This window comes from Semicossyphus pulcher, unplaced genomic scaffold (assembly GCF_022749685.1).
Source record: "Semicossyphus pulcher isolate SPU_LCO1_2020_fin unplaced genomic scaffold, fSemPul1.0.p SCAF_14, whole genome shotgun sequence".
Taxonomy (NCBI): Eukaryota; Metazoa; Chordata; class Actinopteri; order Labriformes; family Labridae; genus Semicossyphus; species Semicossyphus pulcher.
In genome coordinates, this window is record NW_027211648.1 from 22,471,533 (window position 1) to 22,543,621 (window position 72,089).

The 72,089-nt window shown below is 40.8% G+C and overlaps 3 protein-coding genes across 3 annotated transcripts; all 3 read right to left on the reverse strand.

Annotated features, from left to right (window-relative positions):
* Window positions 1–4,966: 4,966 nt before the first annotated feature.
* On the reverse strand, window positions 4,967–14,996 carry LOC138590998 (alcohol dehydrogenase 1-like). Its single transcript, XM_069661473.1, has 9 exons — window positions 14,942–14,996; window positions 14,060–14,161; window positions 8,075–8,216; window positions 7,496–7,583; window positions 7,028–7,247; window positions 6,679–6,939; window positions 5,739–5,871; window positions 5,452–5,590; window positions 4,967–5,344 (listed from the first exon to the last, which is right to left on the reverse strand). Exons 1-9 carry the CDS (start codon window positions 14,957–14,959, stop codon window positions 5,311–5,313), a joined length of 1,137 nt encoding a protein of 378 aa, XP_069517574.1. The 5' UTR covers window positions 14,960–14,996; the 3' UTR covers window positions 4,967–5,310.
* Window positions 14,997–17,888: 2,892 nt separating this feature from the next.
* Window positions 17,889–23,252, reverse strand: LOC138590973 (alcohol dehydrogenase 1). The gene is made up of 9 exons (XM_069661428.1): window positions 23,172–23,252; window positions 21,796–21,897; window positions 20,351–20,492; window positions 20,067–20,154; window positions 19,725–19,944; window positions 19,296–19,556; window positions 18,989–19,121; window positions 18,226–18,364; window positions 17,889–18,113 (listed from the first exon to the last, which is right to left on the reverse strand). Exons 1-9 carry the CDS (start codon window positions 23,187–23,189, stop codon window positions 18,080–18,082), a joined length of 1,137 nt encoding a protein of 378 aa, XP_069517529.1. The 5' UTR covers window positions 23,190–23,252; the 3' UTR covers window positions 17,889–18,079.
* Window positions 23,253–25,503: 2,251 nt separating this feature from the next.
* On the reverse strand, window positions 25,504–48,930 carry LOC138591175 (serine palmitoyltransferase 2-like). Its single transcript, XM_069661697.1, has 12 exons — window positions 48,644–48,930; window positions 45,779–45,973; window positions 44,945–45,099; window positions 42,449–42,597; window positions 40,482–40,606; window positions 39,200–39,293; window positions 36,003–36,108; window positions 34,893–35,112; window positions 34,259–34,385; window positions 32,232–32,367; window positions 31,674–31,803; window positions 25,504–29,147 (listed from the first exon to the last, which is right to left on the reverse strand). Exons 1-12 carry the CDS (start codon window positions 48,794–48,796, stop codon window positions 29,028–29,030), a joined length of 1,710 nt encoding a protein of 569 aa, XP_069517798.1. The 5' UTR covers window positions 48,797–48,930; the 3' UTR covers window positions 25,504–29,027.
* Window positions 48,931–72,089: the final 23,159 nt, after the last annotated feature.

The following is a 72,089-nucleotide window of genomic DNA, read 5'->3' on the forward strand; positions in this document are numbered from 1 at the left end:
TGCTCAGTTGGATTTAGGTCAGGGGAACGACAGGGCCAGTCAATGGCATCAATGCCTTCGTCATCCAGGAACTGCCTACACACTCTGGCCACATGAGGCCGGGCATTGTCCTGCACCAGGAGGAACCCAGGGCTCACTGCACCACCATAAGGTCTAACAATTGCTTGGAGGATGTCACCCCGGTAGCTAACAGCAGTCAGGGTACCATTGGCTATGACATGGAGGTCTGTGCGGCCCTCCACGGAAATGCCTCCCAAGACCATCACTGACCTACCGCCAAACCGGTCATGCTGGATGATGTTACAGGCAGCATAACGTTCACCACGTCATCTCCAGACTCTTTCACGTCTGTCACATGTGCTCAGTGTGAACCTGCTCTCATCTGTGAAGAGAACGGGGCGCCAATGGCAGACCTGCCAATTCTGGTGTTCTCTGGCGAAGGCTAATCGAGCTGCATGGTGCTGGGCTGTGAGCACAGGTCCCATTAGAGGACGTCGGGCCCTCATGCCACCCTCATGGAGTCTGTTTCTGACAGTTTGGTCAGAAACATGCAAGCCAGTAGCCTGCTGGAGGTCATTTTGTAGGGCTCTGGCAGTGCTCCTCCTGCTCCTCCTTGCACAATGTAGCAAATATCACTCCTGCTGCTGGGTTGATGTCTTCTACGGCCCTGTCCAGCTCTCCTTGTGTAACAACCGGTCTCCTAGTACCTCCTCCATGCTCTTGAGACTGTGCTGGGAGACACAGCAAACCGTCTTGCGACCGCACGTATAGATGTGACGGATCACGGAATCATCAAGTCTGAATTAAGACGAATAAACCTCCACCATACATGCTCAATCATATTCTCTCAGACATAGTCCTAAAGCTAGCACACCAGCTCTGGCGGAGCCTCATTCAAAGTATTTGGAACAAAGTCACCTTGTTTATTCAGTACTGTACCAATGTGATGATAAACCTGATGGTAGGATGGTATTTCACTGGCTAGTAGTAATTGGACACTTTACAATTAATTGGGCCAATCATAGACAAGCTTCCGTTCAAACTTCATGAAAAGTGGATGTTTCTGGGTCATTGTAAAAAGAAGAGAACAACGGTCGCTTTCTAACTATCAATATCTTCGCAACTTTGTGAGCTATTAGGTTATAAAACAAAACAACCTAACTTATGCAAAATGAATGTGTCCACAACCAAGAACTTTCAATTACACAACAAAAAGAGAAAGTAATATTATTTTAAATGCAATACTTTGATCTCATAGGTTGAATGTGAACGCACAAGTGAATATGTCCTATCTCAAATCAGCTTTTGAAATTCACAGTAATAGTTTACTTTCGACCACCCTGCTTCTCTACATTCAGCTGTCAGCTCCATGTATGTACTTGGCTGCCTCCATCCCTCCCGACAATGAGCTCTGTCATGATCACTGTTTTGGCTTTGGTGGACCATGGGACAATGTCTGGACGTAAGGAGGTTGTAATGACTTCAGTTGGGAACTTCAGCAGCTGCTCATATTCCAGTCACACCCAGTTGTTAAGGCTGATCTCTCTCTCTAGGTGATGTTCTTTACAGTACCTCCATGTCCAACGTAGTAGATCAGCTGCTGTGGTGTTAGCAGTTGAACCCCCAACCTTCTGATTAAGCGACAACCAACTCTATCACTGAGCCACAGCCATTGTTTAACTGCAATATCCTGTCCTTTATTTTAGGTTCTCCATGAATCAAACAGAAGTATTGCTCTTCTCTGGGACGAAGGCTGGATCATCCTAGCAGAATGATTACAACACTGTCTGCTAAGTCAAGCAAACATTGGTACAATTAGGCTGTACAGAATAAATCTTAGCTAAAACTTGACAAAACATTTAGCTAAAACACTTCAGCATTCAGAGAGATGACAGATGTTGCTGTAGACACAAACAATGAAGCCAATGAGCCACATCTTTTCAGAACATATATTTGGTCTGACTATAACCACTTTGACATGTTTAGCTTTTGCTTAATGTCAACATTGCAGATGACTCTCACATTCACATTCTCCATATAATTCACTGAGTGTTGATTTTTCAAGATCATGGACATATAATGTACAGAATTTGATAGATATCCTTTTTATGTTCACTGATTGTTTGTGGGAATATTTATCATGAGATATTGTACAATAAAGTGGTAAACTACTAATTTACTCTGGAGTCATTGGAAGCAAAACTGGGTCTTATTCTGTAGAAACAAACAGGACCGTCCGGATGCTGTGGAACAAAAATAACAGAGAAATGAGCAGACCTGCATTCCTTAATTTGTGATGCTTTTGAGTCATGAATGGTGGAGATTCACTATTTGCCATGCTTCATCATTTCAATGGCATCATTGAACTGATCCAATGGCAAATTGTGAGTGATGAACTCATCAACCTTCAACTTCTTGTCCATGTAGGCTTTAACCATCAGAGGAACACCATCCTGGCCCTTAAAGCCTTAGCCATGAAATGCATACAAAATCAGAAAATATCAAGACTACAGCCATTGAGTTATAGGATATTTATTAGTGATGGTCATAGTTACCTCCAAACACGGGGCCCTTCCATGTGCGTCCAGCAATCATCTGAAGAGGTCTTGCAGAAACGTCATGCAGCTCTGTCCACCCAACAATCACACTGACACCCTAACCCTGCACACAAGACTCCAAGGCACTGCGCTGGATGGAGGAACAGCACAAAGTTAGTAGGCCTGTTATTAAAAAGGAGCTTGTAATATCTGCACTAGCTGAAGAAATGGGGGCTGATTTACCTTCTAATTGACACCCAGCTCCTCCATAATAACTCAGTTGAGCTCAGTTGTCTTTGTCAAAACAATATGTGCAATTCTTCCCAACATACAGAGTATTTATTGTTCTTTGAAGTAGATGTCTGTGATCAAAACTGTTTGGATTTCTTTTCATTCTTGCTCTAAATAGGTTTATTCTAGTTTATCAATTGCACTGATTATCAGTGGCAGTAACATTTGCAAAGTAAACTGACCATTTTCAGTTGTGGTCAAACAGAAAGGAGCAACAGGATGTCCATTGTCAAGCACTGAAACAACTAGGACAGGACACTTAGGAAATTAGAAGATAAAGAACACACTAGTGTAAATTTGACAAAACCTTTAACATTTTGGACCACCTTCATGGATATGAATAGGGGACTTAATTAAAATAAAATAATAATGTACACTTGAAAATGAAATTCCACAATAGCATTATTATTTTGAACATGTGTTACTTGAGTAAAAATGAAAATGGAAAAGCTACTTCACAGTGGACAATATTCAAATGTAATGTCAAATTTGAAAATGAAAACAACATATAAACAATGCAGACTTATTTTTAATTTGTGCAAGCATTATTTAAGTCACAATTAAATGTCAAATGCTGTTCTCATATTCATTTTCAAAGCCTTAAGCTGCTTCACCGTGGACAATATTCAAAAGCAGTAAGCAAAAGAGCGCTCCCAGTCTATTGCATTTTCATTTTCATGTCACCACGCTCTTTTTATGTCAGCATGAAAATAAAAATGCAATCTGTCCGCTCAACAAAGCTTGTTTTCTATTACGCCGTCGCAGATGTGTGTGGGCGTGGCTTATAAGTCCCTTGTACACAAACCAGGAAATAAATGACTTGACCACTATCCTTACTCAAATAACACATATGTTGATAATGATGCTATTGTGGAATAAAATTTTCATTTTTAACTTTACATTATTTAATAAAGTCCCTGTCAGCTTCCATAAGAACATGACATTTGGGTGCTAATGATGTTATTCATTTTTATCATTTCATTCACATTTGTTGATAATACATCTTCACTTTCAAGAACTGAAAAAAACTGTCTATAAATTCTTCCTACCATGACTCCCACATTCCCGACACATTCCAGGGAGAAGCTGTGTCTCATCAGCCCCATTACCTTGTGTATTTTACCCTTTGTCTTCCCCTGTCTCGTTGCCAGTTTGTTTGTACCTCTGTGATGCGTTCCAGCATTCTGTTTCCTAGCTCTCGTTTTTGACTACTGATCTGACCCTGTTTTGCCTACTTACCTTGCCCTTTACTGCCTCACGTTTTTGATACGTCTGCCTGATCTGACTGCTCATCTGTGTACTTAACCCCGCCTGGCATTAAACCGTTTCTGAATTTTGATCACCGATCTGTGTTTGCATTTGTGTCCTTCCTCTTGGTCCCTGGTTCATGACAACTTTGACTCTTTCTTCACTGACTACAGTTGAACTGTTTTTATTCATAGTTTCAACACACTTTACAACAACGCTACAGAATCTGATCAGACCAGCTCCTTAACACAGAAAACTATATTCTTGCCAATGAAGTGGAGAGTTGTAGGTATTAATATTAAGCAATATAATATAACTACGATATCTAAGAAAGATAGTATATCTATTTTAATTGACATTCACATTTCAGTCTGTTAGAGCAGGGATTGCCAGGTTTCCAGTGTATATCATAGTTGGAGTTTTGTATGGAATCCCAATTATTCTAATTATGAAGTCCACATGCAACGACTCACTAGTGATTGCTGAAATTACAAACTTTCGTCATAGAGGTTGTATGAACTCCTACGATGTGTTTAGTGATGCCTATTAATCTACTGTTGTAGACACAAATAGCAACACTGTTTTGCTGCCAGCTGTAATTTCCTAACCATAAAATCACACCGTGGTCAACATCAGCTGTTATTGTAAGTAGTAATAAGGTTTTGTATCCTTATTTGAATGTGCGTCTTGTTTAACTGCAATATCCTGTTCTTTATCACAGATTCTCCATGAATCAAACAGAAGTGCTCTGAGACGAAAGCTGGATCATCCTAGCAGAATGATAACAAAACTGTCTGCAAAGTTAAGCTAATGTTGGTACAATTAGGCTGTACAGAATGAAACTTAAATGAAACTTGACAAAAAGTTTAATGAAGCATTCTGAGAAATGATGGACGTTGATGAAAACATGTAAATGCTCTATCCACAACACACCACAAAAGAAAAACCTGACCACAAACAAGGAGGCCACTTAATGCCAATGTTTTTTTGCTTTATAAACACTTGAACATGTTGTTTTGCTTAATGTCAACACTGCAGATGACTCTCACATTCACATTCTCCACATAATTCAGTTAATAGTGTTGATTTTTCGAGGTCATGGACATGTAATGTGCAAAAGTTGATAGATATCCTTTTTATGTTCATCGTAGTATTTGTGAAAATATTTTTCATCAGATCTCTAAAGTTGTAAATTACTAAATTCCCCTGGAGTCATTGGAAGGAAAACTGGGTCTTATTCTGTAGAAACATTCAGGACCGTCCGAATGCTGTGGAACAAAAATAACAGAAATGAGTAGACCTGCATTAATTTATTAATTAACTGTGATGCTGCTGAGTCATGAATATTGGTCCAAGTATTGGAGTGTAAACTCACCATTTGCCGTGCTTCATCATTTCGAAGGCATCATTGATCTGATCCAAGGGCAAATTGTGAGTGATGAACTCATCGACCTTCAACTTCTTGTCCATGTAGGCTTTAACCATCGGAGGAACGCCATACTTGCCCTTAAAGCCTGACACAAAAAATATATAAATAATTACAAAATAATAGCATAGACTATTATCCAGACTACAACTAGCTGGGAAATGCAGAACATTAGCACACAGCCATCTAGCTCTAAGATATTTATTAGTTGCTGGTGATGGTCACAGTTGTCCTACCTCCAAACACGGAGCCCTTCCATGTGCGTCCAGCAATCATCTGAATAGGTCTGGCAGAAACATCTTGGAGGTCTGTCCAGCCAACAATCACGCTTACACCCCAACCCTGCACACAAGACTCCAAGGCACTGCGCTGGATGGAGAAACAGCACAAAGTTAGTTGGCCTGTAATTAAAGAGGAGCTGGGAATAGCTTGCTTGGAAACAATTTGCTGATGATGAAAGACATAGGAAATTGAGTTAGCAGAACTGTTAAGTTAAATAATTGTTTGTAGATATATGTGATGTCAGTGGCAGTAATGTTTGCAAAATAAATTGACAATTTTCAGTCGTGGTCAAACAGACAGAAGCACCAGGATGTCCATTGTTCAGCACTGTAACTGTATTTTGTTACTGTCATATATTAATGCTTAATGTTTGTTTCGACAGTAGGTTCTTTTGGTATTACAGTAATAGGCATGTTTCTGTGAAGTGCAATTTTAGATTTTAAATTCTGTTTAGTGTACTATGTTTGTTGCCATAACAGAAATAATAAAATAGTTTTTCCTCACATTACATGCAAACCTTTTTCCCCTTTTGCTTCCAGAAGTAGATTGTCAAAAGTAGTCACTTTAATACTCAGTTAGCTTTGGAAAAGTGACAGTCTGGTATAGTAGGCGTACAGTGTCAGTGAAACATATAGGACAAGACAGCTTGGAAAATAGAAGATGAAGAAACCAGTTGTGTAATTTTGACAACACCTACAAATTTGGACCACCTTTGTTTCACACAATGGCAATGGAACGTGCCACTATAGTGCCAATGATTTTATTGATTTACACAATCATTTGTTTCCCACATAAATTAATGGTTTTGTATGGGTTTACAGCCCTTTGCAGGTAAACTAAGTGTTTTGCTTCACATATTAAGTGTTTTTTGATAATACATATTCTTCTTCCTACCATGACTCCCACATTCCCGACACATTCCAGGGAGAAGTCCACTCCTCCGTCAGTCATCTCAGAGATCACTTCGTTGATGGGTTTAGTGTGATCCTTAGGGTTCACAAAGTCGGTAGCGCCAAACACCTTGGCCTTTTCAAATTTATCAGGATTGATGTCAACAGCGATAATCCTCTTGGCTCCTGCAGCATCACAGCCCATGACTGCAGCCAAACCCACAGCTCCGAGGCCGAACACGGCACATGTGGAGCCCGGTTCCACCTAAATTAAAATAGACGTTGGTCAACAAAATACATTGCTTTAATCTAATAATGATGTAGGTTTTTCTGCAAAAGTCAAACATGCATACCTTAGCAGTATTAACCGCTGCTCCGTATCCTGTGCAGATCCCACAGCCAATCAGACAGACTTTGTCCAGAGGGGCAGCTGGGTCGATCTTAGCCACAGCCAACTCGTTGACCACAGTGTACTCAGAGAAGGTACTGGTTCCTGTAAACTGCAGCAGCGTCTTCCCCTTACAGGTAAACCTGGACTTCACCGGTGCCATTATCTTAGGTTGATTAGCAACCCTGAGAAGAATAAAGTTTGTCTTGTTCTCTTATGGTTTACTAAATACTTGCAGTATGTTCACGTGACAAATCAGAATTATCTGTCCTATCGTACCTTCAGACAGCATCTAAATGAACATGTAAATAACTTTGTCAAATGGACCTACAACCATGTTATAGCCAGGTACACATCCTAGAGGATCGATATTTAAGTTGAGAATAAAGAGTATCATTGGATGGCAGGAGATGGAGGTTCTGATTGTGCTCACCATGCTTTTACACACTGGTTGGTCTTTGGGCTCTTACAGAAGCGACATTCTTTACACTGAGCGATGAACAGAGGGATAACCTTGTCACCTGAAAGATAGAAACAAGTTTGCCATGTGAAGGTAAAATTCATTTTAGGCTTTTATACTGGTATAAAGAATAGTGGATGAATGGCACAGATGGGCATCAGTTTGCTTTCTTTATAAACTTTCACAATGCCTAATTTTGCTTGCAACTGTTTTCTTCCATTTTCTTTCTTTAGCTTAGAACACTGTTAAATAAATACTGGTCAATAAAGCATACAATAGATCAAACTGATGATACATTTTGATGGTGCCATCTGATGGACAAAGCCGCAAACTCGTCAAACAGTGAGTTGTGTTTATAAACTTGTAATTCCAACAGGTACAGATAAAATATTAAATTGTTTTCCTTGTCAAAAGAAATTTCAGCTTTTGAATAACGAAAAAAGAGCCAGACAAGCTGTTTCTAATATTTAGCCTTAGCTAAATAACGTCAAATACACAGGCTTGACACTCTTGAATAGGAAGCAAATGGGCATATATTCCAATAATGCCGACCTGGCTGAAATTCAGTGACTCCAGGCCCGACGCTCTCTACAATCCCTGCTGCCTCGTGGCCGAGGACTGTTGGAAAGCCTTCTTCATGCATATTCTCATAAAGGTGGTATAAGTCCGTATGGCACACTGCAGTCGCCACAATCTGCACCAAAGACAGAAGCCAAACAATGAAAACACAGAGACAGTTAAAAAGGATTTCTGGGAAACAATCATAGACTGTATAAATTAAGGGGATGTAGCAATTGTGGTGTCACCCATTGGTTTTTGAGCCCCCCTTTTACATCCTCGAGTTCAGCATTTTCGATGTGTGGAAACAGAATTTATAGCTTTAATTCTGTATTTGTTAACATCTTAAATAATTATGGTTTTCTTCACAATTCGTTCCACCTTTCTACTTTTAGTTAAATTGTCTCAACAAATTGTAACTTCAGAGCTGAACAACATCAGAGTGTATTCTTTTTCCTTCCTGCTATCACATCAGTGTTAATCAAGGTTTTGATGTTTCCAAAGGAACCCCTGTGATTAACTTCCTTCTATACATTTGTTTAGCCATCAGACTGTGAGTTCTTCACACCTAAGACCACTGTATGAGCCTCGAGAAGCTCGCTTGAACCCTCTTGTTAGTTTGGTCCCCCAGACACCCCCCTCTGAGAATGACACCGTAGCTTCTTTCATCTTGGTTGTGTATTGCCCTTTGTTGCTCGATTTCAATAAGCATAGCCCTTTTGGTTAGCCCTTTGTTTACTGTGACCCAAGATATATAATCTGACTAGAGCTGACTCTAGTCAGAGAGGTTTTCTACAACTTGCTGTGATGATCTCTCTCCACTGCGCAGTGAATAAAACTCATCTGAACCAGCCACTGAATCGGACCTGAAGATTATTAATTTCTTCTACAATATGGCGTTGTTGGCAACTCGCAAACCTTGGGCTATGGGACATCTTTTGACTGAGATGAGTGATGCTGAATATCAGCAAACGGCGCCAAATCCAAAGGATATTTCCTCACTTTGCTGATATTCACGCTGCTCTGTTCTGTCTGTGGATCCTCCATAGACCCAGGTAACGCGATTTAATTTGAATTTAAGAATTGCAGCAAATTACTTGGAAGTTTTTGTAAGAAAAAATTGTGCTGCTGGTGGTTCTGGTGAGTTTTAAGGCCTAATTTGTTGTCCTCCGTGATTGTATCTTTATGTTTTATGTAGGTTATGGATGTACTTGCAGGTAGTATTGTAATATGTATTGCAAATTTTTCCCGTCCTCGTCTTTGAAAATTTTGCTTTATAAGAATTGCAATGTGGTAAAGCCTGTGAGTAGGTAGTTTAATCATTTAAGGACCAGTAACCAGACTTGGCCTTATGCCATAATCAAAGTACCAGTAACCAGACTGAGGCTTTTTATGGTATCATACAGAAGAATTTTCTCCTGCTTGAGAGCTTTCTTCTGTATGAAATTATTCTATCGTAAAGCCTGCTCCATGGGTACATGGGTTGTATAATAGCTTTGGAGGAGTAACCAGTCTCTACCAACTGTGTTGCACAGAGCAATTCCCCTGTTTGGGATTTCCTGCTGTGTGAGGTTATTATAGTGTAATGCCTGACCATAGCAGGAAGATAATAGGTAATAGGAGTAACCAGACTGTCGTTACTATTATCGTATTTCCTGTGTTGAAGCTGTGGATAATAGGTAATAGGAGTAACCAGACTATCGTTACTATTATCCCCAGTGGATTTCCAGAGTGTGGTATCTCTGAAGAGGCCTGATTGTCCTGGAATTGAAATTGGTGCTGAAATATCATAATATTCCCGTTCTGAATTCGCAATTCGCACGACAATTTTTTTGTGACCGGATTTGTTCGTCTTGTTTTGTTCGTCTGTTTGTTGTCTCATCGTTGTGTGTGTACCCTAGACTCATTGATCTTTGTTCCCTCAATGTGTCAGCACTTTGCCTTGGCTTATTGTTTTGTTTTGTTTTGTTTTGAGTGAGTCAGTGAATTCTCCTTGGCATATGGGGAGTATCCCATCACTACCATTCTATGCTGTGTTTCTTTTTTGTCATTAATGTTTTGTTTGTGATAGCTGTTTTGATACATACTGTATGGGCTTGATTGATGCTGCATTATGTGATTTATGCCAATTGTGGTTGCTTATGCATCTAATTCTATGTGTTAATGACATGGGCTGGAATGTCTACTAGATATTTTCTCTTGGTGTGTGTTCTTTAAGCTCATTGTGGGGTTTTGTTTTTGTTTTTGTTTTTTGTTTTTTGTTTTTTGTTGTTGTTGTTGTTGTTGTTTGATTGGTTTTGTTTCTTTCTCTATGCATCCAAGTCCAAATTTTGTTTCATAATTTTGCATCTCTTCCTCATTCATAATGTTATTATTTTTGTTACATTAGTTTACATATCAATAACCTCATTGGTTTTCAGTCGTTTGCTGTATTTTTCTCCTTATTTTATGTTATTGTTTTGCTTTGTTTTTTTGGTTTCTAACTTTTTCCCTTCTATTCTTGTCTAGTTTAAATTTTCTCTAAAAAAGAAACCCACCTCACATTTAATTTCTTACATTTAAAATTTAAATCTGAAATTTTGTTTGTTGTTATTGTACACTGTGTTTTAATTTTCTAATTTCTTTCATTTTATTTTATTTTTTGCTTCCGATTTCAGTTCCTTTATTTCATTTGACCACATTTTATTTTATTTTATTTTTTTAAATTTTTTTTTACCTTCTTTCTTCAATACTTTCACTGTGTTTTAGTGCTGTTCTTGTTTCTGAAATGGGTAAAAGCCAGAGTAGACAATGGATTCCTGATAGGGGCACCCTAGCATGGTATATGTATGTGAATGTTGGTAATGATTGTGTGGCGGATGTACCAGAATGGTTTGAATGGACAAAAGAAACCAACGAATGTTTCACATTAGTGAGATCAGTTGACAATGTTGTATTAGAAGGACCGTAGAGAGATTTTGCAAGTGAAAGAAAGGAATAGTAAGTTGATAAAGAAGGTTAATTGGTTGAGGTATATGACCTGGTTTGAGCAAAGTGAAGGAAGGAATTCAGCCAGCATTTTAGCCAGCTTGAAAGACACTCGAGACAAACCTTAACAAAAGAATATTGTTTAACTGTTATTATTCTTGTGTTACAAACCTGCCTTCCCCGAGTGTTGTTATTATTGTTGTTTCTTTTGTTTCCCTTTGTTAAGGGTTTGTGATGCTCCTACGACGGCCGCGTAGTAGCCCCACATTCTCTTATTCCTCAGTTTGCTCATGTGGCATATCAAATGACACACGAGCAAAAGGAGGATGGTGGCTTAAATAAATGAGAAGCACATTTGTGCTTAATTTGAAAAAATAAATAAATAAATAAATAAAAATAGATTTGCAGAATTTTGCAGCTTTCCAAAATCTACTACAAATTAATGTGACCATTCAAAAAGACCACCCTCCTTCTCAAGGATTTTTGTTTAATATCTTAATTTATTTTATGCATCTAAAACCTGTGATTGTTCATGTTTGTTTGTTTTTTTCCTTTTTATTTTAACGGACATAAGTCTTTGCCCATTGTCTTGAGGACAATGAGAAACAACTGACAGAACTGAAAGAACTGGATGAACACCTATGAACATTTAATGAGCAGCAAATATCTCCTGACACACCTTCCATAGCTTTCCCACCATGATATTGATGATCAAAACTGACATTAACTTTTGCAAGTTGCAGTTTTCCTCTTCTTAAGCTCTACTTCGACAGACAATTGCGGCCCGAGGCTTCTCCTGCTGATAGTGGTAACTACAACATCCAGCCCGATGATGCAACTGAAGGGATACAGCTCTACAGCCCAGGTGGACCAACACATCCCAAGTCCTGCTGACTACAGACAATGCTGGAACAGCCCATCCCAAGTCCTGGCGACCACCGACACCGTCTTGAAGTGTGATGGATGACCTTCGTAGATCCCCTCCTCCCACTGCAAAAGAACCAGTGCCCCACCAGGATGATGATATCAACCAGCGTCAACTGATCGGATGCCCACAGAGGACACCAATGTTGCGGCTGATGACCACTCTCATGAGTATTGCTCCTGTGACTCCTTGACACCACTGGCAAGGGCCAGGAGGACAGACTTGCTCTGGGAAGTCCCCCTTCTACAGAACAACAGCCACTGCTGACCAACAAGGAGGAGTTTGTAAAGACTTAATGCAGTCCCCCGCGCTTGGAATATGGGAGACACTGGACTCATCTACCAAACCTTTCCCACAATTACTTCCCCATAGTTCCCCCTTTAATGGTTTTCCCATCTCGGACTGTGTCACATCATCTTTCCCATCACATAGTTTTATGCCCAATTGCATTCTTCCCCTGCAAGCAAGTGTAAGCTCTGCTACCCCGCCACCATACCAGAATCAGAATCAAACGTCTCCATACCTCTCTACAACCACTGAAATGGTCTATCAAAGGCACCGGAGAAGGTCATGAATGGGATTTTCAAACTGTGACTATGTTTTTTTTTTTCTTTCCAAATACCCCCCCCAAAAAAATGCTTCTACAATTTGGACTTGAGACTATCATCTTCATCCTATAGCTTGTGTACAATACACACTCATACTGCTGAAGATGAGTGCTTCCCCATTTCACATCCAACTGTTCACTTACGCTTCATGAACTTTTCAATAGATCCTTTCACGAATTGTGCCACATTTTATGTCTAATCTCTGTTATTGATGTTGATGTTGTCCTATAAAGGACAAAAGGAGGAATTGTGGAAACAGAATTTATAGCTTTAATTCTGTATTTGTTAACATCTTAAATAATTATGGTTTTCTTCACAATTCGTTCCACCTTTCTACTTTTAGTTAAATTGTCTCAACAAATTGTAACTTCAGAGCTGAACAACATCAGAGTGTATTCTTTTTCCTTCCTGCTATCACATCAGTGTTAATCAAGGTTTTGATGTTTCCAAAGGAACCCCTGTGATTAACTTCCTTCTATACATTTGTTTAGCCATCAGACTGTGAGTTCTTCACACCTAAGACCACTGTATGAGCCTCGAGAAGCTCGCTTGAACCCTCTTGTTAGTTTGGTCCCCCAGACACCCCCCTCTGAGAATGACACCGTAGCTTCTTTCATCTTGGTTGTGTATTGCCCTTTGTTGCTCGATTTCAATAAGCATAGCCCTTTTGGTTAGCCCTTTGTTTACTGTGACCCAAGATATATAATCTGACTAGAGCTGACTCTAGTCAGAGAGGTTTTCTACAACTTGCTGTGATGATCTCTCTCCACTGCGCAGTGAATAAAACTCATCTGAACCAGCCACTGAATCGGACCTGAAGATTATTAATTTCTTCTACAGATGTCACCAACTCTTTTTTTTGGAACCAGATGTGAACATATTTGGACTAAAGGGTGGATTCGCTTTGTTATGTCTCTATCCTGATCAACAGGCCACCATGGTAATTGCTCACATCGGTGCCGGAAACATATTTGCAACTTGCAAAAAAATGTTTTTCGTGTTTCATATCATCCTTGAGTTTTTTTATTATCACATGTTAATAGCTCGCTTCAAGGTGTCTGATAAAGCCTTTTGAAACTTCTAATGTGAGAGTAAGTAAGGCTTCTGCGAGTGAAGTAACACAGCGTGTGTGCATTCAGAAAGTTTACATTCTTCAAGGCTGTGGTTGTGGCTCAGTGGTAGAGTCGGACGTCTTTCAATCGGAAGGTCGGAGGTTCGATCCCCAGCTCCCTCAGGCTACATGTCAAAGTGTCCTTGGGCAAGACTCTGAACCCCAAATTGCTCCCGGTGGCATAGCCAACGGGTCTGAATAACTGATTGACAATTGGGCACTTTTGGTAGCAGCCTCTGCCATCAGTGTGTGAATGTGTGTGTGTATGGATGGGTGAATGTGACATGTAGTGTAAAAGCAGGTTTGAGTGGTCGCAAAGACTAGAAAAGCGCTATATAAGTACAGTCCATTTACCATTTAGCATTTACCTTCATGCGGACCTCATTGGCCTGGGGTGGGGCTACCTCAATCTCCTCAATCACCAAAGGCTTGTTGGGCTCCCAGGCCACTGCCGCCTTGCACTTGATGACCTAAAAGGGAAAAGGAAACCATGTGAAATAACCCATGCATGAAAATAGGTTTTTGGTCTGACACTGTTTAACCATACTAGGAAAAGTTTAACTCTGAACATTTTATATGCTCAGTTCATTGCCCTGACTGAAGAGAGAGCTTGGCAAAGCAACATATTGTCGCCACATACTGTATTATGTAAAAGGCAACATGTCACATCAACAAGAACCATCATATGTATATCGCATTCATTAGAGGCCTACTTCAATGTCAAAACTTTTTCGTGTTTCACATCATCCCTGAGTTTGTTTATTGTGACATGTTCATCTCTCATGGCTTCAATGTCTCTGATAAAACCACTCCTGTGAAAAGCAAACATCACATGAAAACAATCAGTTCTTGATAAACATGAGGTATTTGACTGAACACGTCCTTTGTGGGAATAGTTTTAATGTAGCTAGTAAACTTCTGAGTGAATAAGTTGCCCTGAATTATAAGTAATCCTTTAATACACAGTGGATGTACAATGACAGTATGGACTACGGACTTTGGACGGTTTGTTTTTGGCTCATTAGCCCTTTGTCTTTGCCAATATCTACTGTAGAGGCAAAACAGACTAAAATAGTTTATAGTAGTAGGAACAGGACATGAAATATTTCAATGACACAGAAAAACAGGTAGTTTTACAAAAATTTAAATATTTCTAACTTGTTTTTTTGTAATTACAGAAAATACTTCATGCACAAAAGAACTTATAAAGTATCATTAAGTATACTTCCCACAAGTTGGTTGTTTCTTACCTTACCAGCTGTGGCCATTTTTGCTGCAGTGTAAGCGTAGTACTGTACTGCAGTTAACAAGTGCCTGAGGAGTCAAGTTACAAGTACAGCTGAGGATAAGAGTGGGGAGGAGCAGGAAAGAGATTCTGCACTATATATTGCGGAAGCAGTCCTTGAGTACACAGACACATGAAAACTTCCTGTGTGCAGAAACCAAGCTGCAACCGCAACAACTGAATGTTAATCTCTTTTTGCAACCAAAACAGTGTATGATTAAACAATTCGGAGACTTTTGAATTTCTTGAAAGATGATTTGGAGAACAGACTCTTAGAGAAAAAACTCTTGAGCCTGTGTGCAAAAAGGAAGTAGCAACCACTACAACTGAATTTGAATCTCTTTTTACAACCAAATGATTTTATGATTAAACAATCATTTTCAAATCCCCACAAAACTTTTATTAGCTTCAGAGACTTTTGAACTTCTTCAAAGATGATCCGGAAAAAAGACTCTTAAGGAAAAGTTTAACATAGCCTCTTGTGAAATATGCTTTATTACTTTCTTGCTCAGTTAGGTGAGATGATGATACAACGCTCATGTCTGTTAAGTAAATAAGAAATTGCTGCTGACCTTTGGATGAAGACTAGAAACAGGGGGAAAGATCTAGCCTGGCGCTTGCCTGTGTACAGACCTTTGAATCCACCCACCACAAGTTGATTAATTTTTCTGGCACCATGACACAAAACAGTGGTTTGTGTGTTGAATGTAGAGTGTCTTTAGTTTCGCTTACTTACTTGCGCTACTCCTAAAGCCTTGGCAAAACAAGATTGTTGGCACAGCTACACCTGAGTGTTGAGTTAAAGGGATGATAGATTCAGGCAGATACTTTGGTCTGTAGTGATTCTTTGAGAAAATCAAATCCCCCTTCACACCCCTGAGTGTGGAGACAGTTTGAGAGGTGCTATACCATCATTCTGAACTCATCGGCTATCGTCAGATGCCGATTAAATGGTAAATGGACTGCACTTATGTAGCGCTTTTTATTAGTCTCCTTCAGACCACTCAAAGTGCTTTGTACACTATATGTCACATTCACCCCTTCACACACACATGGCAGAGGCAACTATGCAACACTCTGTACGCTGATGGCTATGCCATTGGAAGCAATTTGGGGTTCAGTGTCTTGCTCAAGGATGCTTTGGCATATAGTCGGGAATCAAACCCCAAACCTTTCGAATGAAGGATGAGTGATTCTACCACTGAGCCACAGCTGCCCCATTAAGCCTCTATGGGTCGACACCCAATATTTCTGAGTTCACAGTGTAGCCAGAGGATAACATGATAACTGACATCCGACTAAGACTTCCTTTTCCGTCTGCTAGTCAGTGTTTACAGCGCAATATAGGCAACTTGAAAAGGGAGAATGGAGTTGAGAGACTTGTTTTCTGAATTCATATGCAGATATCTGTTTGTACAGATTAAAAAATATAGTCATCAGCATTGCATTTTGCCCAATGCTTCTCAGCTCTTTTGCTCTTGACCTGGCTGTTCAACACTACTTGGACCACAAATGGACAACAAATGTAAAACAAAATTCTGCTGACACCAGGAAGCTTGTCCCTTGCTTACAGATTCTTCATTTTTTCAGATAACTATACAAGTAGGCTTGCGTTGTCTTTGTCCTGACCTGCCGTGACCCCGCCTCAGCCTTTAGTTCTGCTTAGCTGACACAGCCTCCATGATCTCCTGCCTGACCCTTGGACTTCTGCTGGTTTTATGAGTTCATATATTGAATTGTATTGAAGTTAAGTTACAATGACAATACGAGACTTTTGTAAGTACATTCTGACTTTAAATTACCCACTGAAAACAAAACAAAACAGGGTCACTCTTGGGACACTGGACTTTTCCGTAATGGTAAATGGACTGTACTTATATAGCGCTTTTCTAGTCTTTACATTCACCCCTTCATACACACATTCACACACTGATGGCAGAGGCTGCTACGTAAAGTGCCCAACTGTCAATCAGTTATCAATCAGTTATTCATACCCGTTGGCTATGCCACCGGGAGCAATTTGGGTTTGAGTGTCTTGCCTAAGGACACTTCGACACGTAGACTGAGGGAGCTGGGGATCGAACCTCTGACCTTCCGATTGAAAGACTACCGACTCTACCACTGAGCCACAGCAGCCCCAATAATAATTTAATGTCGACTGTTTTGGGGTTAAACATTAAAACATGTAACAAAACTTCATAACTTTTGCTGTAATTTGGTATTACAGGGAGAGACTTGGTTTCTTGGCACAAATGCATTTAATTTTGTATTTTAAATGATGATCATTTATACTATTACATCCTTACAAATGAAAGATTAAGCAATCCTGTTGTACAGTGGGTTCTGTGTTATGTCAGATTGACAGATCCCCATGGCTACAATGAGAGACGAGCTGTTTTATTTGATCTGCTGAACACATTTATGTTAAGGTAGACATGTATTAAGGATGAGGACCAAAGGAGGTTATTCAAGTACAGGCTTGTTGAAATGCAATTTACAATTGGAAACATTTTCCCAAGTTAACAGGCCTAACTGGTCTGATGTGCATGAAAGTGTGGGACTGTCAAAACAGTGAGGAAAAACTGTGTATAGATAAGGTTTTTTATAGCAGCTGATTGTGAAATGCTGTAGCTTATTAACTCTATTGTTGTTCAAAGTCTGTGTGCGTGGTTGGCCGTTATCTGGCTAAGAGTGACCATCTGTTCTGCCTAGAACATAGACAGTATTGTTAACACAAGAGTGGATTGGCTGCACCAAAATCCGGTTTTAAAAATTACTGTAAAACGAGGGGGCAAATGGGTTTCTGGTTGTGCCTTTAAAGTAGTACGCTGGATAGGCGATATATATAGAGCAGATATAATGCTGTAACAATCACAAAAAAGCATTTTAATTTCAGTTGGACTTTAATAATAATGTGCACACTGCATGCCAAGTTAAGCAAATATTGTTTTAACTAAGCTGGTGTGAGTACATAACAGTTCTGTGGACACTTAAGCACATAAAAAGAAAAAAACCCAAACAAGGAAGCCATTGATATGATGTGGCAATACATAGTTGCAGGTCATTCAATGGTTTTGGAATCATGATAGGCAACACAATGGTCTTATTGTGGAGAAACACTCAGGACTGTCCGAATACTGTGGGGGAAAAAAGAACAGAAATTAGAGGACTTGCAAGTAACATTTCTTCATCTGTGTAGCTAGTTTGTAAGTCATGGTGGGGAAAGTATAGGAGTGTGAAAAAATATACCATTTGCCGTGCTTCATCAGTTCAATAGCATCATTGACCTGAGCCAAGGCCATGTTGTGAGTGATGAACTCATCCAGCTTCACCTTCTTGTCCAGGTAGGCTTTGACCATCTGTGGCACGCCATCCTTACTTTTAAAACCTGAGTCACAGAAAACATTAATGTAATAAGACTATAGTAAATAGAGTTTTCTCCTGATAATACTATTATTGAATTATTGCAGGGATCTAGCCTAAAGCCTTTTGGTTTCCCTCACAGCAGAGGTTGACCTGGTAAGCGGATTTCATTAGCACTAAGCCCTATGGCTCTAGCAGCTACTAACAGGCCAAATAGGAGATGCCTTTGCTGTCTAGTCAACCTGGAAAAATGTAGGCCCTAACAGGAACTCAGTCAGCTAAACTAACTCCACTCCACTTGTTCCTCGCAGGGTTACTCACACAACAACGCGGAACTAACATTTCAGCTCATTAAGGTTGACAAACTGAAGAAGCTATACAATAAACTGAAGTACTTCAGAAATGCGGGTGTATGATAAGTATGATGAGGTTTCTCCTCCCATTGTTGGTTTAAATTGGGATTCATTGGCCTAAAACTCCTGTGGTCGGAGGTCAACATATACATTCACATCTTCACTTCTCCTCTGGGGTCTGCCCCTTGGTCATCTCATATTAATGTATACCTTCCATCTTAAAATGTGTGACCATGAAAGCAACAGTAGTCTCATCATTAATTCCAGATTGTCATATCTGACGGACAGAATCTCACCTCCAAAAACGGAGCCCTTCCATGTTCGTCCAGCTATCAGCTGAATGGGTCGGGCAGCAAAGTCGTACAAGTCTGTCCAGCCGACAATCACACTGACACCCCAACCTTTCACACAACACTCCAGAGCACTGCGCTGGATTGGGAAAAAGCACAAAGTCAGTGGGCTTGCAAACACATGGTTCAAATCCCAAGTGCACTTGAGATAATGTGTGCTTTGATAGTTACAGAACACTTGTTATTTGGAAAGAATCTTGAACATAATTAGCCTTCTCTTTCTTCAGCCAGCTTCAAATCATTATCTCCCTACCATGACTCCCACATTCCCAACACATTCCAGAGAGAAGTCCACTCCTCCGTTGGTCATCTCAGACAGCACTTGGCTGATGGGTTTATTGTGATCCTTTGGGTTCACGAAGTCTGTCGCGCCGAACACCTTGGCCTTTTCAAACTTCTCTGGATTGATGTCAACAGCGATAATCCTCTTGGCTCCTGCAGAATGGCAGCCCATGACTGCAGCCAAACCCACAGCTCCGAGGCCGAACACGGCACATGTGGAGCCCGGTTCCACCTATAGTAGAACAGACTTTTGTAACAGGGTACTTAAGGTTGGACTTCCTAATGCTCCACACAATAATAAACATCAGATCAGATCTCTCTAATAACTATGGTGCCACATGCGGTTACATATCCTTCAAGAATACTTGTTAGACTATGCCTTACAGTAAAACATGCACACCTTAGCAGTATTAACTGCTGCTCCAAAACCTGTGCAGACCCCACAGCCAAGGAGACAGACTTTGTCCAGAGGGGCACCTGGGTCGATCTTAGCCACAGCCATCTGGTTAACCACAGTGTACTCAGAGAAGGTACTGGTTCCCATAAACTGCAGCAGCTTCTTGCCCTTACAGGTAAACCTGGACTCTGCTGATGCCATCACATCATAACTGTCAGCAACCCTGAACAGAGAACAGAGGTTTACACTGAAATAGTGAGCACTATGTCATTCATAGAGACATAGCACACAAAGTGTTAATTTACCATTATAACCTTATAGAATAATGAATAAAGATGAGCTCACCATCCTTTCTCACACTGGTTGGTCTTTGGGCTCTTGCAGAAGCGACATTCTTTACACTGGGAGATGAACAGAGGAATCACTGTGTCTCCTGGAATTTTGAAACAATGTCACCATGTTAATGTAAACCAAATACATTTTTGGCCAACTTAAAAAAAAACATCAATTGGGAAAACCAACAATAATACACCTTGGTCTTCCAAGAGCAAACATTGCTACCACAATGGAAAAAACCAACATGATCTGTTAGACAAATAAAGCGGTTGACTTTGAAAGCTTTAACTGACCTATTTGGAATTCCATGACTCCAGACCCAACGCTCTCTACAATGCCAGCTCCCTCATGGCCGAGGACAGCAGGGAAGCCGTCCTTATGCATACCCTCAAACAGATGATACAGGTCTGTGTGGCACACCCCAGTTGCCACAATCTGCACCAAGACAATTGCCACACAAAAATAAGATGGTTGTTACTTAATAAGAGTTGGGTATGATGCTTTCTTTAAAGCTGCATTAGTAATTTACAGTTTGCGTAACCCTCTTAAAGTTATGTCCTGAGCAACAAAAAACATTAGAGCAAATACAAAAACAAAATGTGTGTTTAGCCACTCTAACATAAAATGCAAACATTAGCATATCTAAACTGAGAACTATTTGGAAAGCATATGGGCATTTTGTTTACCATTACTTACATTTGGTAGGTTTACAAGTTCTGCTCTGATTGGCAAGAAAACAGCTTTATGTTACAATGTGTGCCTTGGCCATGCCATAGCCTCAGTCATTTAGCACAATATCATGTACTGCAACATTAATGTATGAAGCCATCCTTATTTACCAGTTTATTAGGTGGAAACTGTAGACCAGGGGTTCTCAAACTTTTTGGGGCCAGGGACCAAGTACAGGGGAGAACATTTTCCAAGGACCCTCTCATAATCGGAACACCGATTAAGCTTATGCTTACTACCGTTTGCGATCTTAGATGCCATTGGAACTATTTGTATTGTAAAACGTATCAACCCAAATACTTCAAACCTGTTTCATAGTGATAAACAAGAAAAACATTTCAATTTGAATCATGTTAATACCACATTTATACTTTAAAACAGAGGGTAATTTTCAAGTAATTGATCTTAAAAGCTTTCAGAAAATTAACAGTAGCAAGACAGTTCCAGGAACGGTTCATTGCGACCTGAGTGAGTTGAGTGATTTATGACAGACTGACTTGATGTCTCACAATCATATTAGTTTCTACTGGTCCAAAGCTAACGTAGGTGGGAGTTATGGACACAATATGCTTGTTTTATTGTTGCAAATGGTCCTCATCTGTAGACATGTAGTTTTCAATGATACAGCACAATTTTATAATTTATTATTAAATTAATTATAATGATTTCGCAGACCCCCAGGCTATGGTTTGCGGACCCCCAGGGATCCTAGGACCCCACTTTGAGAACCACTGCTGTAGACAGTCAGATATGCCATTTTTAGCTTACATTAGCTAGCTGGGTACAACCAGCAGAATCCATTACAGTGGCCAAATGTGACAAAATGATTGCAAATGAAATTTTAAAAAACCCTGGTTTTGTTTATTTGCAACTAAAATCTAGAATCCATTCTTTCAACATGTTTTAAATGTAAGTCATAAATCTGCCACTCTGTATGTGTGAACACCAGTAGAGAACCAATGCTATTAGGCGTATGTTTGCGTGTGAGTCTTAAAAGTAGTTGTCTCACCCTGATGCGGATCTCATTGGCCTGCGGTGGGGCGACCTCAATGTCCTCAATCACCAGAGGCTTGTTGGGTTCCCAGGCCACTGCTGCCTTGCACTTGATGACCTAGAGGGCAGCAACACACATCACTGATTGTTACCACAGTAATTCTATTATATTATACTTTAGGAGAATGTTTTTTTTGGAAAGATGTCGTGTCAGTTTCCTAAAAAGTGTACTTGTGCATGTTTAATTTGAAATGCATTTTATGCATTTTAGGCATGTTTGCCTTTTTTGAAAGGGAAAGCTGAAGAGAAACAATAAAAGAAAGGGGAGAGAGAGAGGTGCTGACATGCAGCAAAGGGCCGGGGCTGGAAACAAACCCAACTGCTGCATTTGGCCTTAGAACATTGGTTGCGTGCTTTACCAGTGCGCTTCTGGGGAGCCAAGATGTTCTGCATTTCTTAGCAAATAACTGTTTGAAAAAAATGTTACTATCTCTTGTGCTATGATGTCAAGATGGAAAGTCATCTAGACACACTAAATTGACTTAAATGTGAGAGACATGAGACATGAGAGTAATCATCAAAGCAAACAAACACAAGGGTTTCACATATGTACTGCACATGTTTTAATCGCATGTTAACTAGAGCACAGTGGTTTCTCTTTATCTGATACAGCTGCTACTGAAAAGCAAACATCAGTTGAAAAGAAACAGTCTATGGTCCACACACAAGTTATTTGGCAACACATTTTATTTGGGCAGTATAATTCAGTGCAAATGTAATATAACTGAGCAAACCGTTGACTAAATCTGTTCTTGTCATGATTGTCAAATGAAGTGGTTTGCCTGAAAGCGTTCTTGGCCATTTTTTCACTGTGGAACACAATAAATTCCTTGGCTCCCTCTTTTATCTTTTTTGGCCTACTAGCCCCTCTTCTTTGCCAATATCCACAGTTGCACAAAACGGTCTGGATAGTTTCAAGCTTTGTGTCAAGTCTAAAGAGGACATGTTATATTTCACTGAGGCACAGGAGAAACGAAGACAAACAGATTATTTCATTTTATAATCAAACGTTTTTTTTGGAGTAAAGATAATTATTCCAAGTTGGTATAGGGAAAATAAACAAGCATCTACACAGACAAACACTGAACAGAGAGCACCACAATGCTTATTTATACCAGGTATCAGCTTGGGATAGATTATTATACCAATCCACACTCTCACCACTGAATTAACACTGCATACAAAAGCATTAAATGCAATCAAATTTAGAAATACTGTGATCACTCAAAGATCTCCTTATAATCAAGGAAAGTATATGTATGTGAGATTTGATGCATTATTTTCTGTCTTCTGTGTTGCTATCTACTATGCTCAATTGAATTTTGCACCTACCTTACCAGCTGTTGCCATTTTTGTAGCAAAGAGTGTCAAAATGAGGGGTGAGTTGAAAAAGATAGAGCTGCAGGACTGGAGAGTGATTAGGGGAGTACCTGGGCGTTTAAATACTGCTGCAAGAAGAAGCAGTTGCGTAAAGGTTCAGATGGGCAGGGACTTTGAGCGCTTTTCAAAACTTAATCAAGTTCATTTGTCACATTAGTTGACAGAATTACATGTTGACAATTGAACTTTCAAAATCCTATAAATCTTTTCTATATTATTGATTTCTCCTTTAATAAGTTTTAAAAAACAAACAAAAAAAAGATGTGAGTTCCTGATAACTATGAGCCTTTGAGAAATATTTTAGATGGAGATTTGCCCTATTTGGTCACTTTCAATAAACATCCCAATACAGTTAAACACAAACTGCAGAATTGAAAAGTTCAGGCATAATTTTTTACACATAACATCTGTTGGAAAAGCTGTTGACTGCTTTGCCAGTCTAAGCAAGTGTGCATTTTAACCAGTAACGTGTGGTAATCTAGCAAATGACAAACACCCTGTGATGTAAAGATGAGTGATGTAAGACCGGTCTTGCATGTAATATTTAGTTTGCCAATAAAAAAGCCATTACCATGTGCACACTGTCACTTCATTTCTTCATCTGCTGCTGCTGCTTAACTTCAAGCAGTAAGGATCATTATGAAATTGACATTAACCACTGAAGAGATGCAGATCTTGAAATTAATACTGACCTGCAGATATGGTGAGACAACTACAAAGTTATACATTATTAATGAAATATTATTTATATTACACATTGCCTACAAAAAAAGGCGTTTATTTTTTTATTTAAATATTTTTGAAATTATCATGCCTTTTATATCAATGCTTTTCTCTTTTTCACAGATCACAATAATATAGTTTGACTGGCAGGAAGGTAATAGCAAACAGTGCACAGCTGATGAAGAAAATAATCATAATCTTAATAATCATGTCATGTTCATGTTATGTCATGTTAAACCTTGTTAAACTATTCTTGACAGTTTTACTCTGTCACTTTGAATCTATCCCTATCTAGAGTTACAACTCACACCAGTGTTGTGTGGTCTTCTATCTAACAAAAGAATACTAAGTTTTGAAGATTACCACACCACCGACTTTGTATCCAACTCAAAGTTATAGATAAAAGACAACACCCAGGTCAACCAGCAAGTCTTATCAATCCTTAAAGAACTACCACCTCCTTCAACCTCAACATTTACTTTAAGAAAGCTCTCTACACCCCCAGGTCAATACTATTGGAAACATCAGATCCAATAGGTTATGATTAAAAGTAAGAAAATGATTCATGTTAGGATTCTCATACAGAGGTTGGCAAAATAGTACAGTGTGACACTTACAAGCTTAAATAATTATGAGGTAGCTTTTCTAGAAGTTTTCTGCGTCATTGTTGGGTATTGTACTAAAACGTCTACAGAGGCAAGCTGATAATAAAACTATGGTGCTGGTTGGATATAAATAATTGAAAAACAATGGCAATCAGTTACATTTTAATTATTTGAGCACTAGATGGTAGATAGCACATTTCCAACAAAACGAGTAATAGAGCTGTTTTATGTTAGTTTGTTTTTAACATGGAACAATGTGGAGATTCGACATGTCCGTGGCAGTGACAATGTTTTGGCCGACGCGTTGTCGCCCTTAGGGTGGGGGTGTTACATGCGCTCCCCCTGCTGGCTATTGGTGTTAATGTCTGTACTCACCCTGCTAATTCTTTCAGATGTTGGTGATCCACCTGATTTGGAGGAGAGACCATAAAAGGGAGGGGCAGAAAACACTACACTCTCTTCCTCTCTTCTGATGGCTTCACAGCAGCAGCAGGAGTAGCTGGAGCTACTCCTTTGTTAATTTGAGTTTTGCTTTGTCCAATTTTTACTTATTTTCTGATGGGACCGGTGGTCTAGTTTTCGGTTTTGTTTCTTTACTAGGGTTTAGTTTTGGTTAGGTTTAGGGAAGAAGGAAAGACACCAGATCCTACGGCCCTTTGTGGGCTGGTCTGTGTCTAGTGTTTGTTTGGTTTGGCCAGCCCATCAGTATTTGTTTAGGTTTGATTTTGAAATGGGTTGTTTTGTGGGTGCTTGTGATTTAATAAATAAATTCTTGTTGTTTTTGCAACTACTCTGATTCTTTATTATGTTTGGCCTCTTTGATTTGGAGCCTTTGGTGAGGTCATAACAATCTTTGACTGCAGTAACAACAAAAAGTGCCTGTTCATTTATTTTTTCTACAAATACGATTAATTCATCAGAATATCGATATCAAAGATGAGTCTTAACAAAATTGACAGCAGTTCAAAAAAAGCCTTTTTATTGTTTTGATAATCTAATGATTCCACTGACATGGGTGACACTTAACATATTGTTAATATGCTGATATGTTACAAATAGTGCATTCTCTAACGTCAAATGCATGGCAATAGGTCAACACAGGGAACATATCCAGTGCTAATTAACATTGTTGAAGACAGAGTAGTAAATTAGGTAAAATAAGAACGTGAGGACAGATACTGTATACATAATCAGAATTCTTAGAAAATCATTTGCTTCAAAAGGCACTATGTCAGATAATAATTATCTCTGATGTGTGGTAACTTGCACTCAACCATTGAAATGATTGCCTCTATTATTGGCGCACTTAAGAACTGCTGCCAGGAACAGTGATAAACAATTATTCCTAGGCTACACTATAGTACACAAAATATTCTGAATAGCTCCTTTTTAATTAACCAATACAAACTTCGTACAAAATATTGGGACCATCCAACAACAACACGGCTCATTAACCTTAAAAAGGGGTGATGGATACACATGTCTTTTTCATGAGCAATTTAGTTTAATAACTGTGATGCTTAAGAAAAGATGCTGTAGCTTTCATAGACAGAAAACCCAGCACCAGATGGAATACTCTTTAAACTGTCACAACAGTTCATTGTTTAAGTATCAATAATTATAAAGATATTTAAGAGGTAATTCATATTAAGAATAGCCTCGTTAAGACATTCGGTCATAAGAATTTGGGGTTTTAAATAGTTATTTTTTGATATTTAAATATGTTCTAAATGTCTGCTTTTAGTAACATTTGATGACTTTTCAGTGTAAAAACCTGAAAATACATGAAAACACATTCTGTATCTGTATGAGTGACACTGTAATTCTTAGCTTTTAGCTCAGGGACAAACATTTGTAATTTCCAAAAAATGTTTTACAGTAAGGAGAGTAAGTAACAAAATTTCCCATTAACAGTAACATATAAACATTAATATGAAAGAAAAAAATAAAACCTCCCTAGAGCCCAGACAGATATGTTAACTTTCTCTGGAATGGAGTGTTTTTATGACAACATTCAAAAAGGTCACATGAAGCAGAGCAGAGTCTAACATTGAGCACCACTGGGTGAGGTGCAGAACAGCTTCCATGAGTAACTCTTAATGTACATGCGATATGAGGAACGAGTGGTTACACAATACTTGTCACTGTGAATTCAGGCAAGTGGAAATGTATGCATGTGGCATTTTCTGTTTTTTTTTTTTTTTTTTAAGCTTTTACAGCTGCCTTGATTTGGGAGTGTTCTTTTAAAGCCAAGTAGAACATTGTGTACAGATGACCAAGAGTTCAAAAGACAGGCGTGTACGTGGTAAAAGATATGAGGCAAAAGTGCAGTAACACACATAAGTACTCAATTCCATGTTTGCAAGAACACAATCCCATCTTCTGTCACACTGATTATAGTTATTAATGACTTTTCAGTCACAACAGAAAGATAGCACTTTGTTTTACAAGGCATTAAAACAGTGTTATCTGACACAAAACAGTGAAGTTATTACTATTGAGCACCCAAGACGGGGGAAATGAAGGTTACCCAAAACAGTGCTGAATCACATTCAGACTAGTTTTGTCTCAATAGTTACAGAGGGAAGTTGTTAGCCTTTATAAAAAAACTATTTTGACAATCACAACTTTGGCCCTCTGAACTATGAGTCATGTAAAACTTCTTTGAGTTTATCTGTAATACATAAAAACTTACTAAATTGGTCAGGTAACCCTATGAGGGATGCCAGTGATGATGATGACAAGTAACACAACCATGGAGGCCAACTATGTTTTTCTGTAACAGACAGTCAGGGTTTAAATTACCCATTCAGGATTCAATAGACATCTCTTTAACTCGCTTTTCAATAGCAGTAAATTAGCCATCATTCAGATTTACTATCATTCAGATTACAAAGTTGCTTTCTTAAGTCATCATGTACAAAAAATTACATTTTAGTCAGTAAAAAGTAAAAGCAGCATTTTATAGTTATAGTTTGCAGTATTACAAGGCTAATTACATGCTTATTAGTACTTCTAATGATTTTCCATTTTGGCACTGTTATACTGACCCAGAGCTGATATTACTTCAGGCAGATAAGCTGTATCTCAAGCTGTATCAAATAACCTAATGTTTTAAATGTTTTTTTGATGGCTTATATGAACGCTAACAATGCTCGGTAAATTAGCTCACAATAGCTAGCATTAGGAATTTAAAACAACACCTGAAATTGAATCACAAATAGTTTTAAATTTTGTGAAATACACATACAGTATTTGTGTTGCCTTAAATGTACAGATGAGCAGATTGACAAGCAGCCACTCTTGTGTCTGTTAGCAAAATATAAAGCTTATACTTAGGTGAGCAGGTAATTAACTTTGCAGTCATGAGAGTTCTGTTCCTTGAAGGAGGGAACTAAGGAATGCGTAAGCATATTTCCCAAAATTAAAAACTATGGGATGCCTTTATAAAGCACTTTTTTCATTATCAGACTATTCAAAATGCTATCACCCCTCCATGCGAAGGCTTGCATGGAGAGAGTCAACCTGCTCCTCGGCAAGTGTTGGATGTGTTTTGGAATAAATCCTAACACATTGAAGGCCTGATATGGGGTTATTGCCTGCAGACAATTAAGATATGAGGACTGGAGGAGCCGGGATCAAACCATTATGTTTTCCTTTAGTGTACGACCTCCTCTATCTCCTGAGCCATAGCAGCTTGCGCTGTTAAACATGGATAATTGGCAACAACACTGTTGATCAAAGTGCCATGCTTAATCTGAGGTTCAACATCTTTTAGCAAGAAATCTTTTTCAAGAAGTATCAAGAAATAAAATCAAATGACAATAAGTTAATGTGATCAAAATCTTGGTTGGTTTGAAACTTTGAGGTCAAGTTGAAGAAGTAGAATAACCTTCAAGCATTTTCAGCAGGGCTTGTTAGACTAGTCTATTTCCTACAACCCATACAAAAATAATCTAATGGCAGAAGGTCCAAATCTGGATCATTAATTACATATCCAATACATCATATGTTGTCAACAAGCAGACAAACAGGGATCAATTCTGCTTGCTCACATGAAGTGTTTTATACTTTTGGTCTACAGAAATAATCAGTTATCTGAATGGCACTGGAGGGAGACGTCTTTTACTTTGATGTTTAAAATTAGTTTAACATTACCCTGGAAAGTTGACATCTGTCCACTACATATACCCAACCACAAAGCTAACCAATAAAAATCTACAAACATAAAAAAAATTAACAAAAAGTAAGAAAAGTCAGCATGTTGACCACAAGTTATGCTCGTTATATAAGGCAAAGAAGAATTAAATGATAGTTTTAAGTGTTTTTTCTTTTGATGGGAGTTATATAATGGCAAGCTGGTTACAAGGGGCACCTATGCACATCTCGGTCCTTGTGGAAGACTTGTGATCCATCTCGACACATTGTGCATTTTCTGGGGTTGTTGTGGTTCACGCTGCTTCGGGAGAGGAGTATTTCATCAGTCGTCAATGTCTTCATACACATTATCGTCAAAGGGCCGCACCAAAGACGGCCGTATCCTGTGACGGGAATACTTGAGCTGAAGAAGGTCTCCTACCTCACTGATGACACTCAGCGCCTGTGGAGACAGTTATACCATAAAAAAAGCTGTCAGCATGAAGGGCAATATGTAGCCTGAGGAAATTTTAAAGCTGCGCCAAGCACACCTGTCTTGTATGATTGAATCACAAACTTGGGCTGGGACAGAAAACACCACTAACTTTAATGCTGCAGATGGACCCAATATTTTCAATTTTTCATTCCCTTCACTTGGGTGTGCAGTAAAGTTGCCGGTCGGACATCTTGTTTGGTCAAAGAAGGCAATGAGTTCATATGTCATCCAACTAGTAGCGAGCGTTTATTCTGGCCTTAACTCTTCACCTAAAAAGAAGTCTTAAAAGTACATGATTTCTCACTTAAACATTTCAAGCAGTTAAATGTACAATAAAATGATAACAGTGCGATGACTAGATGCAGTGATACATACAACTGACATGTACCCTGGCTGAGCTTGAGCAGAGGGACACTAGAGTTACATGGTAGGCTCCTTATGGTGTGTTCAGGTGTGACACAAAGAAAAAAAACCTTCTTCCTGACACACAGTTTCCTGTCTCTGGAATTTTGTATAACGTTTAACATCTTTTTGATGCAGCTGGATGTTTTTGGCAAGTGAACTTTTGACTGCTGCATCTTTGTTGATCAATATTGACTTTTATCTTAAAGTAGCATTAATTGATATTTCAGCTACTTGGAGGCCGTGCATAATAGTGTGGTCATCTGCAGAGATGGATCCACATTATTATTCATCAAGAGCTGTGTTGCTGGGCCACCTCACAAATTTCAAATGTGAAATGCTCCCCTATGCTAATAGCCAGTCACTAGGTTGTCAGCCTAAAGTCGTGGATCAGAAAATGATGAACTAAAATGCTTCAAAGTTCCACAGAGCTGAAGGGACTAGCAGAGTCAGGTGATCGTTCTCTGTGGTGTCATTACTTTCAATGAGACCTCTTTCACTCTACACATACTCATTTGATTTAATGTTAATAATGTTTCTGTATATCAGTTTGTGGCGCTTATAGCAAATCTGCATCTCTGCTCTTGTCCTTGTATCTATGGTACGGCTGTGGCTCAGTGGTAGAGTTGGTTGTCTTTCAATCGGAAGGTCAGAGGTTCCCTCAGTCTACATGTCGAAGTGTCCTTGGGCAAGACACCGCACCCCAAAATTGCTCCCGGTGGCATAGCCAACCGGTATGAATGTGTTAACTGATTGACGGTTGGGCACTTTACGTAGCAGCCTCTGCCATCAGTGTATGAATATGTGTGTGAATGGGTGAATGTGACATGTAATGTAAAAGCAGGTTTGAGTGGTCGCAAAGACTAAAAAAGAGCTGTATAAGTACAGTCCATTTACCATATCTATTAATGCCAATCTTACTGTTGCCACCTATTGTACTCTAATTTCATCATTAGACCACTTTATTTGGGGCTATCTACATTCGTGTGATTTAACATTTGCTTAGGGCTTCAGGCTTAACATATCAATGTGGCTGGTAAAATAAAAGGTCTTTAGAAGGACAAGAATTTTATGTGTATGCGTGTGGGTGTGTTGAATTAGAATGGAACACTGCGAAAGCTCACCAGCAGATAAAAGAGACAGAAATCGACATGACACATCAAAGTATGAGAGAGTGATACAGAGAAGAAGGCCAACAAAGAGAGGTTTAAACATCATGACATATAAAAGCACTACAGCACTACAACGCTCCCACTCCCTGTCTTCACTGTATTTGATTTGATTTTGGGTGTGCAAAACAGCCCCTGATACAGCAGCACTTCCTATAGACACAGTATGCATCTTAGTCAACTGAGCCATGAGGTCACCCCAGTTATTGAGGTTGAATGAGGGGGAAAGACTGAACAAGTTCAATGGGGGAAACACTGAACTGTTTGACTCAGAGACAAAGACCAGGCAGGTCTTTCGTGAGCTCAGAATAGTAGAAGAAGAAAAGCCCTCATTGAGGTGAGTGGGCAGCTTTTTGATATGTCGCTAAGAGCAATCAAAGCTGAACAGTCTGCAGAGACACAGAGCAACACAGTGAGTAAAGAGGATGGTTAGAGTGGAGGTGTGAACTGTAAACACTTGGAATATAATGTGGATACACTTACAATAACCCTGCAGAGTGATCCGGCCAACACTTTTCTGCAGTTTTTGCTGGGATTTGATCAAATTTTACTATTCCTGATTTTCTGCTGATCTTTTGAGTGGCCTCTGCTGATGCTAATTCAGACACACATTTGGAAGAAGTTGGAACTGGAGGGCCTTTATTTATTAGTTATCTAATTAATAGAATCCAAGCTTGTAGCAGCCAGTATCACTGAGATAAGTCTGGCATTGGAGGAATATCTGCATTTTCAGCCCTCTCTTCCACTGGGAAATCAGAAATAGGGATTAGGAGTTAAGAAATAAACATTAAAGTATTTTCTTCTGACAAAAGTTGACTTTTTAGTGGAAATGTTGTTTTTGAAGATGTTTTGTGTATGTTTAAACAATTTGTTGCTCTTCAGCCTAAAAGTATGTTGCTATGTAGCCAAAGCAGTTATTTACCCTGTTGAGCATGTCTTTTGTGTGGGCCGCTGAGATGCAGAAGCGAACCCGGGACTCGATGATGGGCGTGGCAGGGAAGCCAACGCCAACCACCCCGATGTTCCTCTTCAACATCTCCCGACCAAATGCTCTGATGGGAAAGACATAAGGAGAGACATAAATTACACAAGGACAACAACTTTTGTTCATAGGAAATCTTAATGTAATGAAAAAAATACTTTTTGGAGGATTGGGAGGGGGTGAAAGTGGTTTGGGTTCACAGCCAACAGCATGTTATCAAAGCACCCAAGAACCACCTTAGGCTCCCATACATGTTTGAAAGGACAGGTTAGGAGAGTGGTTGCAAACTACAACCTAATTAGTAGATGTCACTAAGTATTACTCACTGCTCATTTAAAGTATACATTTTGACACTTTATCTTTTCAAAGGCAGACATTTTCATACATGCTCCTACTTGTATATTTTGTTTTACAAATCATCTGAATAATCAGTCTAGTCCGCTGTTGTTAGTAGACTTCAAGCCCTTACTTCCTCAGGAGAATAAAGTTGAGACTCACCCTATCTTGGCAGGCATGTAGAGCATCATGGGTACGACAGGTGAGTCCTCGTTTCCGTAGATTATGAAGCCCATTTCTCGAAGCCTCTTGCGGAAGTAGACGGTGTTCTCTGCCAGCTGTCGCACACGCTCACACCCTTGGGATGATAAGAATTGATTTTGATTTTGAAAATCAGATTTTACAGAAAATGCTATGAATGTTAACCACACGTATATTTTCAAAGGATGCATATAAAGTTGTCATCCAGATTATTTATAGTGTGTTGATGTTAACATACACAGTGTTGTGTTATTAATGTACAGTTAGTAAATATTTATAAAGCTAAACTGAATGTACCTCATCTCCATTCAGTACTATTTACTACTCAAAATTAAGCAAAAAGTGCAGAAAAATATGGATTTAAATAAGATTATCTCAAACAAAGACTTGTTTTACCAGCTCTGATCTTACTGTTTCACATGAAAAGGAATGCATTTTTAGAGCTAGGCTGCTGAGTCTTTGAAGCAAGCAGTTGACAAGCAGCTGAAAACAATCACATTTTTGGGCGAGCATGAGAAAACACCTGAGTTTTGTTACGGTACCAAGGCACCATGCGGAGATCAAGTCTTCAGATTCACTGTAATGTTCTCTCTTCCCCCACAGGAGTTAAGCAGCTTTACTGGGTTTTTTGACAAACTAGGTGTGCATCAAACACAACACTAGAGACTTTAGCTGTGAATCAACTGAAAATAAAATACATGGTAGATGGTTGAAGACACAGTAGTTTGTGTTTTTGATGATATAAATGACTACACAAACAAAAGGGAGTGAAAACTTTTTTGCTTGGGATTACACAATAGTTATAAATCTTACCTAACTAAGACTTATCTGGACCAGCCTCACAAAAATACAGCCAAATACAGAGCTTCAGCAATCAAAAGCAATGGTATACCTTACCAACTATCCATTCATAAAGAGGCATACATTGAGGGTTTTGTCTATTTTAAAAAGTCCAGTACTGATTTCCAAGCAGGACAGTAGTTGACTATCATTTGTTAAACTATTCTCCAGAGTGTCATCAGCAGGTTTATGGTTATTGTTAATCAGGTTATATTTACAATATGGTCACAGATAGATTAACTTAGGCTCAGTGTCACAACTGGGCTAAACTTGGGGAAAAAATAGACACTGAAATGTGTTTTCATTTTGAATTTGCAACTATATATCATTACTAATATACTAGTTTCTATCAATAAGAAAATAAAAAGTCACAGTAGTACAATGTCAAGAAAGGACAGCAATACACTGAGCTGTTTGGTCAAACAACAACAAAATACAAATGTAAGTGGATCTTGTTTGAAGAATCACTGCTCTTAGTTTCGACTACTGTGATGTTGAATGTTTAAAAATTAACTGTGCACCGACACCTAGTGGGGACTGATGTAAATTACAGCAGCGATTAAAACACTTTCAAACCAGAATATGGCAAAGAGATTCACATGTTATTCTTAGTTCATTTTGTGTTGTTTTGCTATCAAAGTGTTTGATGTCTGATATCATTTGAGGAACTTTGTTGGTGTCAGTTGCTTCATTTATCTAGATATAAAAGTCTTCTTCGACATGTCATGATAAACAAACTGGTAGGCTACTTTAATGAAAACGTTAGCAATTGATGCTATTTTTGTTTAGTAGCTTCTTTCTGAGGAAATCAAGGGGCTCCTTTTAATGGCGCCTTATTAATGCTAAGAAAATATACTGGCCATTTAATAAAGTGAATGCATTTCCCTTCTTATAAAACATTTGCAAAGTAAAATTTTGGAAATTGTTGAAACCTTCATAGTTCACTTCATTGTTCCTGCCCTTTTGGTGCATTGCTGCCAGCTATAGATCACTGGATTAGTGTGAAACTATTGGCTGGATTGTGCATCACTACGCACATGCAAAGTTGTATATCAGAAAAACAAAACAGGGACCCCCAAATTAAAAACAGATTCACATAGGCATGCAAAAAGTCCACATGGTGCTTTTAACCTTGCTGTAACACTCACCTATTTTTGTGCCATCCTCTCCCATAATGCACTTCATAGAAGTCATGATTTGCTCCACCACAGGAGGAGACATGGAGGCGGCGTAGACCGCACTGTGGGAATGGGAGTGCAGGTACTCAATAAGCTCCTAAACCCAGCAGATACACAGGAAGTGTAAGTAGATAAAAAAGCATGAACTCACTCTGCAGTCTCTACAACCATAAAGATTCCAGGACTCCTTGGATCTAAGGGTTGTCATAACATTCTTGAACACAGAAAAACTAAAGGCTAGGTTAAAAAAAAGTCCTAAGCAGCGTTCACAACAGTGGTGTATCGTGAAACTGGACTAACATGTCAGGAATGCAGCCAACACACACTGAAAGGCCGTAAGTCCACATTTCTGAGATGACAGGTGTGCTTTTTAAGCTAAAAACTGTTTCCCTTCATACTGTAAGCCCAGATCCAGATATGTGCTGCAACAAAAGTATTCTTGGTAACATTGTTTGGACTGGATTACTGAACTGGAAAACAATGCATGTCATGTTACAACATTCTATGCTGCCAGTTGTGTCTCTTATGAGTAAATCTTGTATCCATCACTCTTTCATTACAGACAGAAAGCTAGTAAACTAAATTCATAATTCTGCGTCCTCACCCTTTTCCCTGCGATGTATCCCCCTGCAGCGCCGAAGCTCTTAGTAAATGTGCCCATCATGACATCCACATCACAAGGGTCCAGGCCAAAGTAATCGACCACACCTCTCCCTCTTGGCCCCAGGGCCCCTATGCTGTGGGCCTCATCTAGGTAAAGGTAGGCCCGGTAGCGCTTCTTCAGGGCAATCACTTCTGGCAGGCGCACTATACTGCCCTCCATGCTGGAGTGTGGGAAATGGAAAGAAAGTAACCACCCAGGAAATCAGTTGTCTTACATAAATCTATTGTATCCTTGTTAACACTGATAATAGTAACAATGTCAGAGCACTTAAAATGTGCAAGGATCACTTGCATCTTGAAGCACTAGTTTACTATATAGGGATCTTCCTGCAGCACAGAGTCTGGCTGAATAAAGTAACTCATCAAACTTGCTCACAGTGTACACAACCACTAAGAGCTAACCAAGCACTGAATCAGCTCTGTCAACCAGCAATCCAGCCCCAGGAGTGTTATACTGCTGAACCTAATGGAACCACATGAATGGAAGATGCTGCCTCTTAAAGCCTTTTTTTATTTTTTATTTTTTATTTTTTTAAATTGCATGCGTTTGTTTAAGACATCTTCTGACATACAGGCTGTCCATAATTTTGAAGCTAATATAGAGTGCCAGCTTAAAGTTAAAATATAATTCAGTTAATTCAAATAAATTTTAAATGTGACATTTTATAAAGCTAAACTGTGGTTTTCACAGTTTTTGCATTGAACAGCCAAATTTTAAACTGTTGAAATGCACAAACGACTGCTTCTGCAATAAATATAGGAAGTGTTGATCTTGAAACAAGGAAGGAAGTCAGGGGGAACTCCTATTGTTCCACTGCTGTTGGCAAAGACATTGAATGGTTATCTGTAAATGCTGCAAACAGGGATGTTCCTGCCCCTGGATTCTCTCTGCACTGATACAACATAAATGGTTGTGTTCTGCACCAAGACTTTACCATTTAAATTATGCTGACAGACAGGAGGAAGGAAACCAATCAAAACAATAGAAAGGGGTCTCACCATTTCATTAAAGGTTTAAACCTCTATCTTATGAAGAAGCTGGATAAGCTACCTGTAAATGCCCTCTACCACTATGAGGATCTTCTTCCATGGTCTGTGAGTCCTGGGCTGTCCGTGAACTATGGCTTCTCTCAGCAGTTTCTCAAGGCTCTGCATATCTGACATGAAAAATAAGACAGGTAAAATGAAACTAGTGGTGGCAGAAAACCACCTGCATTTTTTTTGTGGGCTGGAAATTCCTTAGAAGACAGTGAGACACTCACCCACAGTTTCAATACTGGCCAAAACAAAGTTTGGACAAAGGTCAAAATGCTGCGATATTATTTTAAAAAATTGAAAAGAGTCCGATGCTTTAATGAAGTAGGTCATGTTCATGGCACATTACCCATCATACAACTGTTGAGTATATCTTGACAACCAGCAATTTGCAAAGCCATTAACAAAAAATATACTTGCAAATTAGCTAAGACGCTTTTGCTCGTTAGCTCGCAGATAATGGCTAAATGTGAAAAGGTTGTTTTCCAACCTTTTGCTGCTAATTACACAGACTAATAATTGGCATTTAACAGCAGAAAGCTTTGTTTCGTCAACATCATTATTGTATTATAGAAGCTGACCCTGCTGGATTATCCTCTAAATACACTGAAGAAAAATATAAACACAACACTTTTGTTTTTGCTCCCATTATTCATGAGCTGAACTCAAAGATCTAAGACTTTTTCTATGTACACAAAAGGCCTATTTCTCTCACAAATGTTTTTATTGTTCACAAATTTGTCTAAATCTGTGTTAGTGAGCACTTCTCCTTTGCCAAGATAATCCATCCACCTCACAGGTGTGGCATATCAAGATGCTGATTAGACAGCATGATTATTGCACAGGTGTGCCTTAGGCTGGCCACAATAAAAGGCCACTCTAAAATGTGCAGTTTTACTGTATTGGGGGGGTCCGGGGGGTCAGAAAACCAGTCTGTATCTGGTGTGACCACCATTTGCCTCACGCAGTGCAACACATCTCCTTCGCATAGAGTTGATCAGGTTGTTGATTGTGGCCTGTGGAATGTTGGTCCACTCCTCTTCAATGTGCAAAGTTGCTGGATATTGGCAGGAACTGGAACACGCTGTCGTATACGACGATCCAGAGCATCACAAACATGCTCAATGGGTGACATGTCCAGTGAGTATGCTGGCCATGCAAGAACTGGGATGTTTTCAGCTTCCAGGAATTGTGTACTGATCCTTGCAACATGGGGCCGTGCATTATCATGCTGCAACATGAGATGATGGTTGTGGATGAATGGCACAACAATGGGCGTCAGGATCTCGTCACAGTATCTCTGTGCATTCAAAATGCCATCAGTAAAATGCACTTGTGTTTGTTGTCCATAATATACGCCTACCCATATCATAACCCCACCGCCACCATGGGCCACTCGATTCACAACGTTGACATCAGCAAACCGCTCACCCACACGACGCCATACACGCCGTCCGCCATCTGCCCTGTACAGTGAAAACCGGGATTCATCCGTGAACAGAACACCTCTCCAAAGTGCCAGACGCCATCAAATGTGAGCATTTGCCCACTCAAGTCAGTTACGATGACGAACTGCAGTCAGGTCGAGACCCTGATGAGTACGACGAGCATGCAGATGAGCTTCCCTGAGACGGTTTCGGACAGTTTGTGCAGATATTCTTTGGTTATGCAAACCGATTGTTGCAGCAGCCGTCTGGGTGGCTGGTCTCAGACGTTCTTGGAGGTGAAGATGCTGGATGTGGAGGTCCAGGGCTGGTGTGGTTACACGTGGTCTGCGGTTGTGAGGCCGGTTGGATGTACTGCCAAATTCTCTGAAACGCCTTTGGAGACGGCTTATGGTAGAGAAATTAACATTAATTTCACGGGCAACAGCTCTGGTGGACATTCTTGCAGTCAGCATGCCAATTGCACGCTCCCTCAAAACTTGCGAGAATCTGTGGCATTGTGCTGTGTGATAAAACTGCACATTTTAGAGTGGCCTTTATCGTGGCCAGCCTAAGGCACACCTGTGCAATAATCATGCTGTCTAATCAGCATCTTGATATGCCACACCTGTGAGGTGGATGGATTATCTCATCAAAGGAGTAGTGCTGACTAACACAGATTTAGACGAATTTGTGAACAATATTTGAGAGAAATAGGCCTTTTGTGTACATAGAAAAAGTCTTAGATCTTTGAGTTCAGCTTATGAAAAATGGGAGCAAAAACAAAAGTGTTGCGTTTATATTTTTGTTCAGTGTATGACAACAACACACCCAACAAGATTATCTGCAAACAAACAATGCTTGTAGGTGGGTGAAGCTGCAGAGCCAAGATGGCGCTAGTTAGCAAAATGGCTATTAAACAATAAGTGACTAATCAATTTTGCAACTAACTACACACGCATCATTAGACCTTACAATTCATTTATTTCATGCTCTGTAAGAGCAACATATATTTTATGATCCATTCTTAAGATGTAGTCTATATATTGAAATGGTAGATGAGATGCCAGACAAGTGAATTTCTCTTTGGGGATCAATTAAGTCATTGTTATTGTTATTATTGTTTTTGTTTGTGAGCCAAGTTAATCAGCTTGCTAGCTCTGCTACTCTACATTTCACATACAAAACACACACTTTTTCTGTGAATACAAGGTTTGTGTAACAAAGAAGAAAAATATGGTAGCTTTCTGTCTTTCAAAATACTCTGAATATTATACAAGACTGTGCTTACACCCAAATAGTGTTTATATCAGTAATGGATGTCTTCCTGTCTTTTGGGGCGGCTGTGGCTCAGTGGTAGTAGCTCGTCTTTCAATCAGAAGGTCGGAGGTTCGATCCCCAGGTCCCTCAGGCACTGAACCCAAATTGCTCCCGGTGGCTATGAATGTGATAACTGACTGACAGTTGGGCACTTAACGTAGCAGCCTCTGCCATCAGTGTATGAATGTGTGTGTGAATGGGTGAATGTGACATGAAGTGTAAAAGCAGCTTTGAGTGGTCCCAAAGACTAGAAAAGCTATAGAAGTACAGTCCATTTACCATTTCACTATGTGGAAGGAAGGCTTAGTCAGACATAGAAAATATGTACAAAACATATGAATGAAGATAAAGTCAAACCATTTAAAATAGTGGGGACTAAAAAACTGAAATAAACACAAGAATGCAGGTGGGAATATGGCCTTATAAATGCAGATAAGAGCCATACTACTATTGGTCATAACAGACTCACTGTTGTGTTTGAAGACCCTGATGGTGGACCCGGAGAGTCTTGCTCCCAGGACCAGAGAGGCATGGTTCAGTTCATCACTCAGAATGAGACAGCCCTGCAGGACACCAGAACAACTTTAATATAGAGAAAGGATATATGCACCTATTTTTTTGTCCATATAAAGATAGCCGATAATGTAACACATACAGACCTTCATATACATCACTTTATTTAATTATTTTCACTGGTTGGTGGGTCTGGTGAGTGGGTTGACATGTTGTATTGTATATAAACATTTCATGTTATGATCTGTGCTGATATTATTTGCTATATCTCGGAAGCAATTATGTCACTACTCTGATATTCAAAATGTTCACTTTTTAACAACAGGTTTTTATTATTTCAATGGGGGAAATGTAACTAACATTTACTAAAGTAAAGTATCAGTACCTTGAATTTCTACTTGACTAATTTAATTGTGAGCTGCTTCATAATCATACTCCAGCATTAGGTGGTAGTCTTTTTTCTGTAAACAATTTTTCATATTCTTCCTGTCCAGCAAAAAAACATTTATCTCCCATTTTGGTGATTTTGTGTTAGATTTTTTCTTACAAACTGAGGAATGAAGTTTTATTTTATGGGTTGAGAAAAAGCTTAGACTCCTTAACTAAATAAGCCTATTTAAAATTCCCCTTGGATAAACTGGAAAAATGCATAACACAAAAAAAATAGGGCATGTAAAGAAAATAAAACTAGTGCAATATCTACAAAATACAACATAAACATAAAGGATTCAAATCTATTCAAAAACATTGAATATAATAATAAAACAAGGGGGCATTTTTTACAGGATAAGTGTTCTGTTATTTTTCCATTCTGACATGCAGTCGAGCCACGAGCTGCTTATGTCAACGGGAACTGTTTCCTCCTGATATGAGGCCAGAAGGTAGTTTTATATCTCTGTGTATTTAGTGCTACTGTTGACCTGTTATAGTGTGCTGTTTGGGCTAAGTGTATCTGTGCAAACAAAAGTGTTTGTGAGAACACTTTTTTCATCAGTGGCATATATACACAATTACATACACTGATACAAAACCCTGTCAGAATGCTATAGATAGAGAGTGAGTGACAGTGTGTCACGAGACAGAGGGAGAGGGTGAAGAAAGTAAGTGCTGTGACAAGATAAAATTAATTTGAAGATAAAACAAATAGGAAGCTAGAGAGGGAGCCGAGATAAGAAATGCAGGGATAAAAATAAATCACAGCTCTGTCAAGGAAACATTTTTTGTGCCTGTGGTCGTACCTTGCCTGCCAGTGCAGGTATGTTCATCGAGTTTGTTGCAAAGCCCATCCCAAACACCATGGCTGACTCTACACCAAGAAACTTAGCCACCAGTTTCTCGATCTCCTCATGTCTGTCCAGGTTACCTGAGACAGAGACAACCAGGAGATCAGCATAAAGATATACCAATCCAAACCTCAAAGAACCGTGCTTACATAAATTGCTTGGAAAAAGGTAAAGGAATAGTTTGATATTGGGCAAAAGCGCATATTGGCTTTCTTTTTGAGAATCATGCTAGAAGATACCTGTCCAGTCCATATTTAGCTGCAGCTAATGTCTGCTATCTACAGCTTTATATTTAGCTTAGAGACATGACACTGGTGTCAATCTTCTTACCTGTCGACTATTCAGCAAAATATTTTACAATCAGAGAAGTAAGTCCTTAAAAAGCTTAATGGTTCCAAACAAATGTAATCTTTAAAAGCACCTAAATCACAAAATTGCACGAGCAAGATACTCATGGAGTCAATGTGTCCCTCAGTGTGACTTTACTATACAATGTATGTAACAGGAATGTCTTAGATTTACAACTGACATCCTTTATGGAGCACATATTTCTGTTTTTCAAAATGTGAGCTGGCCTCCTCCCTGTGTATGAAGAGATCTTGCATTGGTTCTACTCCATTAGTAAAATTCTTTAAACCATATGATGTCCTTACTTCCCCCAAGGCAATCTGGTTCATATCAGACTTGCTCGGCAGACTGACTAACGCCACAGATTGATAAAGTAAATACAGATACTTGGCAGGTTCCTCTCATATCTTCTCGGATGTCCTGGAATCAATTACAACTGAACTGAAAGTTTGATAACATATTTACTGCTATAGCTTCAGAGAATCATCATCTAAACTGACATTTTTAATCTGACATTATAGGCTATTGTTCATTGAATTAAAGGTTAAAGCAACATTTCTGAGAAATTTGCTTACTTGCTCTCCTATGCCAAGAGGAAGGTAAGATGATGGATAACACTCTCCTGCCATTATGCTAAATAGGTAGCTGAGGCCAGGGCTGGTTAGCTTAGCCTAGCATAAAAACTGCAAACATGGAGAAACAGCAAGCCTGGCTCTCTCTAAGGGTAACTCTAAGGGAATCTGCCTTCAAGCACCTTAAATACCCTTATTACGGTAACAGGATTTTTTGCTATTGTTTAATCTGCCAAAAAAAAAGTGTGAAAACAATAGCTGTAGTGCCTTAGGATCTGTTACTTCAGGACAGAGCCAAGCTAGCCATCCCCTCTGTTTTCAGTCTTTTTGCTAAGCTAAGCTAAGCTAAATGGCAGCAGACTGCAGCTTCATATTAAATGGACAGATATGACAGGGTATTGATCTTCACATGTAATGGCAGATAAGAAATATATCTTCTTTTGAGAATTAAATTCCTCAGGCACGCTTTGAGCCCCATTAAAGTCAACAAATGTATTTCTAATATCCCTTTCCCACCGAAATTAGCGCGTTGACGCAGGTTTTTCAGACCAGGGAAGACCCACTAATAACTGTTTGATTGTCTCTTTTCCCATTGCCAGTGAAGTATACTCCTTTCGTTCTCTTTTCTGCTACATCACCGTCTGACGCAACAAACGCGCCGGAAACAGGGTTAGTAAACAGTGAAGCTGTTTTGGTGGTTAGATCTTTATTGTAACTATTACTCATTCAGTCTACACATCAAACTCAGCACAGGCAAATTTGGAACTATGTTCGAGCGCTGCTTGGATGGAGACTTTTTCATGCACCTATTGAGAAAACATTGTTTGATGTGTCAGAGAAATAAAACTTAGATATTATACAGAGGTTTTTTTGCATTGAACTCAAACGCCACAGGCAATCAACAAACTTGTCTTTGATGCTCGGCGATTAAATTATCCCTTCCTGCTGTTCCAGAGAAAGCAAAGATAGAGGGTGTGTCTGTGTTTTGCCGTGTGTTTGTACCAATCTCCTGCCTGGTACTTGCAACTCCGACACCGTACTTCATGGTGACCTCGGCTGCAGAGTCAGCACACGAGCCTGTGTTCTCAGCGAAGCCGAGGTAATTATATGAGCCTAAGTTAAGCACATCATGCAGCACCCGCCCTGTGTACCTGTGTAAGACACAGATGAAAATGAACAGACAAAAGAAACAATCAATGAGAGAAGGCTGAACTTTTTACAAGATTATTGGTACACTTGATAATAATTGTACAGCTAGTCAGAAACTTGATGAGTGAAAGGAAGGATAACATGGAATTCCTCTTTTATGTTTTATTTTTTCTGATATCAAGCTGAATCTGCCATACTGTTTGATGCATTCTCTCACTGGAACTCCATGTACTCTACTATGATTTTGCTCTCAGCTCTCTTTGTCGCAGTATGTGATGTCTGACCTCACACAATCCACTGTTCCTCCACTGAACACCTCCACTGCAGTTGTCTTCCAAAAACCAGTGAAGAGTAAAAATATCAAATGCTGGGTTGGAGTGATGCTAATGTTACATGGGCAGGCTGAGGCATACCACAGTTATAAACTACATATAAACGTAGCCCAAAGCTAAATAAAAGGTTTGTTAGTTAGTCAGATTAAATATGAAATGACATACAATATCAATTAAAAAAATATTTAGACCATGTTTTTTAAAAGATGTCAATGATTTGCTACAATTCTGGTTTAAATCTACATGGTGCCATGAAGACTTCAGTAAAAATATGTGACTTATACTGACTGGTTTTCTTTCTGAACACGGACTGATTTAACTGCAAGGTATGATGCAGCTTAAAATCAGATGTGAATATGATCAAATCAAAAAAAGGCTTTACTCATGATACATGCAAACCAAGTAACCATTTACAGTATCTTCTCTATGGATTATGAAGCAGAACTGTTTTTGGCTGCTAATTTAGCCGTTAATATTCCATGCCATACAGAAAACATATCTGACATATGCTTTGAATAGCAATATATGCCTAATTTATTAAAAGGGGTGTTAATAATGAACCGTAAACCGACAATAAGAATGTTGACTGTCAGGAACATTTTGAAAAATTTGAAAAACAAAGCTTTGTTGCACATCTCTTCGTTCCTGGGACATCTGTACCGTCTGAGCAAGTATTCTCTCAGTCATCAGACTGCGCACGAGACTAACCCCACAGCGCTGCATATTGCTATTTCTTCACCAAAACCAGTAGATAAACTGTCTGCTACATAATAAGGACTATTGTTTGGCCTTTTTATTGTAAGTTTAAATAGCCTGTTGTTTTGACTTAAGTATTGACTGCTTTTGGGCAGAAACGAAACTTATCATTTGTACACAAGGCACAGCGGGTAACTCATCATTAATTATTCATAACTCCAGACACGCTGTCAGGTCCGGACAGGATAGTATGATTTTAAAGTTATGTGTGCTTATCATCAAGAAAGGCTGTAAATGTACCTTTTTTTTGCTGCTGGACCACATGGTTGTATTATCCATTTCGTGCATAATGGGCACTGAACAGTGTGTAGGCTATTAATATCTGTGGGCACAATTGTCGGTGCCACAAGCTAGTTATGTTTCAGGATTATAATAAATGTACCTTTTTAGTTGCGTGTGTGTGGGTGTGTGTGTTTATGCAAATATTAGAGAGCGCGCGCATGAGAGTGCACATGGAGAGATTGTTGTCGGTCTCCAGCCGAGAATCCATGCTCTGCAGTCACACTCGACACAGCAATTGTGCTGGCAGTCTTTGCTAGCCTTGCCCAGTCGGGAGTTCATTTACCTGAAATCCTGAATAATAGTTTCACAGGCTGTTGGGAATTTCAACATGCCATAGCCACGCAGCACAGTCATCATCGGAACTGCACCTGCGAGTACCGTATTTATTTGGTATATTTTCCCACTGGACATTTTGGCTGTTTTGTTGGCTGTTTGTTTGTTGTTGTACTTTTATCTGCCAGACAACTACATGTGATACTGGCAAAAAGTTGGTACATACTGGCTAACGTAAGCCCTGGTCCTGTAATACATCAGACCTCTGTGAAGCATGATGTACATTTTTTATTTAAAAAATGTGTTGATAATCACTCTATATACAATTTCATTAGATTGTAGAGGTTTACGTAATTCAGTGTTTCCATCATGTATATTAGGGAAATGTTGGAGAAGAGTTAGTTTTGGGGTTATTCACAGAAGTTGCTTTACTATGTCTAACCCTGATTATACTTTTCTTTTTTCATTTTTGAATGCTTCACTGAAACTTCCCTGGCTTTAGCTTCTTAAATGTATGGATATGCTACCTCGATATATATTTTTTTGTTTGTACAGTTAGTACTTATCCTAGAGTGGGGCATTTACCATAGAACACACTTCCTCTTGCTATTGTCCCAAAGAGGCCTTTTGCTCTGAACTGTTTATCTGAGGTTAACTTATAGATCTCTGCGTTTACAGTTTTGAAAAAAAGGTATGTCTGTCTCACTCAAACGTCCAGTTGTAGTCAAGGGAGACTTGTTCCATCAGGTCCATTTTGGCCCCTGGGACGCTGCATAGTGGCCTGTTCCAGTTGTCTCTTATGCGCATGTAGATGTTTCTTGTGTAAAAGTTCTCAAAGTCCTGGTAGAGGGGCACAAAGTCCTACACATGGATGAAGAAAGACAGAATGTGGATGCTTATTTAAGTAGCAGACAATGTAAGAATTTCACTCTAGTGTAGTAGAAATGCTACTTCAAAGAACTGCATGCCATTCATACTTAAAGAAAGCTTAGCTGGAATGAATTCAGTCTTTTAGAAATATAACCTTTAACATTCAAACACATGACTCAGGGAGTTCATTTGTCTTAGCTCTTGGAGGAAACAACAGCGAGATATCATTGAGGTGATTTAATGGCTTCCCCACGGCTATCCTAACAGCTTCCTTTCTTTAACATAACCAACCAACCAAATACTTAAAAACAATGGGCCTCACAGTTTGAAAACAGCCTCGGTTGTCAAGGACATGTTCCAAATGTGCAGATAAGGCCACTATTAGCAGTTATTCATCACAAAATACATTCTTAAGAGGACATTGTAGTGAATTGTGAAGAAAATTGGCACCCAAAGGGAAATATTTCAAATGTTTAATTAGCCTTGTGGTTGACTGCAGAGGCACATTATTTCTCAACTGTTTATACTGCTCTATCCTGATCCAGGAATATAGGGGATCATTTTCCAAGGGTGATAAAAAAAAAAGAACACCACAAGGGTCACAATCAAGAACTGGTTGCATATTTTTCTTCTTCCCTTCGCACCATATTGTGTCTGTGGCTTATCTTACCTTTTGCTCCTCCTTCTCCCTGGCAATGTGGCACCGCTCGATGTTCCAGTGACGGAGAAAGTCACGGAGGTAGCCGAATATGGTCAGGATACCGTAGCCCATGTAGGTGAGCACTGCCACCACCATGGGAGTCTCCTCGAAAGACTCAATGAAGGGCCGCCTGTACAGGCCACCATGATGCAAAGCTGCATGGACCTGGTTAACATGGAAAACAGAAAATCTACTGTGCATCAAACAGTATGGCATTACAACATCACTCAAAACAACCAAAACACTATGAATGTAATCCAACAAAATACTGTAGACAAGAGAGGACAAAAGAAGCTACTGCTTTGGCTATAACTGTTCTGTTTATTTATGTCAGTGTTACGTCAAATTTGTAGCAAAAACACTTTTTTTTTTTTATACATATTTTAACTAATGTATATTTTACTTAATTCAGACTGCAGTTGTGTAATGAGAGAAAATAAATATTAAAATGTAATTAAATCAATTTTAATCAAATATTGACTTTCAGTGCATATTACTTCTTTATATTTAGGACACTATATTGTGTTTAGGCCTATATTGTGAAACATGCCAATTATTGATATGACATGTGAAAACATTGCATTTCCTGTGTACATATGGGAGGATAGCAGACACTACTACCTGAAGGTAGTGAGACAAAAGTATACAGTAGTATAAGATGGAAATACTAAAGTAATGTACAAGTACCTAAATTTGTACTAAAATGGTACTTAAGCTAATGAACTAATGTTGCTTGACACCACTATCTGCATGTGTGCAAGTCTAGGCCTTTTTTTTTTCCTACACAAAATCTACCACTGGGCACAAATGTACAATCAGACTTCCTGTGACTCTTTATCCTTTTGTCCCAATGAAAACACAGTTTGTCTTTTGTTATTGTTGGCTTTCTGTAACTCTTTAACTCTCACTTAAAAAAAGTGATTTATGTGTAGCCAAATTGCTATTAGGAGGACGATAACAAAGCTGAAACAGTATTAAGCTCTGTTCTAGCTGTACCCTCATTATACAGGAAAGAAAACACTGTGTGACACAGGCCAGGGAAGAAAGATTTGACTGCCAAATAAGGGAACAACTGGTTGTGTTTATGTAAATCTGAGCACTTGGAGCTTAGAAGTCTACAATGCAATATACACTTTACTTATGTACGTTCTCTTTAAAAAAAACCCCAATACAAAACAAAAAAACGCTTTTACATGCCTTCTCCATCTTGAAAAGTGGATGGACAGAAACTCACTACTCGCAGAAGTTGTGCAATTCACCCTCCCATTATGCTCATCTCTATGCTCATGGCTATTAAGCACTACATGTGACCGGTCATGCCTCTCTCTCAAATACCTTAGAGAGCAGCAACGCTGACATCCGCATGAACTGTAATCAGCTGAGGTTCAGTCACTAGGCACTCAGTTTTTCAGCCAACCGTACTCAGTTTGCTGAAACATCAGCAGAAGGAACTGTTTCAATGGCATCACAATGTCTGATGATGAGAACAACCTGTCAGTAGTGTTCCCCTACTCTTTCCTTAAGAACCTCAAACTAGAACTCTTACAACAGAAAATACTGTACAATGTTTGACTTTATAGTTATTGTGATGTGCAAACAAATTGTTTTGAAAAAGTCATAAATGCTATACACGCACCTAGCAGTCAGGAGACAATTAAAAAATGTTCAGACTCCAATAAATCAAAAATATTCACATTATATCTATGAGTCTTAATTCTCTTGTGTGTAACAGCATCTAATCGTCACAGTCAGAGGGGACCAGTTAATTGGGACAGTTACAGAGTGTTCATCCAAGGGTGGAAATTTCATTAGCCCCTTAGCACAAAGCAGACATGCAGTCTCATTGCACAACTTTACCTGAACAGGAGCACTGGTTAAATTTTCCATCATCACTAACTCATTACAGTTTCAGTCTTTGTTAAAACGAGAACTTTACACTCTCCAAAATTGACTTTTTACAAAATTTTACTGACAAAAACTCGTCTCTAAGAGCATTGCAGCCAATACACGTTGAGATGAGCCAATAATTAAATAAAAATAAATAAATAAAAGAACTTCGTTTAAGTTTAAGTAACTTAAAGGGACTACAAGGCTACAATATAGCCTTCACTTAAACACACTTTACTACTTCTAAGTTTAAAACATGAGATGAGAAGGATTCAAACTCGAAACTTGTTGCTGTCATCGAGGCAATAGAAATGTGAACCGTCCCAAGCTGTTTGACTGGCTCTGTTGTAAGGTTATATGCATCTTGAGATAGCCAACTGTAGTCAAAGTATTTTACAAACATCTTTCTATCCACAGTGCGTGCCTCTAATTAAATTCACAAACTGGGGCTACAGCTAGTGCAACGTCAACTTTCCGAGTTGTCACATCTGCCTTTTTTAAACAACCTCTCTCCACTAAAACGAAACAGGGGGCAGTGGAGCGCACTAATCCATTCAAAAAGTTGAGATTTTAGTGTATATATAAACTGCTTGGTGCAAAACTGCTTATGCCGAATTAAAGAGCGTCTAATAATAATTCAGAGTGAAATTTAGATTCGTGTTTCGGGGGAGAATACTGTTAAGAATAATTGACAAATCTAGACACTCAAATATTTTTTATGGAGTTTGGCGTTTATTCTGAGTGATCTAGATAATAAGACAACAAACTGCCAGACCATCAGCAGAAGGACAATATCAACAAATAGCATAGGACCTGTTATTTCCAAATAACGTAGGAGTTTAAGAAAATGAAAGAAATAGCAGCATTGTCCGGTTGTTTCCGGATACACACAGTTGATGCTTCCCAGGCTTCACCAGCCTCTCCTCCCCGTCCCATCCCGGGCCTCACCTCCTCCTCCTCGGGGTGGCAGTGGTGCTTGGATTGCCGCTCATGGCAGCGGTGGAGGCTCTTCACTAACCCGTTTCTCTCCGGTTTCAGTCCGTTCTTCACGCGCTGACAAACATTCCCGTTGGCTGGCTTGGCTGCGGGGCTTTCGGTCATTGCTGGCCAACGATTGTGGAGCCGCGACGGTAACTTGCATGTAGAAACACGGTGCAAGCCTGCGGTGCAAGGCGGTGACAGTATCCGAGCTGGGAACGGTTACAACCACACTACAAACTCACTCACTCACACGCACTCACAATCGCACAACCCACACTCTGTGGAACCTGAAAATCCGGACGCCAAATACCGGAAATCAACGCCCATCAATAATATCGGAGCCTGCGGGAGGGGGCGGGCCCACGTTTCACATGTACATAGGGCGTGGTTTATTGTAGATCAACTTGAGCAAGGCTTTAGTTGGGAAGATTTAATAATGTTTGGACATGTTCTAGCGGGAAGAGATATAGTGAAATTGAGCAGTACAACTGAATCAAGCGTTTACCCAGATAAAAAAAAATCCAATGGGTGTAGACTCGCCTAGACACTAGGAATAAATGAAAATAAACAAATTAAAGTCTAAAGGAATCAAGATAATTAAGTGCAATAGATACTGTAAGACATATGTCTTCTATCTTAACTCAAGTAAACATGTTGCATTTTATAGGCCTACATTTTAATGCAAGAACAGTTCATCACTCATTAGAGTAACCTCTTTGCACTGCCAGACAAGACACATTTACACCAATAGTGCTATTAAATACTAAATTGAAGTTTATGACCTTTACAATTAATGTATAATAAAATATAACAACTGATGTGAATAAAACAAAGCAAATCAAAATCAGTGTCCTTGTCATGATTGGGACTTTACATTGCAGTCACAACAGAAGTGATAGAAGTTCAGCTGCTCCCTCTTGTGGTTTGAGGTTGTAAGACACCAAAAATGTGCACGTCTTCATTCAACGAAATACACGATTGCTCAATAAATACAATATTAGAGAAATCTAATATTAATATCAATATAGAGCCATCATCTTCAACACTAAGATCAAGTTTTTTTTTATTGTATGCTAATCATACTATTTTAGGACACTTGTAGGACTATTTTTCTCAAGTAAAGCTAAATATGACCAGTATATCAGTTTTTCATCAGTTTTACTATGGACAGCTATGTGCATTAACCTAAACTTTATTATTATATGACATTATTCACATTATCAAGACTTTTGTATCACGCTCAGGGTGTAATAAAAATGTGACAAACAAAAACCATTGCAAAAAATCGACTTTGTTGGGACTTCAAATTGTGCGGACAGCAGAAATTAAATTTATTTCAGTCAAAGAAAAGTTTTTATATGACAACAATATTTTCCAGGAGGTAAATGGTTTTGGATTGTTTGTTTTGATGTTCATTACATTTACAGAAAAACAAAGAAATCTGTGTTCTTGTTTTAGAGTTTAACATGTGCACATTTGTAGCTCCAACTGTGCAATGCTTTAGATACAGACAGGTTCCACTGATCACGCACAGTGTATAATCTTTACTGGCCAGAGTTTATAACATGATTGAACTTTTAATATATTGTAGTCTTTTGGTCTTTCAAAAAGAATAAAGGGCTCCAACGATAAACATTCTGGAAACTTTTTTTTTCTCTCTATATGTGGTCTCAAAATTATTAACAATTAAAGATAATGCATAACAGTATGCAGCTGCAGTACAGAAAGCTCAAGTGAAGTGTATTAAAACAAATGAATTTGAAAAGGGACCTTCAGCTCCATGTTATTTTGTCTGGTTTACACATGAACTTGAAACAGTTCAAAGATTCTGCCTTTGACAGGTTAACCTCTTTGATGATAAGAATAAACATTGACCAGCTTGTCATTGCAGCCTGAGGGAAAGTGCTCGCTCTTAACTTGGAGGACTTCACCAAAAAGGCCAGTAAGGTATGATTGGCGAGGGTACTGTATCCAATGCACTGAAAAGAGAGCATTCCTGCCTGTTTTAATCAAAAGCTCAATCCAAAGCCTGGTACAATAAACAATGTTTTCATCAGTTCCTCACTGCTTTAGAACAATGATTCAGTGGGGTAACAAGACAATGACTGATGGACAGACGTGCTCTTGCTGAGATGAGCTCCAGCATGACTTCAATTATACTATCTGCAATCTAATATGCCCCTTTCAATTTATTGAGCCATGAAAAAGATACCTACTCTGGATGCTATATTATAGCCAAACCGCAAACTTTTGTGTTTGTGAGCCACCAACAGCTACAGGCATTATGGTTCTGATTTGCCAGGTAACTGAACCTATGTGTGACATGTTTGCAAAGAAGCTTTCGAAGAACTCTGAGACGGAATATCAAAAACTTCAAAACACCATTCAACAAGCATTTCCAGGTCCCAAATTTCAGATGTGAAGATTATAAAAAGCAACCTGTAGGACAGTCTCACCAAATCAGAAACAAACATTTCTAAGATTTCTTTAAAAATTCTATTTATATAAGGAGCTGGAGCAGACAGTACATATTTGAGTCCTCAAATTAAAAAAAAGGTAAAACTATTCTTTGAATCGTGGCTTCCAAACATGCTTCATTTGGAAGTGTGCCCTGGCACTATCAGCCATATTAAAATTGACAGATCCCATTGCATCTTGGGACCACTCAGCATGAGTCTGGTGGATATTAGACTTAACAACTCTCCAATAAAGGCAGCAGTGCAGGCCATGCCTATCCTGGAAGTGGAGAGCAGACCTTCATTTATCAGGACTTGTCTTTTGCGGTTTGAGAGAGGCTTTGTGCCTTAAGCTCTAATTAAAAAGGGTGTCCTTCTAACATGCACTTCCTGTCTACACTGATTGTGAACCACAACTGAACAGGGCCCAAGCTTGAAACTGAAGTAGGTGAAAAGCATTTCTTTTAGCAAACTGGAATGAGATGGTCTAGATTACTTAGGATTGTCAATCCACAAGCTATTCTGTCTTGAGAAAGCAATGTAACGTAAACTTTAAAAAAGGTTTCAATGCTAAATGTACTGTGCTTTTTTTCTTTGCATTTTGATGCAGTCGCCTTATTTAGAGCTCATTAGTCTTAACACATGAGGAAAGCATTTATAGTAATATTGTAGTTGCAATAGCTTTGTGTTGATCTGTGTGGCCAATTTATTAGTAGTCAATTAATTATCAATCAATTTATTTATTAAGCATTTTTTTGTAATATTTGTTGAAATGCTCTTTATATCCAATTCATAAATCAAATGTTTTTACAAAAGGATAAAAAAAAATCTGGCATCTGTGGCTTTTGCAGGCAAAGTCAATCAATCAATCAATCAATCAAATTGTATTTGTATAGCGCCAAATCATAACCAAAGTTATCTTGAGACACTTTACAAAAAGAGCAGGCCTAGACCGTATTCTTTGTTATGTTATTTAAAGAGAGGCCCAACATGAATCACCATGAGTAGCACTTAGGAAAACTTACTTTTAACAGACAGAAACCTTGAGCAGAACCAGACTCATGTTGAGCAGCCATCTGCCTCGGGACAGAAGGAGGTGCAGGATAGAAGTCTGTCCAATCATTTTATTGAGACCAAATGAAATTACAAAATGGATCACCGGCCTGTCATCCTTCCTACCAGTCTACCTGTGTGCACTTAGCTTGTGCACTCATTGCTCAGAAATGGAGTCCTACACAAGGTTAAGAATAGAAATGGGAGGCAGTGCAAGTTCATTTGTCATTTTTATTAGTTGAAAACTTTTGGCTATAACTTTTCCGTATTGCAATTTCACTGTAATGTGATGAATCTGATGTCCTCAGTTAATGCAAAGACAAGGATAACATTGCTATTAAAATGGTTTAGGACTACATGTGCTAACACCCCTATATGGCTGTTGTACAGTAACCAAAAGCTTTGCATTAAGAACGATGGGCCCAAGAGATGGAGGTTCTTGTTTTTCTTTATAGCTTGGCAGACAGACGTTCACTCTCAATGCTGAACTATGCTTCTGGGATTTCAAGAAGCACTGTGCACAGATTGATCCATAGAGCAAGTAGTGAGATAAAGACCAAACTCTTAACATGACAAACAAGATAGTGACATTGAACTGAAAAAAACAAACAGATAAACAGAACAAACAGACAAAATAAAATAAAATAAAATAAACCAATAAAGAAAAGTTACGACTGTGTAAGTGTTGGTATAGTGGTACAGTCTGGGAGTAGAAATTAGACTCAGGTATGGTGGGTGTGTGCGTGTGCGTGTGTGTGTGTGTGTGTGTGTGTGGCTGGATGTTTGTATGACAGGTTCAGTTTGTGATGAGGATCCTGGACATGAGGGGGGTGTAGCAGTTGTGGCACAGAAATAAGTGAATAAAATACAGAAATGAATAACTAGGTGTGATGTTATTGTATTAGTAATAAGGTAGTATAATAATTATCATAAACGTTATATATAGTATAATAACATAGTTTAACCTAATACCATCAGCAACCACCAAATAATATAACAATATCTCACCGCTAATGTTTAATTGTTTATATACCTATATGTATAAGACATATGGATCTTTTTAATCCAAGTAACCAAAGAAAATCATAAATAACAATGTCATCATAAGAAAGGCAGGTGGGGATAAAAATAAATAAATAAATAAATAATCAAATATATAATAATAACAATAACAATAGTAATCGGACATATTAGTCTATAATAATAATAATAATGATAGTAATAATAGTAATAATAATAGTGATAATTAATATCATTATAATTATAATAATAGTAACTGATAACGAAAAATAGTGGCAATCATAGCAATAACAATTTCTTAACAGCAAGTACTTTGGTGTTTGTCGCAGAAAGCTTGGGCTGTGTTACATGCCCATATACATAGAGTTATGTTGTTGTAGTTAATGCATTTAGTTAATATATTAACATTCAGAGTAAGAGATCATGTGAATAAAAAAAAAGATATATATATATAAATAAAAATAAAAGTAAAAACCAGAAATAAAACTTGTTGATTAGGTTTTTGGCTTTGAAAATACTAACAGCAGCAATAATAGAAAAAAAAAGAAAAAAAGAAAAGAAACATGAAAACAAAATAGGACAAAGGAAAACAAAACAAACCAACATATATATACATGCCTGCTGAGAGAACTCAGATTAAGGCCCAAACGCAAGACTTGTGGTCAAAAATGAAACAATGAATTTAATGAGAAAACAAATGATCAAAGTACAAAACAAGAATCACAGCAAACGGCCGGAAGCCAATCTACAAAATTTAAAACAAAAGGTCACAGCAAGGCTGGAAAATCTAACTACAAAACCAAAATCTCAGCAAGGCTGGAAAATCACAAATACAAAACCAAAATCTCAGCAAGACTGGAAAATCACAAATACAAAACAAAAGTCTCAGCAAGGCTGGAAAATCTATACTATGAAGTAACAACAAAAAATCACAGCAAGGCTGGAGAACAAAACTTTCAGGGAATTCAACAAAACAAGAGATCGAGCGCACTTATCAGAAATCAATGGACGTGGACTAGCAGGCACAGGAACGAGACATGACATGACGAACTGGCACAGGACAAAGGAAGACACAGACACTAAATGCACACACGAGGTAAGGGAACAGGTGGAAACAATTAGGGCGTGACAAACAATCAACGAGACAGGACGACACCAGGACAGGAAGTCAACTAGAGAAAACACAGTGAAAACAGAACTTCAAAATAAAAGCTAACAGACACCGAAGGCATTACAGAAACATGGAATCTAGCTTCATAAAACTGATGAGACATGACAGTACCCTCCCCTCTATGGTCGAACCCCAGACGACTCTGGTTCATTAGCATGATTTGCATGAAAGTTTCTTATCATAGATTTGTCCACAATAAAACTTGCAGGAATCCAAGATCTCGCCTCTGGTCCGTACCCCTGCCAATCCACCAAGAACTGCTGACCTTGACCCCTCTTTCTGACAGCCAGCAGCTTCCTGACCGTGTAGACAGGACCCCCTTGTATCATTCGAGGAGGCGGGGGAGGCTTGGTTGCTGGCACCAGCGGACTGTCTTTTACCGGCTTAATCTTTGAAACATGGAACGTGGGGTGGACCCGGAGAGACCTGGGGAGCCGGAGACAGACAGAGACAGGATTAACAATCTTGGAAATAGGGTAAGGTCCAACAGATCTTGGTGCTAACTTCCTAGCTTTCACATGAAGAGGTAAGTCCTTGGTGGAAAGCCAGACTTTCTGGCCTGGTCGATAGTCGGAAGCCGGAACACGACGTCGATCTGCCGCCTTTTTCATCCGAGCAGCATTGCGAGTGAGAATCCTGCAAGCAGCAGCCCAGATCCGATGACAACGGCAAATGAGAGTGTGGGCTGAAGGAACCCCCACCTCCTTCTCACTCTTGGGAAACAGTGGGGGTTGATATCCGTAAGCACACAGGTGTGAGCCCAATGAATGACCTGTGAGCGCACCGATTCTGGCACATAGAGACGATTAGTTGGACAGCCACTAGGTACTGGGTTCACACCGATAGCCTGCTTAACGACTGATTCTATCTGCCAGGTCACCGCTCCAACCACACGGTTAGGTGGAAGGATGGGTTTTGGTTCCTTGGCATTAAGATCAGAGAGGAAAACTCGAGACAAAGCATCTGCCTTAACATTATGAGAACCAGGACGATAAGAGATAAATAATGTCCACCTGGCCTGACGTGAATTCACTCTTTTGGCCTTCTTAATGTATTCAAGGTTCTTGTGGTCCGTCCAGACCACAAATGGATGCACAGCCCCCTCCAACCAATGTCTCCATTCCTCAAGAGCTACTTTAATAGCCAACAGTTCTTTATTTCCGACGTCATAGTTCTTTTCAGCAGAGTTGAACTTAAGCGATAAAAAGGCACAGGGATGCAGTTTATTGTCCACAGCCGACCGCTGCGACAGGACGGCCCCTATTCCCTCATTCGAAGCGTCCACCTCCACAACAAACTGCCGATGAGGGTCTGGAATGGTGAGAATTGGAGCTGAAGAGAACATTGCCTTCAATCTTGTGAAGGACTCCTCTGCCTGCGGATTCCAACAAAACTGAACCTGGGTAGAGGTCAGAGCATGCAGGGGAGCAGCAATGGCACTGAAATTTCTTACGAAGCGTCTATAGAAATTTGCAAACCCTAAAAACTGCTGAACCTGCTTCTTGCAAGAAGGAGTGGGCCAATCAACCACTGCACTGACCTTAGCCGGGTCCATCTTGACTTGATGAGGGGATATTATGAACCCCAGGAAGGATACTGTGGACTTGTGGAACTCACATTTTTCAGCCTTAACAAAAAGCTGATTGTCCAGGAGGCGCTGAAGGACTTGACGCACATGATGTACATGAGTCTCCTGATCTGGAGAAAAAAATAAGATATCATCCAGATACAAGAACAAAAACACATTCAAAAATTCTCTCAGCCCATCAATTACTAATTCCTGAAAAACAGCAGGTGTGTTGGTGAGACCAAAAGGCATTACTAAATACTCGTAATGTCCTGTCAGGATATTAAACCCTGTTTTCCACTCGTCCCCCTCCCTTATTCTAACCAAATGGTACGCATTTTTCAAGTCTAATTCGGTGAAAACTTCAGCCCCTTGCAGCAGTTCTGTTACAAATGCCCGAGCGGTCTAGGAGGAAAATGAGGAGAAGCACAGTCCTGTTGGCAGTTTCATCATGGGAAATGTTTATTTTTCTTCCTCCAGTGCACAGATTACATGTTTCACAATCAACCAACCCGCATCAACCTAAATGTCTGCCTTATTGTCATGGTCTCCTACCTAGCCTGCAGGCTCTCTCTCCCTCCCCCTCCTGTCTGTGTGTGTGTGGTTAATTGCAGGAGTGGAAGCAGGTGTGCGGGTGCCAGGCTGGCAGATGCAGTCCATCACAATCAGCCTGCTATAAAGATCCAGTCCTGACTCCTCCAACCTACCAGATCGTAGACTCTGTTTATACAGTCAGTCACCTTCAAGCCTTTTGTGATAGTATACTTTTTGCCAGTTTATGCCTTACCCTAACTCCTGTTTCCTGTCCCTGCAGTTTTCCAGCCGACCCCCTGCATCCGTCTCCAGAACTCCTGCTGCCCTCGTCCTCTGCTCCTTCCCCTGGCTTCCCCTGCACTGGACCCCTGCAGCTCAAACTCTGGCTTCCGCTGCACTGGACCCCTGCAGCTCAAACCCTGAATAAAACCAACATCCTTGCCCTACTCTCTGCCTCCTGCCTCTGCTTCTGCACCTGGGTTCTAGTCAGCCGTAACACTTATATACACCCTCTCATTGGCTGGATCATACCATTCACCCAATTACCGACCTAAATCAAAATACCTCTAAAAATATACCCCTAAATATTGACATACACAGTCATTAATTAATATAATCCTAATAAATATTTACACACCTCATTTCCTTAAATAAATACCCATAAATACTATATAAATATATACACACACCCACACACCGTAAAATCAAACTCCCCCCTGCCCACTTCTCTCACCCCCCCCGGAACTATAAGTAGGTGCCCGGGCCCCCGGGGAACTCTTTTGCCCGAACACCCTGGGAGAAGAGAAGAGACAGAGGTAAGTTGATTGCTGGTCCATTACCACAATTTATCACATACAATTCATAATTTGTGAGTCGGAAAATATATTCTATACAAGTACTCTATGCTGCAATTGAATCATTAATCAATGTGCATCGATACTCGTCTGTTTGCAGCGGACGACCAGGTGGACAGCCCCGCGTCCCGCTGTGAACCACCCGACTCTGTCAACATATAATCATTAACAATTAATCAAATAAACATTTTAAATGCTCGCAAGTCGTGTGCTCATTCCTTTGCCGTGTACTCACTTGAATATATACACATACATACCGACTGTACCTCAATTAAACATTGTGTATAACTTTACTGCGTTCTCATATATTTTACTACACAGTATGGTAACGGCGCACCGTCGTTACATTCCTCCCCACCTCTCCGAAGGGTACAGTACCTCAATTTTCATGTACGCGGGAAAGACAGTCTGCCACCAGGTTGGCTTTTCCTGCACGGTACTGAACTGTGAAGTCGTAGGGTTTTCAGGGACAGGTACCACCCTGTGAGACGCGTGTTGGAGTCCTTCATCCGGTTGAGCCACTGCAGAGCCCGATGATCAGTCTCAAGGAAGAAGTGACATCCCAGCAAGTAGTACCTTAGTGATTCAATGGCCCACTTCATGGCAAGGCACTCCTTCTCCACTGTAGAGTACCTTGTCTCCCGATCCAGGAGTTTGCGGCTCAGGAACGGCAGTGGACGTCTCTCACCCTCAGTCTCCTGCAGAAGCACGGCTCCAAGGCCAACACCAGAGGCATCCGTCTGCAGTATGAATGGTTGAGAAAAGTCAGGACTGTTGAGAACAGACTCACTTGTGATGGCGCTCTTGAGATCTTTGAAGGCTCTGTCACACTCCTCATTCCATCTCACTCTGTTTGGGGCTGAGGCCTTGGTGAGGTCAGTGAGAGCCACTGCTCTCTCAGATAAGTGGGGGATGAACCTGCTGTACCACCCCACCAGCCCCATAAAGGTACGCACCTTTTTCTTGGTGGTTGGCACAGGATACGAGTGGATTGCCTCCACCTTCCCCACTCGAGGCTTGACCACTCCCTGTACGACAACATGGCCCAGGTACTCCACCTGTTTCTGTGCAAAAGCACACTTGAGTGGATTGATGGTCAGCCCGGCCGTCTTGATGAGGTGGAGGATCCGTCGACCGTAAGCCACATGCTCCTCCCATGTCTGGCTAAAGATGACTACATCATCCAAGTAGGCAGCTGCAAACTGTGGCACATCCCTCAACACTTGTCCATGAGACGTTGAAAAGTTGCCAGTGCCCCCTGGAGACCAAACGGCATCACCTTAAACTGGAACATGCCGTAGGGTGTCTTGAATGCCGTCAGCTCTTTGGTCTCAGGTGCAAGGGCCAGCTGCCAGTATCCCTTGCTCAGGTCAAGTGTGGTGATGAACTTGGACTTCCCCACTCTCTCCAGCAACTCATCAATGCGGGGCATTGGATAGGACTCGAACTTTGAGACTGCACTGAGGTATCTGAAGTCAATGCAGAACCTCAGAGAACCATCTTTTTTGGGGACCAACACAACCGGACTGCACCATTCACTGGTTGAGGTTTCAATTATCCCCAGCTGCAACATCAGCTCAATCTCATCCTTGAGCTTTGCCACCAAACGTTCAGGGATCCTGTAGCACTTCCAGCCAGGAGTAGCATCTTCCCTCAGGTGAACTTTGTGCTGGACCAAAGTTGTGAAGCCAGGTTTTTCTTGGAAAAGTTCTGGATCCAGCATGGCTTTTATCTCCCTCTGCCGGCCAGGCCAGAGATGGCTCACATCCTCTGACCCAGGCTCAGGGATGTTGGTGGGGAATGACTGCTCCCTCTCTTCCTCCTTGTCCAGAGCACGGATGAGGAGCTGCTGCTGGGCTGGCAGGGAAGACATCTGAAACTCCCTCAACAGGTTTACATGAAAGCACAGATGTTTTTTCAATTTGTCAGGCATGTACAGTTCATAGGTTACCTTACCCAGGCGTTTGGTGATTTGATAAGGCCCCTGCCATTTGGCCAACAGCTTACAGTCACTGGTTGGGAGAAGTAGCAACACTTGCTGACCCGGATGAAAGGTCCTTTCCCTGGCCTTTCTGTCGTACCAGGTCTTCTGGTTAGCTTGTGCAGTCCTCATGTGCTCCTGAGCAAGGGCAGTCAGGTTGTACAAGTTCAAAGGCTTCAGACATGAGTGGGAGTGGGTACCTGTTTTTGATGGTGACTTCATTCAAAGGACTGTAATCGATACATGGACGAAGGGATCCGTCCTTCTTAGATACGAAAAAAAATTCTGCCCCCACCAGAGAAGACGAGGGTCGGATCAGTCCCGCTTTTAGAGAAGTCTTGATGTACTCCTTCATGGCTGCCCTCTCCGGACATGAGAGAGAATACAGCCGCCCCTTGCGAATAGCTGCTTCAGGCTGTAAGTCGCTAGCGCAGTCATAGGGTCTATGGGGAGGGAGGGACGTGGCTCGAGTCTTATTAAAAACCTCCTTCAGGTCGAGATAACAAGATGGTACCTTTGTAATGTCCGGAAAGTTGTTATCAGTATCGTCAGTCAGTCTAACGTTATTAGCCTCAAGCTTAACTTCCTCATCCCCCCTCTTCACACACGAGTCAACACATTGCTCCCCCCATCCCAAAATTTCCCCAGTACTCCATTTTACCTGGGGATTGTGTAGGGTTAGCCAGGGGTAACCCAGAATAACGGGGTACTGTGCAGAGTCAAAAATGTGGAAAGCAATGTTTTCTACATGTCCGTGAGCCATAGTCATTCTAACATTCTCAGTGATGTGAATTACATTAAACAATTGTTTGCGTCAAGAGCACTAGTAGTCAGTGGTTGTGCTAGCCGTGTCAAGCTAAGTCCCCACTCTTCTGCCACACCCCGATCCATCAGACTTTCGTCTGCCCCTGAGTCAGTTAAAACCCCCAGAGTCTCAGTTCTTTTACTCGTATCAATGATTACCTTGGTCAGGTTGCGAGGACGATACTCAGAGGATTGAAGACGGCTCACCAGTGTCCTCCTCTACACTGATGAGCTCGATCTTTTACCGGACACCTGGCTGAAAGATGTCCCTGCTCTCCGCAGTAAAAGCAGCGTCCTTCCTGCAGGCGACGCTGACACTCCACCGGTGACAGCTTGGCACGACCCAGTTGCATGGGTTCATCCGCAACGCTAGAGGGTCTTAAAGTCCATGTACAAAAGCATCGAGTAACGCCATGTCGTTCCACCCACTGTCTGCTGCATCAGTCCCAAAATCTATAGCATAATCTGCCACACACCGCTGATTCTGTCTTAGATTAACCAGGGCTCGTGCAGCTTCTCTGCCAGGAGTTACGTGATCCAAAACTTTCTTGAGTGTGTTCGTAAAAACCTGAATGGAGCTACATATTTCTGTGTCTCTGGCCCATTCAGCTGTGGCCCACGCTGCCGCCCTCCCTGTCAGATGAGAAATCATAAACGCCACTTTAGCTTGGTCTGAGGGAAAAGCGGCTGGAAGCTGGCTGACATGCAGTTCATATTGCACGAGAAAAGGTCTGCAGTCTCCGGAATCCCCAGAGAACCGCTCTGGAGCTGCCAGTCGAGGTGTGGGCAAAGGCAGAGAGGGAGTAGGTACAGCGACAGTGGGAACCGGGACAGCAGGAGGAACAGGGCCAAACAGATTTAACATACTTTGTAGCTGTTCTAATAGCATGCTCACTTGGGTGGTTACTGAGGCCTGAAAATCCCCCTGTCTCTGGTGCAGATCTCTTACTCCTTACTTATGTGAGGTCAGATTTAGAGGTCGATTTTGGTGGATTTTGAACTTCAGATTTTTTATCCCAGTTTTTCACGACAGGGCCGGGGTGGGTCTCGAGGTCACATTTTGAGGTTGATTTTGGACGATTTTAGACTTCAGTTTTTGACCTCGATTTTTCACCACAGGGCCGGGGTGGTTCTCTAGGTCACATTTTGAGGTCGAGTTAGGTCGATTTTAGACTTCAGTTTTTTACACCGATTTTTCACATCAGGGCCAGGGTGGGTCTCTAGGTCACATTTTGAGGTTGAGTTTGGTCGATTTTAGACTTCAGGTTTTGACCCTGATTTTTCAAGGCAGGGCCGGGGTGGTTCTCGAGGTCACATTTTGAGGTTGAGTTTGGTCGATTTTAGATTTCAGTTTTTGACCCCGATTTTTCACGACAGGGCCAGGGTGGTTCTCAAGGTCACATTTTGAGGTCGAGTTTGGTCGAATTTAGACTTCAGTTTTTGACACTGATTTTTCACAGCAGGGCCGGGGTGGTTCTCGAGGTCACATTTTGAGGTTGAGTTTGGTCGATTTTAGACTTCAGATTTTTTACCTCGATTTTTCACCACAGGGCTGTGGTAGGTCTCGAGGTCACATTTTGAGGTTGAGTTTGGTCGAATTTAGACTTCAGATTTTGATCCCGATTTTTCACGGCAGGGCCAGGATGGGTCTCAAGGTCACATTTTGAGGTCGATTTCTGACTTCAGTTTTTGACCCTGGTTTTCCACGACAGGGCCGGTGTGGTTCTCAAATACAGATTTCAGGTCGATTTTTGGTCGATTTCTGACTTCAGTTTTTGATAGGGATGGCACGATACCACTTTTTTGTTTCCGATACAGATACCGATACCACAACTTTGAGTATCTGCCGATACTGATACCAAAACCGATACCCTTTTTACTCTTATAAACAAACGGAAACACAACATGACTCAAGTTATGCAGCAATTTTCATTTAAACTTTAGTCAGCAGACTCAGCACCATTCAACATACAATTTAATGTGCAACTTTGTGTAAAACTTAAAATCTGAGAATTAAAACAAATAAAAAAATTATAGCTCCAATGTAAACTGACATGGCTCAGCACTCAGTGTAACATGTATATGCCTCAATGATATATAGCAGCAAAAAACAAGTTGCAATGTAGATCGTAACTTAAATAACTCATTAAGGACATTGGACACACGTTTGAGCTCCATAGATCGGTTTTAAAACTAATCATGACAACGTCTTCCAAGCATTTCGAAATGAACTCACAGACTTCATTGTACTTCAATGGCCGTTTCTGAGATGAAATGACAAATGTTCAATTAAACGTTGAAAACCCTCATTTTCAACAACAAAAAGTGGTTGGTCGTCCAGCAAAATTAATTCAATAACTCGCTCCGTTATTAGTTTTGCTTTGTTGCTGTCTGGAGGGAGTTTCTGGCGCTTCTCAACAGTTCCCTGTAATGTTTGTTGTTGCGGCTCACTTTTCCTCTTGGCACTCGTTGCCTGCACAAACTCGGCATGCTCCTTTCCGTTGTGTTTTATCAAGTTCGTGGTGTTGAAGCTTCCAGTGCTGCTGCCACCCCTCGACACACTCGCGTTGCACAAATTACACTCGGCTGTTTTGCTTTTTTCCTCTTTCAGCCCAAAGTAAGTCCACACAGCTGACATTGTAACAGCGCAGCTGACCGGTCTCACGCTTGCTCTACTTTCTGCTCACGTGACACGTGCTGCAACTTCCAGCAGCCTGCTCGGCTATCTCTTTACGGCATGTCGCGCAAAGTAATGGTGGCGTCGGGGAGGATCGGACAATTTGTACTACTGTTCAATATTTCCGATCCCGTAATGTTGGCTAATATTGGATCAATACCGATGCTGAGTATCGGATCGGCGCATCCCTAGTTTTTGAGCCTGTTTTTTGACGACAGGGGGGGTGGTTCTTAAATTCAGATTGTAAGGTCGATTTCTGACTTCAGTTTTTGACCCCGATTTTTCACGAAAGGGCCAGGGTGGTTCTCAAATACAGATTTCAGGTCAATTTTTGGTCGATTTCTGACTCCAGTTTTTGACCCTGTTTTTTGACGACAGGGCCGGGGTGATTCTCAAATACAGATATCAGGTAAATTTTTGTTCGATTTCTGACTTCAGTTTTTGACCCTGATTTTTCACGACAGGGGGGGTGGTTCTCAAATTCAGATTTCAGATAGATTTTTGTTCGATTCAAGACTTCAGTTTCTGACACTGTTTTTTGACGACAGGGGGGTAGTTATTGAATTCAGATTGTAAGGTCGATTTTTGCTCGATTCAAGACTTCAGTTTCTGACACTGTTTTTTGACGACGGGGGTAGTTCTTAAATTCAGATTGTAAGGTCGATTTCAGACTTCAGGTTTTGAACCCGATTTTTCACGACAGGGGGGGTGGTTCTTAAATTCAGATTTCAATGTTGATTTCTGACTTCAGTTTTTGACCCCGATATTTCACGACAGGGCCAGGGTGGTTCTCAAATACAGATTTCAGGTCGATTTATGACTTCAGTTTTTGACCCTGATTTTTCACGACAGGGCCGGGGTGGTTCTCAAATACAGATCTCAGGTCGATTTTTGGTCAATTTCTGACTTCAGTTTTTGACCCCAATTTTTCTCGAACGGGCCGGGGTGGTTCTCAAATACAAATTTCATGTCTGTTTTTGGTCGATTTCTGACTTCAGTTTTTGACCCTGTTTTTTGACGACAGGGCTGGGGTGGTTCTCAAATAGTCATCAGGTCAATTTTTGGTCAATTTCTGACTTCAGTTTTTGACCCTGTTTTTTGATGAGAGGTGGGGTGGTTCTCAGACTCAGATTTCAGGTCAATTTTTATTCGATTTCAGACTTCAGTTTTTGAGCGCGATTTTTGACGACAGGGCTGGTGGTGGTTCTCAAAATCAGATTTCAGGTCGATTTCTGACTTCAATTTTTCACCCTGTATTTTGACAACAGGGCCGGGGTGGTTCTCAAATTCAGATTTCAGGCTGATTTTTGTTCGATTTCTGACTTCAGTTTTTCACCCTGTATTTTGACGACAGGGCCAGGGTGGTTCTCAAATACAGATTTCAAGTCGATTTTACGTCAATTTCTGACTTCAGTTTTTGACCCTGTTTTTTGACGACAGGGCTGGGGTGGTTCTCAAATACAGTCATCAGGTCAATTTTTCGTCAATTTCTGACTTCAGTTTTTGACCCTGTTTTTTGATGAGAGGTGGGGTGGTTCTCAGACTCAGATTTCAGGTCAATTTTTATTCGATTTCAGACTTCAGTTTTTGAGCGCGATTTTTGACGACAGGGCTGGTGGTGGTTCTCAAAATCAGATTTCAGGTCGATTTCTGACTTCAATTTTTCACCCTGTATTTTGACAACAGGGCCGGGGTGGTTCTCAAATTCAGATTTCAGGCTGATTTTTGTTCGATTTCTGACTTCAGTTTTTCACCCTGTATTTTGACGACAGGGCCAGGGTGGTTCTCAAATACAGATTTCAAGTCGATTTTACGTCAATTTCTGACTTCAGTTTTTGACCCTGTTTTTTGACGACAGGGCTGGGGTGGTTCTCAAATACAGTCATCAGGTCAATTTTTCGTCAATTTCTGACTTCAGTTTTTGACCCTGTTTTTTGATGAGAGGTGGGGTGGTTCTCAGACTCAGATTTCAGGTAAATTTTTGTTCGATTTCAGACTTCAGTTTTTGAGCGCGATTTTTGGCGACAGGGCTGGTGGTGGTTCTCAAATTAAAATTTCAGGTCAATTTCTTACTTCAGTTTTTGACCCTGATTTTTCACGACAGGGCCGGGGTGGTTCTCAAATACAGATTTCAGGTCGATTTTTGGTCGATTTCTGACTTCAGTTTTTGACCCTGTATTTTGACGACAGGGCCTGGGTGGTTCTCAAATTCAGATTTCAGGCTGATTTTTTTTCGATTTCTGACTTCAGCTTTTCACCCTGTATTTTGACGACAGGGCCAGGGTGGTTCTCAAATACAGATTTCAAGTGGATTTTACGTCAATTTCTGACTTCAGTTTTTGACCCTGTTTTTTGACGACAGGGCTGGGGTGGTTCTCAAATACAGTCATCAGGTCGATTTTTGGTCGACTTCACACTTCAGTTTTTGACCCTGTTTTTTGACGACAGGGGGGGTGGTTACTCAAATACAGATTTCAGGTTGATTTTTGGTCATTTTCTGACTTCAGTTTTTGACCCTGTTTTTTGACGACAGGGGGGTTGGTTTCAGATTTAAGGTCATTTTCTGACTTCAGTTTTTGACCCCGATTTTTCACGACAGGGCTGGGGTGGTTCTCAAATTCAGATTTCAGGTCGATTTTCTGTAATTTTCTGACTTCAATTTTTGACCCTGTTTTTTGACGACAGGGGGGTGGTTACTCAAATTCAGATTTCAGGTCGATTTCTGACTTCAGTTTTTGACCCCGATTTTTCACGACAGGGCCGGGCGACTGACTGTGTCGTTATATCTGTTGTCTTGCTGTGTCGACGGACTGTGTCGTTATATCCGTGGTCCTGCTGTTTCGACTGACTGCGTCATTATACCTGTTGTCCTGTTGTGTCGTCTGACTGTGTCGTTATACATGTCATCCTCATGTGTCGACTGACGGCGTCATTATACCTGTTGTACTACTGTGTCGACTGGCTGCGTCATTATACCTGTTGTCTTGATGTGTGGACAGACGGCGTCATTATACCTGTCGTCCTGATGTGTTGACTGACGGGTCATTATACCTGTTGTCCTGTTGTGTCGACTGACTGCGTCATTATACCTGTTTTTTGACGACAGGGCCGGGGGGTGGTTACTCAAATTCGGATTTCAGGTCGATTTCTGACTTAAATTTTTGACCCCGTTTTTTGACGACAGGGCCGGGGTGGTTCTCAAATACAGATTTCAGGTCGATTTTTGGTCGACTTCCGACTTCAGTTTTGTTGTCTTGATGTGTCGACTGACGGCGTCATTATACCTGTCGTCCTGTTGTGTCGACTGACTGCGTCGTTAAACCTGTCGTCTTCATGCGTCGACTGACTGTGTCATTATACCTGTCATCCTGATGTGTTGACTGACGGCGTCATTATACCTGTTGTCCTGTTGTGTCGACTGACTGCATCATTATACCTGTTGCCTTGATGTGTCGACTGATGGCGTCATTATACCTGTCGACCTGTTGTGTCGACTGACTGCGTCGTTATACCTGTCGTCTTGATGTGTCGACTGACGGCGTCATTATACCTGTCGTCCTGTTGTGTCAACTGACTGTGTTGTTGTATCTGTTATCCTGCTGTGTCGACTGACTGTGTCGTTATACATGTCATCCTAATGTGTCGACTGACGGCTTCATTATACCTGTTGTCCTGCTGTGTCGACTGACTGCGTCATTTTATCTCTTGTCTTGATGTGTCGACTGATGGCGTCATTATACCTGTCGTCCTGTTGTGTCGACTGACTGCATCGTTATACCTGTCGTACTGTTGTGTCGACTGATTGTGTCGTTATACATGTCATCCTAATGTGTCGACTGATGGCGTCATTATACCTGTCGTCCTGTTGCGTCGACTGACTGTGTCAGTATGTCCGTTGTCCTGCTGTGTCGACTGACTGCGTCGTTATACCTGTCGTCCTGCTGTATAGACTGACTGCGTCATTATACCTGTCGTCCTGTTGTGTCGACTGACTGTGTCGTTATACATGTCATCCTAATGTGTCGACTGACGGCGTCATTATACCTGTTGTCCTGCTGTGTCGACTGACTGTGTCATTACACCTGTTGTCTTGATGTTTCGACTGACAGCGTCATAATACCTGTCGTCCTGTTGTGTCGACTGATTGTGTCGTTATACAAGTCATCCTAATTTTTCGACTGACTGTGTTGTTATATCTGTTGTCCTGCTGTGTCGACTGACTGTATCATTATACATGTCGTCCTGTTGTGTCAACTGACTGCGTCATTATACCTGTTGTCCTGTTGTGTCGGCTGACTGAGTCGTTATATCTGTTGTCTTAATGTGTCGACTGACTGCGTCATTATACCTGTCTTCCTGTTGTGTCGACTGATTGTGTCGTTATACATGTCATCCTAATTTGTCGACTGACTGTGTTGTTATATCTGTTGTCCTGCTGTTTTGACTGACTGTGTCGTTATATCTGTTGTCCTGCTGTGTCGACTGACTGCGTCATTATACCTGTCATCCTGTTGTGTCGACTGACTGTGTCGTTATATCCGTTGTCCTGCTGTGTCGACTGACTGCGTCATTATACCTGTCGTCCTGTTGTGTCGACTGACTGTGGAGTTATACATGTCATCCTAATGTGTCGACTGACGGCGTCATTATACCTGTTGTCCTGCTGTGTCGACTGACTGTGTCATTATGTCCATTGTCTTGCTGTGTCGACTGACTGCGTCATTATACCTGTTGCCTCGATGTGTCGACTGATGGCGTCATTATACCTGTCGTCCTGTTGTGTCGACTGACTGCGTCATTATACCTGTTGTCTTGATGTGTCGACTGACGGCGTCATTATACCTGTTGTCCTGTTGTGTCGACTGACTGCGTCATTATACCTGTCGTCCTGTTGTGTCGACTGACTGTGTCGTTATACCTGTCGTGCTGTTGTGTTGACTGATTGTGTCGTTATACATGTCATCCTAATGTGTCGACTGACGGCGTCATTATACCTGTTGTCCTGCTGTGTCGACTGACTGCGTCATTATACCTGTTGTCTTGATGTGTCCACTGATGGTGTCATTGTACCTGTCGTCCTGTTGTGTCGACTGACTGCGTCGTTATACCTGCTGTCCTGCTGTGTAGACTGACTGCGTCATTATACCTGTCGTCCTGTTGTGTCGACTGACTGTGTCGTTATATCCGTTGTCCTGCTGGGTCGACTGACTGCGTCATTATACCTGTCGTCCTGTTGTGTCGACTGACTGTGTAGTTATATCCGTTGTCCTGCTGTGTCGACTGACTGCGTCATCATACCTGTCATCCTGTTGTGTCGACTGACTGTGTAGTTATACATGTCCTCCTAATGTGTCGACTGACGGCGTCATTATACCTGTTGTCCTGCTGTGTCGACTGACTGTGTCTTTAAGTCCGTTGTCCTGCTGTGTCGACTGACTGCGTCGTTATACCTGTCGTCCTGTTGTGTCGACTGACTGTGTCGTTATACATGTCATCCTGCTGTGTCGACTGACTGTGTCATTATGTCCGTTGTCCTGCTGTGTCGACTGACTGCGTCGTTATACCTGTCGTCCTGTTGTGTCGACTGACTGTGTCGTTATACATGTCATCCTAATGTGTCGACTGACGGCGTCATTATACCTGTTGTCCTGCTGTGTCGACTGACTGTGTCATTACACCTGTTGTCTTGATGTGTCGACTGACGGCGTCATTATACCTTTCGTCCTGTTGTGTCGACTGACTGTGTAGTTATACATGTCATCCTAATGTGTCGACTGACGCCGTCATTATACCTGTTGTCCTGCTGTGTCGACTGACTGTGTCGTTATGTCCGTTGTCCTGCTGTGTCGACTGACTGCGTCGTTATACCTGCTGTCCTGTTGTGTAGACTGACTGCGTCATTATACCTGTTGTCCTGCTGTGTCGACTGACTGTGTCGTTATGTCCATTGTCTTGCTGTGTCGACTGACTGCGTCGTTATACCTGTCGTCCTGCTGTGTAGACTGACTGTGTCTAATAACTGTCGTCCTGTTGTGTCGACTGACTGTGTCGTTATACATGTCATCCTAATGTGTCGACTGACTGCGTCATTATACCTGTTGTCTTGATGTGTCGACTGACGGCGTCATTATACCTGTTGTCCTGTTGTGTCGACTGACGGCGTCATTATACCTGTCGTCCTGTAGTGTCGACTGACTGTGTCGTTATACCTGTCGTCCTGTTGTGTCGACTGACTGCGTCGTTATACCTGCTGTCCTGCTGTGTAGACTGACTGCGTCATTATACATGTCGTCCTGCTGTGTCGACTGACTGCGTCATTATACCTGTTGCCTCGATGTGTCGACTGATGGCGTCATTATACCTGTCGTCCTGTTGTGTCGACTGACTGCGTCATTATACATGTCGTCTTGATGTGTCGACTGACGGCGTCATACCTGTTGTCCTGTTGTGTCGACTGACTGCGTCATTATACCTGTCGTCCTGTTGTGTCGACTGACTGTGTCGTTATACCTGTCGTGCTGTTGTGTTGACTGATTGTGTCGTTATACATGTCATCCTAATGTGTCGACTGACGGCGTCATTATACCTGTTGTCCTGCTGTGTCGACTGACTGCGTCATTATACCTGTTGTCATAATGTGTCCACTGATGGTGTCATTATACCTGTCGTCCTGTTGTGTCGACTGACTGCGTCGTTATACCTGCTGTCCTGCTGTGTAGACTGACTGCGTCATTATACCTGTCGTCCTGTTGTGTCGACTGACTGTGTCGTTATATCCGTTGTCCTGCTGGGTCGACTGACTGCGTCATTATACCTGTCGTCCTGTTGTGTCGACTGACTGTGTAGTTATATCCGTTGTCCTGCTGTGTCGACTGACTGCGTCATCATACCTGTCATCCTGTTGTGTCGACTGACTGTGTAGTTATACATGTCCTCCTAATGTGTCGACTGACGGCGTCATTATACCTGTTGTCCTGCTGTGTCGACTGACTGTGTCTTTAAGTCCGTTGTCCTGCTGTGTCGACTGACTGCGTCGTTATACCTGTCGTCCTGTTGTGTCGACTGACTGTGTCGTTATACATGTCATCCTGCTGTGTCGACTGACTGTGTCATTATGTCCGTTGTCCTGCTGTGTCGACTGACTGCGTCGTTATACCTGTCGTCCTGTTGTGTCGACTGACTGTGTCGTTATACATGTCATCCTAATGTGTCGACTGACGGCGTCATTATACCTGTTGTCCTGCTGTGTCGACTGACTGTGTCATTACACCTGTTGTCTTGATGTGTCGACTGACGGCGTCATTATACCTTTCGTCCTGTTGTGTCGACTGACTGTGTAGTTATACATGTCATCCTAATGTGTCGACTGACGCCGTCATTATACCTGTTGTCCTGCTGTGTCGACTGACTGTGTCGTTATGTCCGTTGTCCTGCTGTGTCGACTGACTGCGTCGTTATACCTGCTGTCCTGTTGTGTAGACTGACTGCGTCATTATACCTGTTGTCCTGCTGTGTCGACTGACTGTGTCGTTATGTCCATTGTCTTGCTGTGTCGACTGACTGCGTCGTTATACCTGTCGTCCTGCTGTGTAGACTGACTGTGTCTAATAACTGTCGTCCTGTTGTGTCGACTGACTGTGTCGTTATACATGTCATCCTAATGTGTCGACTGACTGCGTCATTATACCTGTTGTCCTGTTGTGTCGACTGACGGCGTCATTATACCTGTCGTCCTGTAGTGTCGACTGACTGTGTCGTTATACCTGTCGTCCTGTTGTGTCGACTGACTGCGTCGTTATACCTGCTGTCCTGCTGTGTAGACTGACTGCGTCATTATACCTGTCGTCCTGTTGTGTCGACTGACTGTGTCGTTATGTCCGTTGTCCTGCTGTGTCGACTGACTACGTCATTATACCTGTCTTCCTGTTGTGTCGACTGACTGTGTCGTTATACATGTCATCCTAATATGTCGACTGACTGTGTTGTTATATCTGTTGTCCTGCTGTGTCGACTGACTGTATCATTATACATGTCGTCCTGCTGTGTCGACTGACTGCGTCATTATACCTGTTGCCTCGATGTGTCGACTGATGGCGTCATTATACCTGTCGTCCTGTTGTGTCGACTGACTGCGTCGTCATACCTGTTGTCTTGATGTGTCGACTGACGGCGTCATTATACCTGTCGTCCTGTTGTGTCGACTGACTGTGTCGTTATACCTGTTGTACTGTTGTGTTGACTGATTGTGTCGTTATACATGTCATCCTAATGTGTCGACTGACGGCGTCATTAAACATGTCATCCTAATGTGTCGACTGACGGTGTCATTATACCTGTTGTCCTGCTGTGTCGACTGACTGCGTCATTATACCTGTTTTCTTGATGTGTTGACTGACGGCGTCATTATACCTGTCGTCCTGTTGTGTCGACTGACTGTGTTGTATTATATATCCGTTGTCCTGCTGTGTCAACTGACTGCGTCATTATACCTGTCGTCCTGTTGTGTCGACTGACTGTGTCGTTATATCCGTTGTCCTGCTGTGTCGACTGACTGCGTCATTATACCTGTCGTCCTGTTGTGTCGACTGACTGTGTAGTTATACATGTCATCCTAATGTGTCGACTGACGGCGTCATTATACCTGTTGTCCTGCTGTGTCGACTGACTGTGTCATTATGTCCGTTGTCCTGCTGTGTCGACTGACTGCGTCGTTATACCTGTCGTCCTGTTGTGTCGACTGACTGTGTCGTTATACATGTCATCCTTATGTGTCGACTGACTGTGTTGTTATATCTGTTGTCCGGCTGTGTCGACTGACTGTATCATTATACATGTCGTCCTGCTTTGTCGGCTGACTGAGTCGTTATATCTGTTGTCTTAATGTGTCGACTGACTGCGTCATTATACCTGTCTTCCTGTTGTGTCGACTCATTGTGTCGTTATACATGTCATCCTAATTTGTCGACTGACTGTGTTGTTATATCTGTTGTCCTGCTGTGACGACTGACTGTGTCGTTATATCTGTTGTCCTGCTGTGTCGACTGACTGCGTCATTATACCTGTCGTCCTGTTGTGTCGACTGACTGTGTAGTTATACATGTCATCCTAATGTGTCGACTGACGGCGTCATTATACCTGTTGTCCTGCTGTGTCGACTGACAGTGTCATTATGTCCGTCGTCCTGCTGTGTCGACTGACTGCGTCATTATACCTGTCGTACTGTTGTGTTGACTGATTGTGTCGTTATACATGTCATCCTAATGTGTCGACTGACGGCGTCATTATACCTGTCGTCC

What these genes read in the sequence shown, in the direction of transcription:
- LOC138591175 (XM_069661697.1), bottom strand. Translation starts at nt 48,796, where the DNA reads ATGACCGAAAGCCCCGCAGCCAAGCCAGCCAACGGGAATGTTTGTCAG. An exon ending in GCCACCCCGAGGAGGAGGAG is followed by an intron (nt 45,974 to 48,643) that starts GTGAGGCCCGGG and finishes CATGTTAACCAG; the next exon opens with GTCCATGCAGCTTTGCATCA. An exon ending in CAGGGTCTTCAAACACAACA is followed by an intron (nt 36,109 to 39,199) that starts GTGAGTCTGTTA and finishes TTTTCATGTCAG; the next exon opens with ATATGCAGAGCCTTGAGAAA.
- LOC138590973 (XM_069661428.1), bottom strand. An exon ending in TTGGGAATGTGGGAGTCATG is followed by an intron (nt 19,122 to 19,295) that starts GTAGGGAGATAA and finishes TTCCCAATCCAG; the next exon opens with CGCAGTGCTCTGGAGTGTTG. An exon ending in CTGATGAAGCACGGCAAATG is followed by an intron (nt 18,114 to 18,225) that starts GTATATTTTTTC and finishes TTTCCCCCACAG; the next exon opens with TATTCGGACAGTCCTGAGTG.
- LOC138590998 (XM_069661473.1), bottom strand. An exon ending in TCGGGAATGTGGGAGTCATG is followed by an intron (nt 5,872 to 6,678) that starts GTAGGAAGAAGA and finishes TTCTCCATCCAG; the next exon opens with CGCAGTGCCTTGGAGTCTTG. An exon ending in GAAGGGCTCCGTGTTTGGAG is followed by an intron (nt 5,591 to 5,738) that starts GTAGGACAACTG and finishes TTTTTGTGTCAG; the next exon opens with GCTTTAAGGGCAAGTATGGC.